At 43.6% G+C, this 72,089-nt stretch overlaps 2 long non-coding RNA genes across 4 annotated transcripts; one reads left to right on the forward strand and one right to left on the reverse strand.

Annotated features, from left to right (window-relative positions):
* Positions 1-8,912: 8,912 nt before the first annotated feature.
* Positions 8,913-14,763, reverse strand: LOC146350330 (uncharacterized). Its single transcript, XR_014789261.1, has 3 exons — positions 12,183-14,763; positions 11,251-11,297; positions 8,913-9,887 (listed from the first exon to the last, which is right to left on the reverse strand). It is a non-coding gene; the product is annotated as an uncharacterized LOC146350330 (long non-coding RNA).
* LOC146350331 (uncharacterized) lies at positions 13,793-31,970 on the forward strand. Of its 3 annotated transcripts, none has more exons than XR_014789260.1 (3): positions 13,809-14,300; positions 15,656-23,458; positions 26,099-31,970. It is a non-coding gene; the product is annotated as an uncharacterized LOC146350331 (long non-coding RNA). The 3 variants fall into 3 exon arrangements; XR_014789258.1 differs by lacking the exon at positions 13,809-14,300 and adding an exon at positions 14,326-14,546 and having other exon boundaries at positions 15,656-15,746; positions 16,765-31,970; XR_014789259.1 differs by having other exon boundaries at positions 13,793-14,300; positions 15,656-31,970.
* The last annotated feature ends 40,119 nt before the right edge of the window (positions 31,971-72,089 follow it).

Here is a 72,089-nt window from a genome sequence, read left to right on the forward strand (position 1 = left end):
ATCATTCTGGGATATTGTGGTAGGGAGGGAAGATGAAACTTACCCCCAAAAATGAGAAAGAAATTTGGGGAAATTTGGCAAAGTGGCGTTTTATTTCGGGGGGGGGGAGAAAAAACATCACAGGACTTTTCTGAGAACAATGTCTTCTGATAAATTTTGGCTGAGCTCTCTAGTTGACATTCTTTAGAGTTCCACAACTTTCCCAGAATCTTCCAAATGTTAAATTTCTCTGAGGACGAATTACAGATACATCTTGTCTCTAAGATGCAGAGAGATAACTATACAATGAAAGGCAGGATACTCATGCACACTCCTGGGCCTCCTCATATGCAAGGCAAGCACAAGAACCCTGAACCCAACCCATGAGACTTTCTCCAAAATTTCTTCTCTTTCCAATTTCTTTTCAAAAGCAACTTCTTTTCTATCAAATTGAAAAAGAATGGTAAAAAATAATGTGGGAGAAATTTTCAGCACAGCACAAATCTTGATGTGTTTGTGTCTGATGCATATGAAAGGCACATATAGTCAAAAACTGCCCCCAACACCCCCTCCTTGCAATAACATATTATATGAATTGCTTAACCACCTCCTCCCATACAAATCTGTTCATAAATTGTGATTGCCCCACCACCTAGGGTGTCCATATGTCTTATTTTACACAGGACAGTCCTCTATTGGAAGGTATCCTCTATTTGAAGGGCTGTTCCAGTCCATGTCCACTTTAAACATAAAGAACCATAAGAAGGGACAGAGCTGGGGCACTGGAGTTGCCCATCAACAGCATTTAGATAACAAACTGAGCAGGCACGCACACATCACCTGGTCACAGTCCCCCCCACTATGGTGAAATATGCTGTACTTCTATTTAAATTACATAAATAATTTCTAATTTTTCAGCTAAACATGTAATCAGCCTATGTAAATTTTATGGAAATGTGTCTTATTCTGGGTGATGCATTTCCTCTTTTTTGGCCATGTGCAAATGGTCGCCCTACCTAATCAAGACAGGGCCTTTTCTGTAGCAGCACCCCAAATATGGAACTCTGACCCTCCCAGGGAGGTCAGACTAGCCCTCCCTTTATTATGCAATGGGCATTGAAGACTAGATTGAGCTTTTAAATCTTTTTTAATGTCACTTCCTGATTTTAGTATGATGAATGTTCTGTTTTTATTTTCTTGTTATAATGTATTTGTTTTATTTTCATTGCTCCTTTTATTAATAAATTCTGTGCATTGAATTGCAGCTATTCTATAATAAGTACAATGAAATCCATTGTGGGATAAAACATATTAAGCATGGTTAATTTTTAAAACTTATTTAACTTAACTTTTTTAACTTATTAAGGGCACAATCCTATGGCCGCTCATCAGCGGTTAGACAGCCATAGGATAGGTCAGTTCCTGGAAACCAACCTCAGAGCCAACACTCCTAAGGGCACAATCCTATGGCCGCTCATCAGCGGTTAGACAGCCATAGGATAGGTCAGTTCCTGGAAACCAACCTCAGAGCCAACACTCCAAGGTCAGTTCCTTGAGAACTGACCTCCACCCCCTCCCGTGCTGCCTCGTAGGCAGTGCAGAACAGCGCCGCGCTCCACGCTCGGAAGAGGAGCGTGAAGCGGCAAAAATGGGGCATTTCTGGGGGCTTGTCAGGGCGGGGAAGTTGGAAATGCCAGTACAACACATCCTACGTGTTGTCCGGCTGCCACTCCCCACTATCCGAGGCCCCACAGCTAGATAGCTGAAATCAGCTGTCTAGCCGTAAATGCAGGGTGGCTGAAGCACGGAGGGGACAATCCTCTCCACGCTTCTCCTGCCCTGTGTTGGATAGGCGGTTGCCTCCAAGTTCAGCGGCAGCCACCTATCCCAATAGGATTGTGCCCTAAACATGGTTAATTTCTTTTAAAAATGTTATCTTCAGTTTAAAGACAATGCTAGCTGGGCTATCACAGAGGAAATAAATACTACTGTTTGTATAACTCTCAAATGTGAAGCTCTCTGGGCAGTTCACAAAACTTAAACTATAAAATACAACAATGTAATAAAATGTAATATAAAAGCTGTTAACATTTAAAAATAACAACAACGTACAGCAAGTAGAAAAAAGCATTCAGTGATGTGTAATTGGAGGAGAGTGCTGTGTTACATAGCATAACTGGCTGTTAATATTTTAAGATTAACGGAACATTGCATTTCCTTCACTTTAATCCTCTTTGAACTCAATAGGACTTACTTCTACATGAACATGTATAGGATCAGGATGCAGAAGTATTATCCTGAAAGTATGACGTTTAATGCCAGTGAATTTCACTTTTCTTCCAAGGTATTATGACTGTAACCCAGTTTCAACAAAATAGGTTGCTTATTTTGCACACACAGAGAATTTTAAGGGTTTATATATTAGAGTAGACCCATTGAAATAAATGGGACAAGGTAGACTAACATTGGATAAAAGCCATGATGCTTACAAAATAGCCTGTAATACCATCATATTTCTGATAAAAAACAACTTTCAACTTCTAATATTCATCTTGATTTTCAAAGGCACCAAAATCTTGGTTCCTTTCTAAAAAAGGCTTTTGCACAATCCTGTTTGTGCAGGATATTTATTCAGAAGGATGTTGGATTAAATTCTATGGGCCTTACTCTTTGGAAATGGGGTATAGGATTGTTGTCTTACTCTGACTAGCATTTAGTTCTCCCATATTATGTCCAAAATCAAGGGATGCAAATTCTCAACAAAAAGTATAGATTAGTGAATGCTAATTTTAAATATTCTGAATGAATGTTAAATGTTGTTATTGTTCATGATGACGATGATCTGTAGAGGATGTACCTTAATAGGTAAGAAAATATAAAGGATAATGTTTTGCTTTTGTTTTTATGTGAGAAAAGGGAATTATAATCCAGAATTTTGTATTCATTGTGTACTTGTTTTCTCCATAAAAATAATACTGTATATTCCACCTTGATAAGTAAATAGGCTTCAGTCAACAGGCAACAAGAGTGGGCAGAAGGTAGATCTCCAGATGCTTTGGACTTCAACGCCCAGCATTCCTGACAATTGGCCATGCTGGCAGGGGTTTCTGGGAACTGAAGTCGGAAACATCTGGAGTTCGACATTCTGCCTACCACTGAATTAGAGTATCCCCTCCACCGTTATTTAAGATCCACTGCTGTATTTGTAGACTTTTTCGCCAAATGTTGACTGTGGTCCTACTGGCCGGATCTTGTGCTCTGCTATACAGAGGGACTTTCTCAGGATGAGGAGTCGATGTCAAGGGAGGCTGGATAACTGATAGATTTGCACTCCATCTTAGATCCAGTCCTCCTCCTGCTGTCTCAGTGGCATATTAGCAACTCCAGAAAACCTGATCTTGGAGGGTTTTTTTACAGGCAAATAGGAGGCACTAGATAACCCTGTTCCCCTTGCCAGGGACATTGTCTTATTTGAAGTATTTTTACCCTCCTCTTCAGCTGAAAAGGCTTCCAGACCAACTTAATAAGATCAATAACAAATAAGACAGTCTCTGCCTGTGGCCTTACAATTGAAAAGATGTGATACAAAAGGGGAAAGGGATGAGGAGGGAAGAGGAAAACAAGAAAACTCAGGCACCACTTCTTAAAGTTTAAAACGTTTTTATAGCGACCATCTTGAAGGGAAACAGTTGTGGGAGATGAAAAGCCAAAATGGAGCTGGTTTCTCAGCACAACCATTGGAGTGGCCCTGTTCCCCATCTCTCCCTGTGCTATAGCCAAATGGAATGGCTACTGCTAGATAGATTACAGTTGAGGGTGAGAAAGAGACAAATGGAGCTGGTCTCTTAGCAGGGCTGACAGAGCTTTAGAAATTATGTTCTGGAGATCATGAAGCCTTGCTGTCATCATTTACAGATAATGATGATGCTGATAATGGCCCTTGCATCATTTTTTTTTTTTTACACTAAAACAGAATCAAATAATTACAATTTCTAAAACAAGGAATATGCAATTTGGAGGTACTGTCTTTCTATTTCACATTTGAACACAAAAGAGAATATTCTTTTGTTTATATATTTCCAAGCATCAAGGCAGTGGATTACAATAAAGGACAGAATATTTTTTCCATTTTAAAAAAATCTTATGTTTAATTGGAATTCATTTATATTTTACCACAGGTAAAAGCATACCCTTAAAATATAAGCATTCATTGGCAACTGAACATTAGTATCAATATGAAGTAATAATATTTGATATGTGATTTAGGCTGCAACCCTATACACTCTTTCTGAGGAGGAAGCCTTATTGAACTCAATGGGATTTGCTTCTGAGTAGACATGCATAAGAGATTGCCCTGTAGCAGTGCTTTTAAAGAATGAACTGATTACTGAGTACAGCATAGTACTGGGCAGTACTGCCATAGAGTACAACAGAGCTGATATCCATAGAACCCATGGTTTGTTGTTAGGTTGTGACCTCTGGGTTGTTCATGTTTAACAACCCATAACAACAACTCATGATTTAACAACAACCCACAATTCAACAACAACCCATACTCAGGGTTGTAATTACATCATGCAAACCAGGTCAGAGTCTTCAAGTCTACCCATGATCTTCTACCTGATCCTTTGTCCACAGGGCCTTTTCTACCTTTGTGCATATAGCCTTTTCTTATTGCTGTGAACCATGCAGAGAGCTTCAGCTATTGAGCAGTATAGAAATATAATAAATAAGTAAATGAATGAGTACCTCTTTAAAGGATTTCCTACCTATGTGATACAATAACTGTCTCCATAAAGAAAACACCAGAAGGCTCTTTTAGCAGCGGAAAGGCACTCTATCACTTGGCACTAGCAAACATAATAAAGTGAATAAGGCTACAATCCTATACACACTTACTTAGGAGCAAGTCTCATTAATTGTCATGGGACTTACTTCTGAGAAGACATGCATAGGATTGCACCTTTAGTGTCTCATTTATAATTCCTCTTATACGCATGTGCAGGATAGCACATGTATTTTAAGAATACAGAAGTAAATGTATTCTAAGATTATAGTAGAGGAATGCCTATGTCAAGGCATAACGCATACATAAGCCCTGGTTTATTCGATTTTTGAAAATGAAAATGATTTTCAAGTTTCAAGACCAGTAACAGTGGTTTTGTTGCTTTCTAAACAGCATAATCTAGATAGCTTTTATATTTAAAAATAACTTCTAAAAAGTAACTTAAAATAGAAATCAGAAGTAAAACGAACTTCAAAAATTAGTTTCTAATTTATCACACACAACTGGTTTTTATTTTAATTTCTATGATAAAACCTGTGTAAAATATTGGTGGATAATAATTGCAGCAAACCAATGTTATGTAAAGCTTAAACTCTTCTAACACACACCAGCTTGCCAAACATAAATTAACTGGGTTCAGAGAGACTGATCAATATCAGTCTGAATTCTATTAAGCAAAAATCCAAGCTCTCAAGAATAGTCAAGCCAGCTTATCTCTGGTACTATTTTCTAAAACAGTGTCTTTTAAAAGTGTGTGCTGAACAGAGATTGAGTACAACTAACATCAAGAAGTTATTTATTTATTATTTATCAGTTAAATTAGTATTAACATTCTTGCTTCTTTTCTCATTGGCATCTCCCCAAATCTGCCCTTTGATTGTTGGCTTTAACATCAACATTATATGCCTCACTGGTAGCTTGCAGCACAAACCTACGCATGTTTACATAGAAGCAAGTCCCATTACATTCAGTGGGGCTTACTTCTTCGGCTGCAATCCTGTGAACCCCTATGAGGGAGTAAGTCTCATTGAACACAGTCAGACCTACTTCTGAGTTAATATGCCCAGGATTGTGCTCAAGAATTTAAAAATGTATTTAAAGGCAGTTGGGGCGGGGGCGGGAGAATCCAAATCTTCTTCATATAATTATTATATTATTATTTTCCAATTTATGAGTCACCCTATAGCTGAAGCTCTCAGGTTGACATATATAATAAAAGCAAATACAATAAAACCAATGATAAAACATTAAAAATAGTTTTAAAAGCACCGACAATAACAGAGCAGCTAAAACAGGGAGGAAATACAATTTTAAAATGCAGCATTTTTAGGCCTTCCTTATTAAGACAGCATATATTTTCCAGGACTATTAAATATTATAAGTATGGATAAATGACTGTGTGGGGATTGGAAATGGAGCTATCCAGCAAAAGAATTTTAGTAAAGATTCCCAGGCCTTAAATTTTTACTAAAGCTAAGTGTTTATCCACACTAAAATGTTCTGCAATTAAGTTTAAGTTTAATTGTGTACTGATAATTTACTTTTGTTCATATTTCCACCAGCTGTAATTACAATATTCACAGGGTAAGCACATTGGGTGAATAAGCAGGTGGCATTTATCTAACATGTGCCATTTGTCACTGTCTAAGCATACAGAAGTTGCCCATATCACATAGAAATCATTCCATCATCCATCACCTCTCCTGTGACAAATGACAGTATTGTCCTCCTGTCCATATATGAGATTCAATCCCGTCTTGCACCTTGCTTCCATTTCCTGTAATGCATCACCAGAATGGACTCAAAATACCTCAGAAAGGCAGAATTGTTCATTTTTTTCAAAAGAGGAAGACAGAATATCAAACACCTCAGTTTAGGAACACTGAGTACTAATATGTGTGATAATTTATGATTGACATCAAATATACATGGTTTGAAATAGAAATGTGCCTCTACAGGCATTGGGTTGTGAATATGGCCCTTGGGGGGAAATCAGCTCTGTTGTAGCTTCAGTCAATGCTTGATCCTTTACCTAAAAGCTGCATTTTAAGGCTGTAGCCCTGTGTCCTCTTACACAAGACTAACAATCACTAACTTCAAATACAAGTGTATTGTACAGGAAACAAGAGTGTGCCCTAAATCTATATGGAACTATTTTCTGAGGGAAAAAGTAGCTTGATAGATTTTATTCCTAGGCCCTGATCATCCTGTTAGGGGACATATAACAATTTTCCATCCTGATCAAACTGATTAGCAATCTGGCTGCCCTTTGATATGTGGCAGGCGTGTTTAACCAACTGAGTTTGTTTCAAAAACATTGCTTCTCCTTCTAGAGAAGAACCTCTATAAGTATACCTTGATCACTCTTGCATGTCCTTTTAGGGGCTGCTTCATACGTGCACATGTTGCACTCTGAGATATAAAATGTACAACTGGTGCAGCAGATTTGAAGGGCACATTCATGTAGAAAGAGCAACTGGAGGTCGTTGCAATTTCCTCATCTCTGCTCATATGTATTTTAAAGGAAAAGTGGGAGAATTCTCCCTGCATGGAACTTTCAAATGTATTTTGTACTAGGCAACTGTACTTGAGTACAAAGCATCAAGCAAGACCATCCAACTATAATTTTATAGCTGCAATCAGAGGATCTTAAATGCATAATTGAGTGCTTTAAAAGAATTAACATATATGACACTAAGGGCTTTTTTTCTTACCCTAGAATTCATTTGAACGCTGTTAATGTAGGATAGAAAGTGGAAGCAAGCCATTATGAACATACATAATTTCTAACCAATGAAGATTTTTACTAAAATTGCAGATGTGGGAAATGCAAAAACAGCTTAAAGCAGCACATTCACACTTCGCTTTGTATTAGGCAGTTTAAATGTTTGGTTTCACTAGTTATAAATGGATCCTGTGAGCTGGTGAATCAACCAAGAAGGCACCGTTCTGCAGTTGCCATGGGCACACCTGTACCATTTTTTTCTCCATCCCACAACAAATTCTACCAAGTATAAAGTGCAGCTCGGAAATGCAATATTGCTGTAGTAAAAAGCAAGGTTCAAACTGCACATGGCAAGAAAACGAAATCTCAACAGGGCAAGAAGCGATTATGTTTTTACATATTCATTACTGTTTATGGACTTTTCACATTTCAGGAACCATCAGTACGAAAACTAACAATGGATAGAACTTTCCCATATATTTTTGTGAAGGCAGAGTTGAGTGTCTTAAGGGCACAATCCTATGCATTTTTAGATTTTAAAAAAATTGTAGAACTCCCAGCATGCATGGCTAGCTGGGGAATTCTGGGAGCTGTAGGACTTTTTCTGTCTTAACATGCATAGGACTGTGTCCTAAACAAATTTCATTCACTATTTCCATCATTTTTTTAGAACATGCCTGACAAGGAAAAATAAATGGGGGGTCAGCAAGGGAAAATATATGGGGAGGAGGCTAATAAGTCACCCAATTAAATACATCTCAGTTGATAAATTGTATGCATTTTAGTTTATTAACTGAATAATTATTCAGTTAAATATGCATAAATTTGAATATGTGAAAAACAAATTATTCTAAACAAAATCTATGTTCTTTTAGATGATAGGGGTTTATAACAGGCATCATCTTATATGAAGCATTTCCCCTTCTCTCACACAAAGAATGTAATAACTTTTTTAAGATGGCGCTTGCCATCCACAGTTTTTATAAGCACTTGTCTTAAAAATATTTGTTTTAATTAAACAGTTTTCTGTCTGATTAATTGGCGGCACCTGTACCCAATCAAAATATTTTAATCAATTACTTCAAATGATCTATTAACAGTGCAATCCTATACATGTCTACTCAGAAGTAAGCCCCCTTCAGTTCAGTGGGGCTTACTTCTAGGTAAGTGTGTATAGGGCTGCAGTCTCAATATTCAAGCCCTACTAAAAAAAGTTGTTTTGCAAACGCATAATACATTGCATAATTTTATTATCCCCACTCGGAAAAATGAAACTGCTATTACTGACCTTACTCCAGTTCTGTATTTAATCATTAAAAAGTCATTAAGCACCTGTGATACTACTGTGGCTGTAATAAGTCCCTTGATATGTTACTCATTTTGCCACATTGAGCAATAAATGCCTTGTCTATCCATAATTTTCAAGGTTAAAAATGTGTTGATTCCATACATAGTACAAAAATACTGCCACAATACTGAGGCAACAACACCATAGATTGGTTTACCTCTTACAGTTCTTCAAGTTATCTGGTCCAGGAATGCATCTATTACTTTAAAGAGAGTTTTGAGCTACAAGTACTGTGTATTGCTTTGCTTAGTATTACTCATATGTGGTGGCATTGCTTCAATTTAAGAAACTTTTGAATCTTTACTTCTCAGCATCCTAAACATCAGTGATTAGCAAAATGTTTTTCTCTGACTACATTTCTTCATTTTTACTTACTCCTGATGTGTGTGAGGTCGTAGGGAAGAGGTGCAATTAGATTCTTATGAACTGTTGACTTAACTTGACCATATCCATTTTTTTTAGAGCCTGTTAAAAAGGTGAAAAGATAACAAAGGATTTTCTTCTGCAGCTTAAACTAAAAGGTAAAGAATGTTGTGCCACAAAACTGGCTGAAGAATGGAATGATGGAAAGGGGCTTCTAGAGAGCACACCACTTCTCTCCTACTATCCAAACTCTTTTTCAGGTGAGTCATGATATAGTTTTGGAGCAGATAAACACTTTTGCTCAGTTCTGGCCTCTGGCTTGCCGAAGATACTTTTTCAGGTGTTGCCTCAGCCGATAGAAATTTTCCCTCAGAGATCTCTCGGGCCAGTTTATTCTTGCAAGCAAATGGAGAAAGATCACATCTGTGTAAAATGTGGAATAACCCATGCACAACAGTAGACAGATAGGTCTACATGGCAATTGTCATTTATTTTCACAATTCTATTTTGCTAACAGGAAACACTACAATGTGTTTGACTAATTGTGAGTATTCTTGCAACACAAGCCTTTGTAACTACACAAATATATGTTTATAGTTGTAAGAATCATTGCCATGGTTTTCCCTAAGAAAGTCAGAAAAGACCAAAATGGTGTGAAGATGTTTCTTAATGGAACAGTTGGCCTCCTGGAAGAAAAGAAAAGTGTTCAGGGTACACAGAACTCTTTGCCACAGTTCTCCACTTAGTAATTAATCCCTGTGTTCTAGCTAGTTTCGTCAGCCTTCTTTTTGAATAAGCCCATTCTGAAATGTATTGTCTGAAATTAGATCAGTTCAGACTTAAACAGATAAAGTCCCAAACTACAAGCAGTCTTAGCCCTAATTCTAACAAATAGCATCTGCAGTGGTAAAACTGTATGTGGATGGTACCACAGCATACTGCAGGTGGGGTTCCACACAGCTGAAAGCTCTTCCATACCACCACCACCCCAAAAAACCCAGTAAAAAAATGTCTTCACATACAAAACTTGATTTTAGAAAGAAGGGTGCTCTAAAACCATAACAGCCTATTTCGACATGCCAGGACCTCTATTTCTTGTATAGAGAACAATTCAGTCAGACCTTCCCCCTGCTGTCTGATGTTGCACAGTCCATATACAGGTTTAAGCCAAGACATAGGGGAATAATAGTGAACACCAAGCCCCTGTTGCTGTTCACACTGCAAGAAAAGGGAATAAAGACCCCTTTGCCTATGACGTAGCTTGTGTGGGTGTCAGTGGACAAAGCCAATGTTGTTGACCCTTCAGCCTTTGTGCTATTGAAAATGTGACCTCTGTGAAAAATTAGTCGCCAACCACAGATCTAACTAGACAAGAAGACATAAAATGGACATATTATGATTTCCCAATCACCATTTACGCAACTCTGTATATGTAAGCTAAAAGCTTTGCAACCCAATTATACATATATTTACTCTGAGTTAAGCCCCACTGAGTTCAGTGGGATTTATTCCACCATTTCAGCTATGGACTCTTAGAGCACAACCCTATGCATGTTTCCTGAAGAGTAAGTCCCAGTGGGGCTTACACCCAGGTACATGTCTGTGTGTACAGTTGCAGCCTTACTTGGGAGTAAGATCTTTTGAAGTCAGTGGTGTTTACTTCTGAGTAGACACGGATAGCCTTGGCCTGCATGCTTGCATAGGATCAGAAACAGCATCGTCCTGTAAAGTTTCAGTGAGACCTACTCTCAAGCGAGTGTGCACAGGATTTTAGCCATATGCGCTTAAAGAATTATTTCGAAAGCATGAAAATATTCTAGTGTTTGATCAACCACATTATCTAATTTCATTCTAAAGATCTATCTGTATGGTTTCAGATCATTTAAATTTGTCTCATTACTTTTTTTAACTATAAGAATACATTTTGTGTATTTACTTGCTAACAAATGCTTATGAATGAATGAATGAATGAGACACAAATCCTCCCCCTTCATGCCATCCCCTCCCTTCAAATCTGATTAAAATCTGATATATGAAAGCAATTGTTACCTTAAATCCATGGGAAGCAGCTTACAATTATCAATCAACTTTCTTTTCTGCTTAGGTAAACAAAACGTAGAAAACAAGTGCTTTAAACTAATAATGTTATTGTGCAGTGTCATCCTATGTACATTTACTTTACCTGGATATAAGTCCCACCAGATTCAGAATATTTTATTCATCCTAAAATACACATGGATTTATATAGATATATATATATACTATACAAATTAAAAGTACAATTTTAAATTGCAAATTGTTATTTTTTGGAATTTGTTTCATTATTCAGTTATGTTAACATACTGCAGATATAGAAACTGGAAATCCCTAGCAAAGTACAAGGCAAGAGTTATACTGATTTTGCACATGAGATATCAGATTTTGGGTGTATAAAATATAATTTCTTTGAATATGATGCAGTATAAATGAAGCAGTCTTTCAGATTCATCATGTTTAAGTAACTGCAGTGTCGTAATTATCACACTGAAGTAACATTAAAAAATATACCATAGCAATCTTCTTCAGAATGTAAACATTTTCCACATTTTTCTCAACGAAAATGATAAACAATGGTCTTTGCTAGATATTATTCTTTCCTTTTGCATCTCTTTAGAGTTTTGCTATACCGAGTTTAAAGCCAGTCCTGGCACCTGAGATCACATCAACAGTTTGTTAGAGGGTGAATAGTTTTAGTGGCCATCTTCCTCCTTCGGAGTTAGTACTAAAAGTGAAATGAAAAAAAAAGTGTCGCTAATCATTATTTTAAAGCCAAAAGCAACACCCAAATTGTGCTAGCTTTAAGAATCTGTTTTAAATTTGGAAGTATGTCCCGATTAGTTTACAGTATTTAAAAAACACAAAAAACCAGTGGTAAAAATGATCAAACTTCTTAAATGGAACACTTCAGAGGGCTTTGAAACAGGATTAAACTGAAAAAGTACCCTTTCGAGATGTTAAACTCCTAATGGCACAAAAGGCAACAACTGGCTTCATTCTTTTCCAACTCCACGGCATGACAATGAAAGTAGGCACAGCGCGTCTGTACAGGATGACGACGACTGTCCTAGATTGACTGCTCGTGGAAATTAACGATTGCCTCGAGTTCCCTACAAGTTACACACTGAGCAACGTCCGCCGTCGTCCCTGCTGCTTAAAAGTGAGAATGGGAAGTTGATGCGATTGAGGAACAATCGCTTTGCTTTGGGAGAGGTGAGGGCGAGGGGTAGGGGTGGGGGGGGAGCCCTCGCCTCTGCGTGCTTCCAGCCTTCCCTTTGTGATGCTCGCGCAGAGTCACTTTATGCGTGATCTAATGAAGGCACCGAACTGCTGCAGTCATGGGAGGTAAGCGAATCCCGACAATGAGACGCTAACCGTGCGTGTGAGCAGCCTAGGGAGGGCGTGAGGGGGGAGGGGGCCCCGCAAACTAGGCTCCTCCTTATCCCTGCGAATCTAACAAAAACAACCAGGACAGCGAGTGAATGAGCCACTATCGGGAGTGAGCAAACACAACAGGAAGGGGGAGGGGGCTGGGTGCCGAAGAGCCGCCGCAAGCATCCCCCTCCCCCCACCTCCTTCCCCGCCTTCCTTCCCTCTTGGAGGAGCAAAGCGAGCCCTCCGCGCCGTGGTGCACTAGACAACCAGCGTGGATGCGCAGCTGCCTCTCCCTCCACCAGAGAACTTAACTCCGGAGTCACCCCCACGGACTTCCACGGTGTCTCCTCAATACGACGAACTCCTCCGCCACATGTGCTGCGGTCCACCACGGCGAGGCTTCCTAGATGGAACTGCCGTTAACTTCGACGTGAGCTTTTGTTTGTGTTTTGAAAGCCAGCTTTGAAGACGGGCTGCCCTCTCGTCGAAGTCTGACCCCCCTCCCTTCGCTCCGAAGGCAGTCGCACGGCGCTCGCTGAGGTTTAGCCAGCAGGCAGGCGCACCCCTGCAGCCCGGCCCCGCGCCCGCTTGCGTGGGACCGGGGTTGTGCCGCTGGACTGTGAACTCAGTGGCACTGACGCCCAGGAAAAGGTGGCCGAGGTCGCATCAGCGATCAACACAGTTTGGCCGCGAGCTTCGCAGTTTTATGGCCGGCAATCCCCGAAGCAGCCCGTTCTCCCGAGCCATCCCAAAGCTTTGCAGCGGGACTACTTCAGGACACGGCGTTCAGACGCCGCACAGAACACTAAGCCCCTTGGCAGCCGCTGCACCCGGGCACCCTCGAATCCACACTTCCCTCGTAAGCGTGGGAAAGCCCTTTTTCCCACGCTTCGAACATCTGCTGAGAACGCGCAGCCACCGGGTAAGGGCTTGAAGTGCTTGCGAGGATGCAGCCATGGGCGGGGAGGAGAGAGCGCCGGAGGGCGCAACTTCGGCGTGTGTTTACTTCTTTATTGGCAGGATAGCGGCTCCTCGCGCTGAAGCAGCATGTTCCGCGGGCGCGGAAAAGGGGATGCAGGAGGGAGGGCGCCGCTTTGCCGCTAGCCCTCCCCGGCCGGCAGAGCCCACATTGCAGCTCTCGGATGAATCGGCGGGCGGGGCGGGCGTAGGAGCGATCATAGTAGCCGTAGTAAGAGGAGGCGACGCGGGCGGGGACTCGGCGGGCGTGGGCGGCGCGGCCGCTGATTGGGCGGCGCGGCGCTCGGAAGCACTTTGTTTTCTATGCTAATGAGGGCGGAGCGGAGGCTTGTGGATATTTACGTTGAGGCGGGAGCCGCCGCCCTTCACTTTTTTTTTTAATCCACATGGTTTTCTTCTCCCGCCTCCTCCCCCACCCCGCTGGCTGATGCCGCCGCCATCATCCCCATCACGGCCGCGGTCTCCTCCCCCTCCCTCCTTCCCGCCACTTCCCTGCACTCTGAGGAGAGCGGGCGGGGGTGGGGGCGGGCGAGGAGAGCGGCGGTTGGTCGGTCGGTCCGTTGGGCGCTGGCGAGTTTGAGAGCCCGTGTGCGCTCCGACTCCAGAGCCCCGCGTGCCACCTACTCCTGCGGCGGCGGCGACTTCGATTGGGGGGCGCGCGCGCGCCAGCTCTTGCGTGCGTTGTTCAGGTTGGCTGTGACTGGAGAGAGGTGGGTTTGGCGGTCTCCTCGTCGTGGTGGGGGGGGGGAGAGGGGCGGGCGGGCGCATGGCAGCCGAGTCCGCCCGCGTGCGCGCGCAACGGCGGCCGCGGCGGCGCCTCCCGCACGACGGAGCTCGCGCGCACGGGGGCGGGCGGGGCCGGAATGAGGGAGATTTGAAAAGGCCGCGCGGCGGCCGCTGTAACCGCCGCCTCGCCCGCGGTTTGAGAGCGTCCGGCCTGGCGGGCGAGAGGAGAGGTGCGTATGGAGGGCGGGGGGTGGGGAAGGCGGTGGTTCGGCCCGGCCCAACTCCGCAGAACAAAAGCGGCGGTGGCGGGCACATGGGAGAGGGGGGCGGTCGAGTTCACCACGCGGGCGCCGAGGGGAGTTAGGAGAAGCGCGGTCGCTTTCCCCGACCGTCGAGAACAAGGCGCAGTTAAAGTTTGAGGCGCTGAGTGGGACGTGGAAGGGCCGCTGGCAGGCCGTCCGGGCCGCTCCGCATGGGCTTTTGTTCTGGGAGGGGCGGGGGCGGTGTTTCCTCGCGGGGGCCCGGGCCAGGCTGCCTGGGAGAGCCGCTTCTCCCGCGTTCCGCCGGGCCCCGCTCCGCTTCCCGCCTCGGCCGTTAGCGTGGCGGGAGGAGTGTGCGGGGACTCGAAACGCTGCTTAACTGCGAAGGCGGCGGCGACTGTTGCGGGGCCGCGGCGGCGGCGCCATGTTGCCGAGGGGGGCGGGGCCGGGACATGGCGGCGACTGCGCGTGCTGAGGCCGATTGTTCCTAGCTAGGCCGCGGCCATGTGGGAGCTGCCGCCACCGGCAGCCGTGCGGGAAACAAAATACGCGGGGAGAAGGGAGGGTCCCCGGGCGAACAGAGAGCACGAAAGTGCTGTGTCGGTAATCCGAGTGAGATCCCGGCAGTGAAGGAAGTAAAGAACGGGCCTGGCCGGCTTGTGGAGGGAGGGGGGGCGGGTGGAGAAAGGGAGAATACGCTGCTCCAGTAGCCGAGATCTGGCCTCCCGCCGTCGCCACAGCGCCCCCTGGCGCCCCTGCCTGACGAGTCCGCTCCCGGGCTCAGCACGTGCTACTTTAAGAGAAGCCGCGGGCCCGGCTCGGGGGCGCCATTGTGTTCTCCATCAGCTTCCCGCCACCTTTACCTTCTCAGTATTATGCATTAGCGGTAGGAGCTCTTCAGTTCTAACCTAATTCGCCGGAGTCATGGGACTTTAAAGAACTACCTGTTGGTAAAGGGCGCAAAGAATTAAACTCTTGTCTGTCTTGCTGTTCGAGGGAAGCACAGAAGACTTGAAAATAGGAGGTCCGATTTGTTTTATTCGGGTTTTGTTAAGGTTGTGTTTGTCATCTCTCTACAGTACCAGGCATGCAGGCAGTGAAAAAAGCAAGAGGACTTGATGCTACAGACGTTGCCATGAAGAATAAAGTTGCCCCATGTGTAATTGGGGAGTAAGTTTCAACCAACTGTGTAATCTTTTTGTGTACTTGAAAATTGGAACTTGCTCATACTTGTCCAAGAAAGTGGACTCACTCACCAAATCTGGAGAATGTGTCAACTGACAGTAAAGATGTAGCTGTAGTTTTATTGTCATGGCAAGGATTGGAGTTCATTGTGGGTTTAGGGAATTGGCATCTTCACACAAACGCATATTTACTTGCAAATAAGTGTGCTTCAAAGGGCTTTAAGGGTTAAAGTTCATTTAGATCGGGGGTGGGCAACCTGGTGTCCTCCAGATGTTTTGAACAACTCAAATAAGCCAGAGTCAGCATAGCCAATAGGAATTAAAAAAGTTGTTGTCCAAATCATCTGGAGGGCACTAGGTTGCCTACCCTGATTTAAATCTTGCATTGCTTTTCAACATCTATTGAGCAAGTAGTAGAGGTGATGCTGTCTTTAGTCATGTGATTGTTTGAAGTCTTTTCAGCACTAGCCAGTAGTAACCATAGGCCTATTTTAGTAAATAATGTACTGCCACACTGGAGTACTTAGAAGACAACATTATCAGAAGTAACTTAATTCTTCGTTGTAAAAGTGGGGTAGCTTAATAGAGTACTCTACGATATGAGGTTCTTGCATATAAATTCTGTTTCTTTTCGATTTTTGGTATATAGAACTGATGATAGGATACACATCTGTAACTGAAATGTGAAAATACTTTATTTAAAACTTAAGGACATTACTTAAAACTTATTTAATTAAAAGTATCTTCCTTAGAGCTTAATTTGTATGCCCTTCTAGTTGAATTACTGGTGCTTTTTTTCTTCTGAAGAGGAATTTAGGTGTTCCCAAGTACTCTTGGTGAATGAAGTACTATTCCTCCTTTTAACCATTGGTGGTCTGGGGATTGATGAAAAACCAACAGGGTTTGGCATAATCTCTGCTTTAGGTTAGGTATGATCAGCTATAGATTTTTAAGATCTTTGCTAGAACTGCAAATTAATGAAAGCTCTTGTTTTCTTTTGTCAGGTGAAAAGGTCTTGAAATGAGAAGATCCTGGTCATGTCAGGGTAATGTCAAAGTGCTTACAGTGCAGGTAGTGATATATGGAACCTACTGCAGTGAAGGCACTTGTAGCATTATGCTGGCAACTGCTTTGTAAGGTTTGGCAAGTTATTCCACAACGGCTGCCACATGGTTACTGCTTTTTGTTCTAAGGTGCATCTAGTGCAGATAGTGAAGTAGATTAGCATCTACTGCCCTAAGTGCTCCTTCTGGCATAAGAAGTTGTATATTCACCCAGTCACTTATACTGAACATGAAACCTAGTAATGTTTTGCAGTCCTCTGTTAGTTTTGCATAGTTGCACTACAAGAAGAATGTAGTTGTGCAAATCTATGCAAAACTGATTGTGGCCTGTTATTGTCTACATACCAACATTTTCATAATTTCAGTCTTAAGTTACGTTAGGCCTCTCTCCAGAACAGCAGTCCAACCAGCTCCTGTAGCACTAAAGTGCTTATAGTGCAGGTAGTGATTCGTAATCTACTGCATTAGGAGCACTTAAAGTACTGCTAGCTGTAGAACTTCAGTTTCACTCTGTTTCTCCTGTATTCTGCTTTTTAATGTATCAGTTGAACACTGTTCTCTGGTTAGTTTTGCAGGTTTGCATCCAGCTGTATGATCCTGTGCTGTGCAAATCCATGCAAAACTGACTGTGGCAGTGAAAAGTCAATGAATAAGTGATAAGTTTGTACCCCTTTCTACACAGGTTGGGATCAGTTGCAATGCTGTGTATGTGCTTGTGGTATTGCACTTGTCCCGGCCTGTTGAGGTTGTTGGGGCTGGAGCCTGGAATAATTTAACAAAAGTTCCCTTCTCAGTTGATGATTCTGGAGCAGCACAAAACTGTTAGTGGGGTCATGTTCTGTAGTCTGTATCTAAAGCTATTTTGAGTGAATGCAATAAAGTACACTTGAGATTTTGTGTACTCTTCAGTGTTTGTGATCTGGTAGTGACTGTTTACAAAACTGTTCCTGCAAAATCAGAGTTTTGCTGTATAAAGTAACTCGTATAATCTTATTTTTTAAATAAACTGCAAGCATTGTACATTGAAAATAATACAGATGTCTTTCACTTCATTTCACGCTGAAATTAAATGGATGCATAATGCACCACAGTAGCTGAAGCAATCACCCTGGAGGATTCTCCACTTCTTCCCATTTCTCAAATCACCCTCCAAACATACTACATGGTAGCAGTGGCCAGTCTTATGTCAAAGTGAGAGAAGAAGGGCAGGGGTGGGGGGATGCATTATTCTTTTGGTTCCTGGAACCTGTGAGACAAATATAAGCTACTGCTTCTGTTCATAAAATTGCTTAAGAATTGCATGTGATGTGATACTTGGATTTAAATAAAACCCAGAAGGTACCATGTTTCTCTGAGTTACGCTAGAATAGCACTTAACTTCTGGTTACAAGCTTAGGAGAAAATTATAAACTTGCTAATACGGGTGGTTCAGTTTTATCTTCCACTGTATCTTAAAGGACGGTCTTCATGTATAGTTACTCCTAAGATGTCAGAAGAACAGAGAGCTGGATATTAACAAATTCAACTCCACAAAATTGATCTGCTAAAACTACAGTAAAGGATCTCCCAAATGCTACCTCAAATTATGATAAGATTTACTATAGACATAAGCTTATTTCATAGTTGTCTACAGTACTACATCTAGGAGATGGTAACTGTCCCAACTGTGTTAAACCCTAGAGTGAATTTCTGTACAGAATGAGGGTATAGGCTTTCCTTTATTGCTAAAAGTACTGTTTCTGTTAAAACAATATTCCTGTTAATACCTTGTTATGCGGTGCATCACAATACTCGTTCTAATGAAAATCTGAAACGAAAGGACTGAATCCATATGCTTCGGTGTGAGATAAGCTAGTAACTGTAATCCTATAAATGTCTACTCAGAATTAAGCCCCGTTAAGTTGAGGTCAGTGGTGCCCAGTAAACCTAAGGCTGGAATGCTGTGCACCTTCCTTTGTGAGTAATTTAGCACAGTGTGACTATGGACTGTATATTTCCAGTTTTCCTGTCATGCTGGATGTTGGCAAATACTGTTGATGTGATAAGGCAGACTATGCAAGAAATTCTTTTGAGTATGAAAGACTAAAAGTATTGGCACTCAATGTTTGCCATAACTGACAAAGCTATTCCAGCAACAAAGCATAAAATTATAAACTGTACTTACTTGAACACAAATGCAGAGTGTAAATTTGCTGACCACAAGCAAGTTTTATTCCTGGCAATATCAGATAGCGTTTTGTGTTTTTCCATTAAGTGCATCAACTTTCTCTGTTCTGGTGGAAAATGTATTGCAATTGCACGCTTATCTGTAAATTATAGAAGATACAAAGGTTAATGTTAAAATTTAGTATTTTCACATAGAAAGGGTTTACATATTAAGAATCGTAGGTTTCCTTGTAATTTAAGGCTGCAATTCCATATTTAGTTGGAAGTCCCAATGAGACATTTGTGTAGATATATATAAGATTACACTAGGCAATATTTTGGCAAGTGCTATGACTGGTGAGGTATTTAGTTAATATAAATGTCCAAGGGAAGTTACTAGTAATAGATTTTTGTGGGTTGATTTTAAAATCAAAGCAAGTTTTTAGTTCCCGAGCAAGTGCAATATCGGGTAAACAGCCAAACATACTGGGTTGCCCCTAAATAGTGCTCATGCTACTTTTTAAGTATAATTAAAAAGTGGCGCTGCATGTCTTGTACTTGTCTAATTATGACAAGCAGGCAAGAGTGAAATTAATTGATTGGTTTGGCGCTCTTAACACTAGATGACACTAAGCAGAGATCACTTTACTGAAGGCTAGATGCCCACAAAGTTTTTAGGGGTGGTACATACTGGCAGAAAATAGTGGGGTAGAAAATAAAGGAATAATGTAATTTTCCACAACAGAAGTTTTTCACAATAGTCACTTAATAAGGTTATGAGTTTTACCCCATTCTCTTGGCTTCACTCTGGCACAGAAAAGCAAGCTTCTAGTGCTGCATGTATAATAGCAATAGATCGGTTTTAAAGAATTGTAAGCTTAGTATTTTGAAAATGCAAAGCTAAGACCATTAGTCTATCAAGCATAGTACTTCAGACTTACAGCTCATGGTTCCAGGCAAAGTATGGTGGCATGCCATGGCAGCTCAGGGCTTCATGGCTGCCATGACAACCATGGGGTTCTCAACATTAGCTCCACCTGAAAGAACACACACACTTGGTTTTCTCAACTGAGCAGGAGGATGGTGATCTGAAAGGGAGATTAACATCCCATTGTCATGATTGGAATCTCTTCCTATTAGGAGACCTTTTAAAATGGCATGCCCACAAAGGCTAATGGATTCCAGGGGGCTCTGGGAGATTTTCCTGCTGATAAGATTTCTGCCCCATTGAGGTCTCTGGTTACTGGAATGCAGAGATGACTTAGGCAGTTGACGCAATTGTGCCCAAGCCCCATTCCTTTTGAGCAGAGCCTCTGCAGCTCGATACACACCTGAGCTGAAGGCAGTGAAGAGGGAAGACTACTATAATGTATCTGGAGGAAAACTTGTGCTGAGTCTGACCTAACGTTAGAGCTCGTTATTGAGCCTACTCTGTGATGGCAGCAAAAGAGTTAATTTTCTGCACCATTGCATCTTCTCATCCAGCAGAACTTTTCCAAGTGGCCTGCTGCATTCGTGAGCCACGGAGAGAGATGGTGGAACCCTCAGTAGCACTCTGCAACAAGTTAGTGCAACATTTTGAAGATAAAAGTCGCTCAAATCTGATAGGACTTGGCCACTGCAGTTAATGCAGTTCTATTAGAAGTGTCTAGAGTACTGTCTGGTTCAGTTTTATTGGCTGACTTCCAGTTGCTGAGGCCTGAGCATGTGGACAAGTTGTTTGGCCGTGGGTGGTTGGCCACCTGTGTGCTTGACCTTTGCCCTTCATGGCTTATATCTAATGGGGAGAGGATATTTTTGTAACTTCTTCCTTCAAGTATTCCGTCACTCCTGAAGAAACCTAACCTGAACCCAGATGATAAGAACTATAGGCCAGTAGCCAATATTAACCTTCCTGGGCAAGGTGCTTGAGTGGATGATTGCTCGTCATCTCCAGGCACTCTTGAATGAAATTGACTAGACCCATTTCAATTGAGCTTCCAGCTTGGCTTTGTAACGGAAATGGCCTTGGTTATCCTGTGGATGATCTTTCATGAGGGAGACAAAGAGCATGACCCTCATGGATCATGAATCCTCATGATTCTCGGGAATCTCTTGGAAGCTTTGATTCCTTGGCCCTCGCATCCTTCTGAAGAGGTTGTCTGGGCTGGGAGTTGGAGGCACTGCAATTCAGTAGTTCCACCGGTTGAATGGCCGATTCCAGAAGGCGATGTTGGGGGATTATTCTGTGCCTTAGCGTAACACAGGGCTCTATTCTATCCCCCATGCTGTTCAACATATACCATGAAACCATTGGGGGAGGTGGGGGTGTCATCAATATGAGGATGACACCCAGCTCTGTTTCTCTTTCCTCAAACCAAGTGTTCTGAATCTGTGTCTGGGCACGGTAATGGACTGGATGAGGGCCAATAAACTGAGACTCAATCCAGACAAGATAAAAGTACTCTGAGTGTCTGTCTGGCTAAGTGATGTTCCACCTGTTCTAGAGAGGGTTGCTGTTATCCATACTCTAGTAACCTCTTGTCTGGATTACGACAATGAGTTATATGTGGGGCTGCCTTTGAAAATGGTCTGGAAACTTCGGTTTGTCCAAAATGGAGCAGTGAGATTGTTAACAGGGACTGACCTATGTGAACATATTATGCCAGATCTTTTCCATTTGTGCTAGCTGCTATTAACATTCAAAGCCCTGAACAGCTTGGGTCCAGGTTACCTGAAGGGTCATCTCATATATAGCTGCCCGGACTCTTAAGATCGTCTTCAGTGGTCCTTCTCCAGGAGCTCCCAGTAAATGAAGTGAGGTGGGTGGCTACTAAGAAGAAGGCATTTTCTGCTGAGGCACCCTGGTTGTGGAATGAGCTCACCAGGGAGGCTTGCCTGGTGCCTATTGTGTTTTTTGGGTTGCCAGGTGAAGACTTGATTTTCCCAGGCATTTTAGCCTTTCAGTTTCTGTTTTAAATCTGTTGCCATATTTTAAAACTTCGTACTGCTGCTAGGTTTTATTTTGGTTTCTATTTTATCCTGTAATTTTACACTTATATTTTATTGTGTTGTATTTTATGGTTTTGTGAATTGCCCAGAGAGCTTCAGCCCTTGGGTGGTATAGAAATATAATAAATAAAATAAGTGCTCTCTAGCTTTGCTACCTGAGATCCTTAAACTAAAAATGCCAGAGCAATATTTTGCTGCATTTTATCAACTTGAAGGGAATTTATATATTATCTGCTGAAGTAATTCCTCATGCAAGTATTGTAACATGGGGAGGAGGGAACTTGTGCAAAATCACAACTCTTTGTACAGTTCCATCCTCGTACATCAACACTTCTTGCAGAAGAGATCCATTGGGTAAGCACTTATTTCCACAAATAAGATGAATGAATTCTAAGTTGATTAAATCCATATGTTAATTGTAAATGGAAGAGTGCCATTGGTAATCCCTGCCAAATCAGAAATTGCTTAATAGGTCATTTGCTGTAAGAAGTTTGCTAGGCACTTCGAGGAGAAAGTTTCTTGTATTCGCTCAGAACTTGATGCCACAGTTTTCGCAGAGCGTGGGGAAGTGTTCAGTGTTCCATCTAGTTGTGTTTTCTGGGGTCAGTTTAAGTTGTTGCAGCCTGATGATGTGGACAAGATGCTTGAATCAGTCCATCTCCCCACATGTAAGCTTGACCCTTGCTCATCTTGGCTAATACAATCTAGCAGGGGTGGATAGGCTGGGTGGGTCCTGAGGGTGATAAATACTTCTGTCACGAGGTGGTGCCTGCCGCCTTGAAAGAGGCTATACTGCACGCGCTCCTGAAGAGGACCTCCCTGGACCCAGAAGTATGTGAGAACTATTGCCCCATTGCTAATATTCCCTTTTTGGGCAAGGTGCTTGAGTGTGTGGTGGCTGGGCAGCTTCAGACGTTCTTGGAGGAAACTTTTTAGTAGGACCCATTTCAGTCTGGTTTCAGGCCAGGGTATGGCACTGAAACGGCCTTGGTTGCTCTGACTGACTACCTACTTCGGGTAAAAGATGGGGAGTGCCAGCTGTGCTCTTCCTGCATCTCTCAGCGGCTTTTGACACCATTGATCATGGTGTCTTAACTGGATCGGCTCTGCGGGATGGGAGTTGTGGGCACCATGCTACAATGATTCCACTCCTACCTGCAGGGCTGATTGCAGAGAGTGGTACTGGGGGATTCCTGTTCTACCCCATGGCTGTTAAGCTGTGAGGTGCCACAGGGTTCTAGTCTATCCCCCATGCTGTTCAACATCTATATTAAGCTATTGGGTGAGGTCATCAGGAGTTTTGGGGTGGGGTGTCACCAGCATGCTGATGATACTACTCAGCTCTATTTTTCCTTGTTGTCAGAGTCGGCTGAGGCAGTGAAGGTGTTGGACCAGTGCCTGGAGGCTGTAATGGGCTGGATGAGGGCCAATAAACTGAAGCTAAGTCCTGACAAGACGGAAGCTCTGTTGATTGGTGGTTCCCGAGTCTGGGAATTGGGTAAGCAACTTGTTCTGGATGGGGTTGTACTCCCCTTGAAGGAGCAGGTGTGTAGCTTGGGAGTACTCCTAGACCCATCCCTGTCATTGGAGCTCCAGGTGGACTCCGTGGCCTGGAGTACTTGGGGCCAGCTTCTGCTGATCCACCAACTACGGCCTTTCCTGGACAAGGGATGACCTAGCCACAGTAGTACATGCACTGGTAACTTCCTGATTAGACTACTGCAATACACTTTATGTAGGGCTGCCCTTGAAGAGAACCCAGAAGTTTCAGCTTGTGCAAAATGCAGCAGCTAGACTGCTGACTGGAACATCTTATAAAAATCATATAACACCAGTTTTAAAGGGATTGCTCTGGCTGCCAATACACTTCCTAGAGGGTTTCTCTGCCGTGGCACCCCGGTTGTGGAATGCCCTCCCCTTGGAGGCCTGATTGACTCAGACATTGGTCTCATTTCAGCGCCAAGTAAAAACTTTTTTTTTTTTTTTTACCAAAGCCTTTGAGGGCTAAATGCATTCCCTAGAGTAGCACACTGTTTTAACTGTTTTATTGTTTTAGATTTTAACTGGTATTAGCTTGTCCATGGTTTAATACGTTTTCAGCTGTTTAAATTATTGCTTTATACTGTTTAAATTGATTTTATCTGTACGCCGCCCTGAGATCCTAATAATATAAGGTGGGTTACAAATGTTTTAAATAAATAAATATGAGCTTTTGTTTCTAGATCTTTTGTCAAGTCTTTTCTCCAAATAGTCTTCCAAATCAAATATATTAATCTTAATGGAGGCTGATATTTGTACTTCACAAAAGGAATTCAAAAGGATCCCTTTGAATTGTAAATACTGTATCTCCAGAATCAGTTCCTTTTTCAGTACAAAGCATGGGACACAAAGCAGTGACATAGGAGCGAGTTTCCTTGTCACACCAAATTTTTGATACTCCCCTTTAGTTTTAGCTTGGAGAGGGCAATCCTATGGTCCTTGGGCCAGTGTCCCAGCACCGTAGGATTTTTCAAATTCCCTTTTCCAAGATCAGAGACAGCCCAACCTTGGAACGGGGAGTTGGGGATCTGACCCACCTCCCCAACCCCCTTGCAGCCGGTGCAGAAAGAACTGTGCTGGCTGCCCTCTGAGGTCGGAAAAGCGACTTTGGTGATGAGGAAAGGGGGCGGGTATGGGAGGAGACCATAGATATGAGTTATCCTGAGACTCTTCCAGCTCCTTCCCTCCCACTCCGAAGAGCCCTTGTTAGACAGGCCCAAAAGGCCTTTGTTAGACAGCCCATCTAACGAAATCTTCAGGGTGGGACGATGGGGAGGCAAAGACTGCCTATGCCACTCCTCAGACCCTGCATTGGATTATTGGATGCATCAAAGTTCAAGGGCTTCTGATCACCAAGGGCACTTCTGATCATCAAGGGCACAATCAATAAGGACCCTAAGTGACTTTCTGAGCAGGGGCGGGGCTACTGTTTTCATTAAAATAAACAAATGCACATTGAAAAGTCTTTTGGGGTGCATGTAAATAGTTGTGTAATTCTTTAAATCCTGAACAGTTTCTCTATGTAGTCAAGCGAATAGGTAACTTCCAAATGCATCTAGGATCAGAATGCAAAAGTTTTTCAATTATGGTTAATTTTACTCCTAAGGTATTCATTTGTCTTCTGCCTTGACATGAGAAGCTGAAATTCAAGTGAAATGTTCCCCATTATTTCAACTCCTTGCCAGGAAAAGCTTAACCTGTTGAATGTCTGTTTTCCATGTAGCTTGTTAAAGCACCAAAAAAAGAAAAAAGTAGCCTTTTGAGGTTGGTGTCATTTAATACATGGAGAACCTTGCAATAGATTTGTTAGGATAGTCTGGCTTGCTACTGGCAGATAAATGTTTCACTCAGAATGGCATCTGAGATATGTTATATGGTCATCAAAAAGCAAAGCTAGTATCTCATACACCTTGAGGAAAAATAACAGTAATGAGTGTGACATGCTGAACTGGATCTAGGCTTAGTCATGCTTGTAGTAGACCCATTGAAATGCTCTAAGCATGACTAAGTCTGGATCCAGCTCATTGAAATGACTGAGAAGGGGATGTTAACAGTTTAATCTTTTCTTAGCCAGGAGGAATGGTGGATTTTATTGTAACATTCTAGCTGGGTATTATCGGGCTTTAACTCAGCTGGGTATATTGTTAAAGGATGGGTATCATGACTAGGGTAATTGTATTAGCATATGTACTGCTTATTTCGCTCAAATATATGGCAATGCGTTGTCATTTACAATTGACATTTTAAAGTAAGGTATACAGCACCATTAAGAGAGCAATCCTATGGCCGCTAGACAGCATAGGATTGTTCAATTCTGGGAAGAGCAGTGTAGGAAGAGCAGGGGGAAAAGGGGGCGTTCCCGTGGGTTGGGAGGGGCAGGGAGCACGGAAGTGCCGGTATGACACTTCCTATGCGTTGTCCGGCCTTCCCCCCCACCTCCCGCTCCAAAGCCCACGGCTATACAGCCGAAATCAGCCATCTAGCCACAAATGCAGGCTATCCTGCCCTGCATTGGATAGTCAGTCACCTCCAACTTCGGAGGCCGCCGATGATCTGCATAGGATTGCGCACTTAGTGACAATTTTGTATTATGCTTCAGATGGAGATGACAGACATGTATGGGAGAGAAGGTGGTGAAAGAGACTGCCAAGACTGCATGTGAGAAAGGTGGAAGCTAGAGAGATTCTACATAGTCTGCTCGCTATGTAGCAGTGGGGCAAAAACCTGGCTGCAGGTCTCTAGTCTCAATACATTACTATACAACTTTGCAGTATTTTTTATTTATTTCATTTCATGTCTATACTGCTTAATAGCTGAAGCTCTCTGAGAGTTTGATGTTCTTCCTTTTGGTCTCTGCACTCGCACATAGGGGTTCTGCACCTGCACAAGGTGTATTTTGGGAAGCTTCTATACCTAGATGAGAATTTTGGTGGATGTCCCGCTTCCTCTCTCCAACTGCACAGTCAAGGGGTTTGAAACCGTCTATTGAGTTAAAGAAAAAAACTTACTTTTTAAACTTTCTGCACCCAACTCCATCATGATAAAAGTGACACAGTCCAAGTCCAAGGAGCAAGCACATTTGGCACCTATGGACAAGGAGGTTCAGTGGCCTGGGCAGTAAATTTAATCGGCAGCCACTTTATCTCCTAGGATAGCTAATTACCAAGCCTGCCCACGAATCCGTATTTAAAAAGTCTATATCATAATTATCTATGCTAGTTCTTACTCAGTTCTGTAAGTGCTGTTACCTACGTAGCAGGGCAGATTGATTTAAACCAAGGTGATTTAAATCAAATGATTTAAATCATTATTTAAATCAGCAAGAAAAAAGTTTGATTTAAATCATTGTTCAGTTTCCTGCCCTCCTGTGCCCCTGCTGTGCTCCTGCTCTAGTGGGATCCACTGCTTGCACAACAGGAAATAGTGCGTCCAACAATAATTTGGGAAATTAGCGGAAACACTGCTTCCCAGAATGGGACAAGTCAGTGGAGCTCCTCTCCGAAAGCTCTGCCAATATTCCCTATTGTGGAAATAAGTATTTCGCTGATTTCTGGTCACCAAAAGATCCTCTAGCTTCCCATTGCACTAGTGGTGCAACCTGCTAGCAGGTAGGCAATGTTGGATACTGCCTATTGATTTAGATCAGGTTTCCCTCTGAAACATTTTCATATTATTTCCTGAATAATTGTGCAAATCTGGCCACTAAACTACATTAATTTTTTGATGAGCTTCCGCCAGGCTTTAAAAACCTGGCTGTTCAGGTGGGCATTTGGGGTGGTTTAGGGTTTTTTAGAGCAGTGTTGTTTTGTTTTTGTTGTTTTGTTCAGTTGATTATGTAACTTTGCTATTAGTATTGTACGCCACCTAGAGTGGCCAGGTAGCCAGCCAGATGGGCGGCTAATAAATCAAAAATATAAAAATAAATAAATAAATAAACTTAACAGCTAACTAGAGTATTATTTACACAGTTTGTTTCATTCTTACAAGTAGGCTTTGCATTTTTTGTCTCACTGCACTTTCCTTTTTTACCTGTAAATGGAATGTCTTTAAAATATTCCCATATAAGGCCTTTTTTTATTACCAGCATCCATGACTGTTTCAGGTTAACAACACTTCTCTTTAGAGATAAATTCCATTGAGTTCAATGGGACTTATTCACAGGCAAGTGGTTATAGGTTTGTAGCCTAAGTACGGGAATAGAGGAAGATGCACACTGGACAATTTTGTCTTTTTCTTTCCAGTGCTGCTGCTTTCTGATTCACTCTGCCACGGCCTAGCCTTACCCTCATAAAAACAAAGTAGCAAATGAAAATCACACACCCATGACTGATAAGTAGAAGCAAGATTTGATAGTTACTGGGCAGTCCAGAATGGTTTATTTTCATCAGGTGAAAATGAAATAAATCCCTATGTTTGGAAGGTAGAGTGTAAATATTCATATATGAGAATTGATCATATTGGTAATTTGTTTCCATGAGAAAAGATGCCTTTAACGCAGTGTATCTGGTAGAGGTGTTGATTCAGTTTAGAAATTGACTGTATTGCTAATTTACTTAAATCCAGATTATTTAATGTTAACCAAGTTATTTAAGAGAAGCACAGTATTTAAATCTGATTTAAATTTTAAAAATCTGGTTTAAATCATAAAAATTGGATGATTACTTTTTAAACAAAATAAAGCCTGTCTGTCTGTCTCTCTCTCAACCTGAACTCTAAGCAGTGGTAAAATTAGTATTATAGTTTCTGAAGGCAGGGTTTCCTAACCTTATGCTTTAATTCTACATTTGATGGTAGTTTGGGGGAGGGGTTGTTTTTTTGGGGGGGTGCCTTTTAATTTTGCCCCAGTCCATCTGATGAAGGGCCTTGAAAAACTCAAAAGCTTACTTGATTTTTTTGTGATGTTTTGGTTGGTCCTCATAAAGGTATTTTCCTCCTGTACATTTTTAAATATGTCTCAACACAGGTAGCTATGCTTTTTCTGTTTGCAAATGACTCTAGAAGCTTTCATGCACATTTGTGCATGAAAATAGTTAATAGGATTACTAGTAGTGAACAGAAAACCTTTGTTTAAAAATATTTTTAAAATAAAATGCTTAGTCCTCACTCCTAATTGGATATCAAAATTAAATTACCCTATAGTAGACAACAAAAGCTTTGTATACACATGGGCTTAACCACAAGTTCCAGCTCTGGGTTATCTCTCCCCCAACAAACCAAAATTCTGGGTTTGGACATCACAATAAACAACCCAGGGAGTTTCCCTGGATTGTTTAGCTCCTCCCACTTGCAGTGTGAGTGATGGGGCAGCAGGAGCCAGCATGCTCGCACACCATTGTAGTTACTTGTAAGAAGACACTTTATAAAGTACAAAATTTAGCATAAAACTTTTTCATAGTTTTGCCAATTTGTCCAGAACAGTCAGTAAATGGGAAAGGACAACATTTGAGAAATACAGATTGGTGAAATTACTGAATCCTCCCTTTTGAGTGGCTTTGTCACAGCATGTTCACTAAAACAACAACAACGGCTTGCATATACCATCACCACAAAAGAAGTGCAGAGGAATGATGAACCTTGAATTTCTGCTGTGTCCTCTGCTTCCTTAGGGATACTTGCCATATTGTAGTGGTTGGAATCACAGAAAAATTAGTTGGGCTTCAGTGTGTGCAGGTACTGTAGGTGTGAAGGGATGAGGTCTAACTCATGAATTAATCATTTAGAATAAACTGTTATGTATTTTCAGTTATTTCTTCTGCTTTCAGCTCCATTTCAACTGTTATAGGCCATCAGTCTTCCATAGGAAGTCATTGGGTAAGTGAAGAAGATGACAAGAAGGGAGACATTGGGTGGCATCCAATATTAATCCCATTCATTTTAGTGGGTTTACTTGGAATAGAACTAACATTGGATACAACCCTTCCAAGTGCTGCCATATTAGTTGCTTTTGAGGAGAACATTGTTATACTCAAATGAACAAGGCAGAGAAATTGTTATGGCTGAGAATCTACTTAGAGCCTAATACCTTGTAGGGTTGATAACGATTCCCCCACTCCTTCCTCAGGAAAAGGTGTCAGGACCTATTTAAGGAGAAATTGTCTGAATTGCAATAAAATTCTAGTTCAATGAGCCACTTTCCAGTTCTAACAACAATGAGCATCTACTCTACTGTATGACCTCTTATGTGTGCTAGACCAGAAGTCAAGCCTAAGTAGCCCATGGTTATGTTAGAAAATTGAGTCAATTGACTACTGTAGTGCTTGAACATTATGTGTTAAGTAATCAGTAAACTTGCAGGAGGAGTAAGTGTAGTGGAGAGGCGCACGTGCCCTAATTTCCATTTTTGTTTAGACTTGTACATCAGCCAAACAAATCTAGTACAGGAGAAGAACATTTCTGAAGCTGAAATAGGATGCAACCTGAAAAATCCCATGGCTCTAACCAGTGGTTCACTGTGTTGAGTACTCAGGCTATCATGCCCAGGTCTTTTTCAACTTCCTCTTGCCAGCACATTTCAGCACCCTTGGCCATCTGGCTATTGAAGAGATGGTGCTGCCTGATGTTGACTCAAGGAGAGGTAATAAAAGCTGAATGCTTCCCACTTCTACTCTTCCTCCAGACCATCCAGATGAATGAAACGGTAGGTGGCAGTAAGCCCATTGCCTTCTGACAGCTGAGACTAAGTAGAACAGCCGACCCCAACCCAGTGTCCCCCAAATGTGTTAGAACACAATGCTACCCTTCTAGCTAGCAATGGCTGGCAATGGTAGGAGTTGTAGTCTAACACATTTGGAGGGCACCAGGTTGGGGAAGGCTGCAGAAAAGGAAAGGCCTTTACTTCTTCCTGTGCTACAACCATGTACTAGTTTTATCTACAAAGGGAGGGACAATCTTTACATATATAGCAATACATGGAGATGTTTGAGCTATTTAGTACCTTTTGAGAAATGTTTGATTTATAATGTCCTAGTTGAAAATGCATTAGAAATGAGATCTAGATTAGCGCTGTGCCGAATCCTGCCCACTGTTTTCAGGAACTTTTTCTCTCCCTGCAAAATAGGCATTGATTTTTCTGCCTCTTTCACATGGAGAGGGAGAATTTCAGAGAATTTTCTCCTTGGGGAAGGCAACAGGGTTTCCACATAACCTTTTTAAGTGCAGGCGATCTTGAGGGGTCTTCCTATTTTTGTTTTAAAAACACCCCCTGCGCTTGCAGGAGCCCAGGACTTCTCCAGCTGGAAGTTCTTCCTGAATGCTTATTGGAGAGGGAGAGGTCACATAGTCTTCTGGGAGTTCAGAAGAAACTGCTGGGCTGGAGAAGAGTCCTGGGCTCCTGCAAGTGCAGGGGGTGTTTAAAAAAAAATAATTAGAAGATCCCAAATTGCCTACACTTAAAAAGGTATGAGGAAACCCTGTCCCCCTCACCAAGTAGAAAATTCTCTGAAATTCTCATTTCTCCAGCCTCTTTCACCAGAGTTTTCATCCCTCCACCCCCAAATAACGAAATTTTAGGCACAGCACTAATATAGATATAGATATACACACACAAGATTTTGGACAATCCAGTTGTAATTAATTTTATCAACTATAAGCTTTATTACATGTTTGGAAGGAAACTGTATATTTGAATACCCACACAAGAATTCTATCTAATAAAGCCTGGTGTTCAAAGTTTATAGCACTGCACATCTATGTTCATATGTGCTGTATTTTCAATAACCACTATTTAGTGGGAAAGCAGACTTGCTATTGCACAGTTTGAACAGTTGGTGGCTCCAGTGTTTTGCAACTGTTGGCATTCTCAGCCAAATATCGTTATTATTCAGTTGACTATACAGAATTAACATAACACTTTTCATTATCTAAATTTGAGTTGTATCCGAATTTGACCGTCTTGGTAGTGCTGAGATGATATTTGCATACGATTGAAATGTAATGAATTTGCTACATGTACAGATTTAATTGAATTAATTTGAAGGCTGCAGAAGCTAAACGTCTAAAGCAGCCTTCCCCAACCTGGGGAACTCCAGATGTTTTGGACAACAGCTCTCAGCAGCCCTAGTCAACCAATGGGCAGGGATGATGAGAGTTATAATTCAAAAACATCAGAAGGACACCAGATTAGGGAAAGCTGGTCTAAAGGTTAATTGTGGCATGTGAAATATGACTAGGTGAAAACAACTGACATTTTAAATTGGAACATGTTATCCAGATTTGTTTTGCCTCTCACTTTAAGATAGGAGAACCACTGCATAGTTAGTAGGGATGTCAGAGAATTTCGCCACGAATCTCGGGGAGGCCGAATGCCAGTGCATTCGGCCCCCCGAAATCGGTGGCGAAACGGTCTGCCCCCCCCAGGACGGGACTTAACTTGTGTGAATGTCCCTGGCGGCGGCCGTTCAGCGGCAGCGGCGGCCGGTCTTCCGACCAGCTGCCGCTGCCGCCATTTCCAAGAAAAAAAAAGAAAAAAAACGTGATAGGCTACATAAACATTTACGTAGCCTATCACGACTAGATTTTAAAAAATACCGTGATAGGCTACGTAAATGTTTACATAGCCTATCACGGCTGAGTAAAAAACAAAACAAAACCGTGCGTATGCAAATGGCGGCGCCCATGGGCGCCGCCATTTGCGTTCCTTATTTTGGCACGTCTAGTCTACGTAAACATTTACGTAGACTACAGCGAAAATAAGGGGACCCCCTTAATAACCCCCTTATTTTCACCGTGGTCTACGTAAATGTTTACGTAGACTAGACGTGCCAAAATAAGGAACGCAAATGGCGGCGCCCATGGGCGCCGCCATTTGCATACGCACGGTTTTGTTTTGTTTTTTACTCAGCCGTGATAGGCTACGTAAACATTTTACGTAGCCTATCACAGCTGATTGCAGGGACGCAAACGGCAGCTACGGCCGCTGCCATTTGTGTTCCTGGCCAGCCAGGATTCGCGGCGGGAGGGACGGGGTGCCTCCCCCCCGGCCAGAATTTCAGGGGGAGGGACGGAGCGCCTCCCCCCCACCGCGAATCAAATTTCGGGCAAGGTAAGTGACTTTCGTACATCCCTAATAGTTAGACAAAAGTCCAGTGCACACTTGGAAGTAAGACCCAATGGTCCCATAAACGGGAATAAGTAAAACGTAAAAACAGGTGCGCTATGACTGGGATGAAATCAAACTAAAGGCACACATGGGATTTGCAGTTTAGGAATAAATTTCTAGAGGATATTTTGTTACATCCAGTACACAAAACTAAATACAACTCAGTACACTAGTGTATCTTTACGCTAGTTCAATGTCATTAGCACTAGTGTTTCCCCACTGGATACTACGAATAATCTGGTCACATAAAACCAATACCCAGCATGTAGCCAGATCTTACCTATTCAGTGGGGAATTGTGGGGAAACCTCTTTTGTTTGCTTGTGTATTGTAGTGCTATTAGTTTAGTAGTTTATTCTTAGTAATTATGTATGAATGTAAGAATATTTAACTAACTGGTTCCTTTTCATGTGTTGCTCATATCAGTTTCTCATGTACTCTGTAGGTTTAATAGAGCCATAGTTTAAAAACCAAAGTATATTTGGTTTGAACAGTCCCATGCATATTTGGTAGTAAGTCCTTTGAATCCCATAAGATGGCTGCATTATTGATTCTTGATGGCTGGGTGGAGTCTGGGTTGTGTCTGATTACCCCATCCGTGTTCCTGCCTCCTCCTCTTGCTAAGTCCCCCTCCCTCTCCACTGACAGAAATATACTTCCGGGTGGGGTGGGAGGATTGGAAGTGAATGTCATCAGACTGGCTGGGGCTGCTGAACCATCTAATATTATTGATAAGGACCATCTAATATTTATTCTCCAAAAACACTCCCCCCCCCCCACCAGTGTCTAGAGGTGCTTAAAAGTGTGGGATCAAGGCTAATAATTTGGTACTTTGTACATAAATCTTTGTGTGAAAGCATTCTGTTTTTGAGCACCTGTGACTAGGCAGGTTCTTTTGGATTCATGACAGTCTTGCATGAATTGAAGGCAGGGGCTGTGGAAACTCAAATATTGCGATCCCATACAGCCATGTTTTGTTTCAAACAAACATCGAACTTCTTTCTAAATGTGTTGGGGTTTGGGTCACTGCAAAGTTGCTTTACGATATCTGTAGGGAAAAGGAGAAGGGATGGTGCAGAGGGGGAGTTTGAAGGTGATGTTTCCAAATGCTATAGTCTGCAGGCAGGAATGGCTGTCATGTAGGTAAGGTCTCGTTTGGTTCTTGTGGTCAATGATCTCTTTGGAAAGGGCACTACTTGGCGGGGGAGCGGACAGAAGCTTGAACAGTATCCACAGAAAACGAAGAGGTGCTGCTAGTCTTATGCTTCACTTGTTAGGATCCATGCCATCTTGGCAGCGAATGTCATCTTTTTGGGCTGCTGGGGGACTCAAATTGAATTCTTGAGAGAGAGAGAGAGCGCAGCCAGAAGGAATAGCTGGGAGAGTTTGAAAAACTGGAGTGCTGCTTCTGTCGGAATGGCAATGGGCCCAGCTGTGCGGGCTGGGAATTCCCTTTGGGGAGTTCTAGATGTATCTGCCAGTGGAAACATCTGCAAAGCTGTGTGAGAGAGTTCAGAATGTCAAGAGACTGCAACGGACGTCTTGGTGACCAGGGGTGTGTTTCCATGCTATCGGCTTCACCTAGCTTGCAACTTTGTTACAATGTTTCCCTAGTCACATGACTCGCATCTGCTGCTTTTCCAGTTTCCACAGTGCTTAAGTCCTGGCTTATCATTGCTGTAGCATGGGGCTCTATGCTGTTTCCACTGAGCTCTAATCGAATTTTTTTCTTGATGGCTGGGTGGAGTCTGGGTTGGGTCTGATTGCCCATCCATGTTCCTGCCTCTTCCTCTTGCTGAGTCCCCCCTCCCTCTCCCTCTTCACTGACAGAAATATACTTCCATACTTCCAGGTGGGGTGGAAGGATTGGAAGTAAATGTCATCAGAATGGCTGGGGCTGCTGAACCAATCAGAGCCCCCCCCCCCCCCCAGGCTCTACTCTTAATGGTAATCTCAGGAACAAGCCTCATTGACCACTATGGGAGTTACTTCTGAGTAGACTTCCCAGATGTATGCCCGATTCTGCCCATTTTTTCCCTTCCCCTCTAAATAGCAGGCATTAGGAAACACCCCCAAGGCTACCACATTAGCAGGCACACGCTAAGTTGCTATCTCATTATCACACTATTGCGCAAGTCTTCAATCAATATGCGTACCCTTCACATCAGTATGTTGCTATGACTCTATCAATAGCTAAGTAGCACTAACACATATTTGTGCTATTGCGCAATAGCGCGTTATTCCAGGGATGCCTGCTGACTCCTGTTGAGGTCAAGGAGGCTTTTTCTGGAAAATAGCACGATACCACAAATGCATGTTTGTGCTATTTCACAATTGAGTGATAGAGTGGAAGAGTCATAGGAAGATAGAGGGTGTGTATATTGATTGAAGACCTGAGCAATACAGTGATAATGAGATAACGACTTAGTGTGTAATATGAAAACTAGACTGTTGCTTGCGGCATCGTTTCCTGGTCCAAACGACACAAAGGAATATTAGCTGTGGATTGTCCCCACGTGTAGTTCTGGGGAAGTGACCTGAGCTAAACCTTATTTTCAGGCTGTAGTGGGAGTACTTGCTTGCCTGTGATAGCAGGCTTATACACACTAGTATTCTGGTGAATATAATCATTATTTGCAATGATGTTTTAAAAGTTGGTCCCTCAGCATCCTGTTCCAAAATGGAAAACGTTTCTGGAAAACGGAGGAAAAGGGTTGGGTCACTGAGGTTGCGAGCGACACACCCACAAAGGCTGGGCTACACACCCCATGGGCAGGACTATGCTATGGAACCCAGTGTGGTTGTGGAAACATGTCAGTAATGGAGCCAAAGTAAGCTGGAAAAGTTGGACTTCACCCAGTCTCAGAAGAAGCGGTTTTTCCACGATAAAATGTCGCTGAATGGCCACGACGTCATGGAAACACAGAGACCTCCGTGCAGCCAGGTTGGAGTAAATTGCTGGTGGAAACAGCCCAGGTAAGGGAGTTGTGCACAGTTTCATTTGAGCTACAGCCTGTCCCCGGAACGTCTCTTCAGGGTCACTGAGGCATCCAGCACCAGAAAGTGAAGTAATTTCTGTGTCGTTCTGAGACCCTACGGAGAAGTTTTCCCCATGCTGGTGCCCTCCAGATATTTTGGACTTCAACTTCCATCACTCTCAGCCAGCCTGGCCAATGGTCAGGAATGCTGGGAATTGCAATCTAAAACGTCTGGAGGGCACCAGCTTGGGGAAGACTGGCTTCCTCTTAGCAATGAAAAAAAAATGCTGGCTGCTGTGATACATAATACTGGATGAGATAGACCCTTGGTTTGATTCAGCTGGACTACTCCTTTTTAAAGTCGGCCTCCTGCTTCCTCTTGGATGCCCCTCCTCCTTTCCCATAATGGAAATCTGAAGGGAAAAGTTGGAGGTGGCCAAAGAAAGGATACCCTAAAGGACCGCAAGCTTCACATTGCCTTGTAATTAGAGCTTACTCCGAGAGAGCCAAGCGAGGGAAGCAAATGCACCACCGCAGGCACACCCTATGCGCTCCAATGCGAGGTGGCGCGTGCGGCTGTTGTGCCTTGCACCGCTTCTCGCACAGTGCGGGCAGCATCAGGTTCCCGTCCCTTCAGTGAGAATGTGCCCGGTTGGAGGAGCGTGGCAGCTGTTTCCCCGACGGGGCTGGCTGGCTTCTTCCTGTCCTCTTTCCTAGTTCCCTTTCCACCCGGCGGCGAGACGAAGTATTCGTGGAGGCAACTGTGGCTCTGAGCTCCATCCCAAGTGCCAGCAGCTGCAGCCCACAACTGCCTAGTTTACAGAAATCGGAGGAGCGATGGTAGAAAAGCTGCTGCAAGGCGAGGGGCATCTGGAGAGGCTGCCCTAGTGCCCTTAAGGTGTGAGATGGAGAGGTCTCATTTTTTCTTCTTTCCGGCAGAGCTTCTGTGCCTTACAGCTGAGAGATAAACAAACAAACCAGACTCCAGGAAATTTGTTTTCTGGCAATGACTCGACAGAATTTCTACTTCTCTGGCAATTGTTTGTGATTCAAGGCAGGAGCCCGTGAAAAGTGTTGTATTTTGTGGTTTGAATTGTTGTGACCTGCCAACAAGCCTTGGCTATTGGGTGGTATGGAAATGTAATAAATATTATTACTACATTTATAGCCTGCCCTTTTTCTCCTCTTGCAAGGAACCCAAGGTGGCTTACGTGGTCATCCTCTCCATTTTATCCTCACAACAACCCAGTGGGGTAGGTTAGGCTGAGAGTCAGTGACTAGCCTAAAGTCACCCAGGGAACTTCATGGCTGAGTAGAGCCTGGATCTCCAGAGTCCCAGTCCAACACTCTAACCACTACACCACACTGGCTCAGTTTTTTAAATTTTATTTAAATAAAAATAAACTGATGGCAATGCCAGTGAAGTAATAGGAGTGCTCTCGCCCCCCCCCCCATTTCCCTCTTCCTTTATCTTTAGTGGCCTCTTTTAAACATGATACACTACATTTTTCTAGTTACAGAACTCTGCCCCACCCTTAGCTTTCCCCTTGTAGTTTTCAGATTGGAGTCATTCAGTACTTCCACTGCCATTCCAGTTTTATTTTCTAAAGTTCCTCAAAAGCTTTGGGCACTTTGTTTTTCCTCCAGTCAGCTGTTGCTGTATCAAACCTCTGATGCTACTGTCCTATAATCTGTGTGCATGCTTTATATTGCTCAGGAAGATGTATTGCCTTGTTTCCATAATTGGTTGTGGATATTTGGTTCTGTTGTTCATTGCATAGTTAGTAATAGATACTGACATCAGTTCTAGTAGTGGGTGGGAAAAGGCTTCTCAAAAAAATCTGTGTAATCCAAAGCTTCATGGTAAAATTGCCAGTTTTGTAAGGCAACAGAGTGTAGCAAAGCAGAAAAGTTAAATATAGTGTTGGCCTCATGACACACTCACTACAGTCCACGACGACGGTCCACTAATCAAATTTTTAATCCAGAAAACTATAGCAGCTGTGTAGCAAAAAGCACTAATCATATGGGTGAACAATACTCCTACGTTACCGGCAGTGCTTATTTGGGATTATGGCACAGAGAGAGGAAGTACAGTCATATCCTTATTTTGGGTAGTTTCATCCCTGATCCTCCTGGATGTAATCCAAAGCAAACTTGCTATTTTTTAAGGTTGTTTTTTTTTTTAGGAATTATTTTTAAAAAAAGATTTTTAATTGTATTGGTTGATTACCACTGAGTGTATTATTTATATGGGGTTGTTGTGCAGTAACTATAGTATTGTATTTTGAATGAAAATTCATGTTTCTGGAGTGTGGATTAGCACCTGAACAAGGAGGACTCTTAGTCCTGGCAATGTAGGTAGGATGACAACTAGCCTTGAACTAGTGGCCGAGTGCAGTAATGAGCTAATACGCTGAGATTATATTGGTCAATAAGAGAGCTGAACTGGGAGTAGGGGTATTTATTTGTTCAGCAAATTTTTAGCCCCCCCTTTTAAATTTATTATTACAGTTATATCCCACCCTTTTTCCTCTTGTAAGAAACCCAAGGCAGCTTACATGATCCTTCTCCTCTTCATTTTATCCTAACAACAACCCTGTGAGATAGGTCAGGCTGAGAGAAAGTGACTGGCCCAAAGTCACCCAGTGAGCTTATGGGCAAGTGGGGACTAGAACCCAGATCTCCAGAGTCCCAGTCCAACATTCGAACCACTATACCACACTGGCTCTCACTTGAGCCAAACTGGCTCTCTTCAACTAAAAAGGATCACAGAGCTGTTTGCCTGCAGAGCAGCTTGCAAAACAAGACAGTCGCTGTCAATAGTCACAATGCAAAAGGAAAAGGGATAGGGAGGGAAGAGGGAAAAAGTAAACGCGGGCACCAAATGACCAACTCGAATGGAAACAGTTCAGGGTGAGGAGCAGCCAGCTGGTCTATTTCTGCTTCCTATCTATTCCTCTGCTGCAGCCTGATGGAACTGGTATGTCCTGCTCTGGATAGGGTTACACTCCTCTTGAAAAAGCAGGTGTGCAGCTTGGATGTGCTTCTGAGTCTAGCGTTGCTCCTGGATGCTCAGGTGGTGGCCATGGCTTAGGAGGGTTTTCGCACAGTTTGGGTTGGTGTGCCAGCCACACCCTTTCCAAGATAAAGCAGATCTGGCCACTCTCTCACATTTCCCGGTCACATCCAGACTAGATTATTATAATGTGCTGTATGTGGGGCTGCCTCTGCAAAGTGTTCAGAAACGTCAGCAGGTCCGGTAGCCAGTCTGATTCCTGCAGCGTGCTTTCTTGATCATATCGCTCCAGTATTGTTTCATCTGCACTGGCTTCCAGTTTGTTTCCAGATGCAATTCAAAGTGTGTGTGTGTGCGCGTGCGTGCGTGCGTGCGTGCGCGCACGGGGGGGGGGGGTTACCTTCAAAGTCCTAAATGGTTTGAGACCAGGGTATTCGGAGGATTGCCTTCTTCCATACAATCCTGTACACTCATGGCATTTAGCATCAAAGGCCTTGCTATGTGTCCCACCACTTCACAAGCACAACTGGTTGGGATGAAAGAAGTTCCTTCCTAGTGAAGTTTGGTTGGCTCCCTTTCTTCTTCACTTCAGCTCAGCTGCTAAGATGTTTGTTTTTTTCATTCCACCAAGTTTTTACTGTGGGTACTGTAAATTAAGCTGAATTGTTTTATCTTGCTCTTGGTTTTATTGTATGAATAATAAGGCCTATTTTTACATTGTGCTATATATTTTATTAACTTAAAAAAGTTTCCCTGAGTATGTATGTATGTGTGTGTGTGTGTGTGTGTGTGTGTGTGTGTGTATATATATATATATATATATATATATATTTCTTTTAAAGAAAAGTGGGGTATATATTTTAAAATAGATCAAATTACTACCAGGGATGTACGAAAGTGACTTACCTTTTTGACGGGCTGATTCGCGGTGGGCGGGAGGCGCTCCGCACCTCCCCCCGAAATCCTAACCTGGCTGGCTCCACTCCGCGGAAATTCCACAGAGCCGTCGGCCAGGGCCGCCTGCAGCCGGACATCTGGTCGCCGGGCAGCCTGCAGGCAAAAAACAAAACAAAAACCAGCATACGCAAATGGCAGCAGCTATGGCGGCCGCCATTTGCGTTCCCTTTTTTTTGCTGTTTTAGCCTACGTAAATATTTACGTAAGCTATTACGGTGAAAAAAAAGGGGAACACAAATAGCGTAGTGGGCGCCATTTGCATTCCTTTTTTCCCCACTGTTTTAGGCTATGTAAATATTTACATAAGCTGCTATGCCCCCCCCAAAAGGAACGCAAATAGCGCCCACTACGCTATTTGCGTTCCCCTTTTTTTTCACCATAATAGCTTACATAAATATTTACGTAGGCTAAAACAGCAAAAAAAAGGGAACGCAAATGGCAGCCGCCGTAGCCGCCGCCATTTGCATATGCTGGTGTGTTTTTTTAGCTTGCCGTGATAGCCTACGTAAATACTTACATAGCCTATCACGGCCTCCGCAGGAACGCAAATGGTATCCCTGCGTTAGCCGTGATAGGCTACATAATTATTTACGTAGCCTATCACAGCTATGATGAGGAAGCGAATGGCGGCTGCGCTGCGGCCGCCATTCACAAGTCAGCACGGATGGCAGCAGGTAAGTGCTCCATTTCGCGCACCTTTCATGGGGGGGGGCTTCGTTCTGCCACGGATTTTGGGGGGGCAAATGCACTGGCATTCAGCCTCACCGAGATCCGTGGCGGAATTCTCTGACATCCCTAATTACTACTGATTCTGCCTTTTCTCAAGTGTACAAGGCCTTTCAAGTGCAGCTGGTGCTGTTCAAGTCCTTGAACTGGTGCAGGCTTGGCCACACCTGTGCAAAGCCATCCATTCAGCTAATGCAGGCGTTTACACCTTTTTTCACTCTGAGGGCCAAATTCCACTCCAGATAAGGTCTTGGGGCCCGCATTCCAGTGGTGGGCAGGGCCAAAGGAGCGGGGCCAAAATTACCAACATCTTAGCTTAAAGCTCTCTTAGAATGGGAAAAACCTGCACAAAAGCTGAGAAACCACCAAACAATTGGTGGTTGGGGGAAAAGGGCATGGGTCAGGGAAGGGGGTGGGGCCTTCTGGGGGACCCTGAAGGGCCAGATTGGGACCTCTAGAGAGCCAGATTTGGTCCCTGGGTCTGAGGTTCTGCACCCCTTATCTTACTGATTTATCCCTGGCTGCAAGTAAGTTAAGAGCTAGGCACCCAAACCACCCATAATGCACTCCAATGTGGGGTGCATATAAATTTTGTTCTCCTTTACATGTGTCAGCTTAGTATCCTATTGGGGAGCTTTTGAGCCATGTCAATGTGATCTTGCATTTTTATACTCTTTTTACTCTTGTATTTCTGTTTACCCTTTTTACTGTATTTTATCTTACTATTTACGGTATTCCATTTTAGCTTACTGTCCTATCTGTATTTTATTCTGTTTTAAATATATCAAATTGTATGGCTTATCACTTTTAGCAATAAATATAATTAAATTCAATTGTTTATTTATTTTTATTTATTTCTTCCAGTTCTATTCCACCCATTAGCTGAAGCTCTCTGGGTGGTTCACAAAACAAACTTGAAACCATAATATACAATAAACATAGTAAAACATAATTTAAAAATGATAAGTTTAAAACAGAATAAAACCAAGGCAAGCTTTGTGAGAGGGTTGGGTTGAAAATGTGAAGTAGTTTTTCTACATCTCTTGCTGCTGCTCATATGATGTTTCCATTTCTCCTCCCTCATCCCAAAGATAGGCTTACAATACAGTCCTGCGCAGGTCTTTTCTGAAGGATGCCCTGTTGAGTTTATTGAGACTTACTCCTGTGTAATTGTGTTTAGGATTGCAGCCACAGCCTTAAAGATAAAAGATCAAAAGATCAGATGCAATCCCTTTCTTAAAAAGGCAACATTATATATAGAGAGAGAGAGAGAAAGAGAGAGTGTCAGTCAGTCTGCAGCTGCATTTAGGGCATAGACAACTCATCTTACTGTGAATTGGGGAATATGTTAGGATTTACATTTAGAAAGCTTTTGTAAGCTGCTTTTCTTCTAGATTGTAATTTCTTGCTGATTTTTGTATGCATTCAGCTACCTAATGAATGACAAGTGCTATGTACAAGAGAAAAAAAGTATTTGTTTTAATATCAATATTAATGCTGTATTACAGATATTTTGCATGTTTTATTTAAAGGCAATTATTTCATAGTTTCTTTTGTGTACTTCAAAACATAAGGTCTGGAAAACATGCAGAGGAAAGTGACCCTGCTGGTAGAGCATGGAAGTCTGATGGGTCCTTTCCTTAGGATTTTGAGATGACTGTTTTATATGGCCCAGTATGTAAGCATTTTATAGCATTATTTTTCATTACTACATACCAGTATTTTGCAGTCAATACATAAAACCTGCTTCCCATTGTAAGCTACATTCGTGGCAATTGTAAACACTGAGTGAGATCAGAGTATCAAAATTTGGTTGCTTCCAAATGAGGCCTTTATTGTGCAACTGCCCTGCGTGGAATTTTCCAAGGGGTCCAGATGGCAACATCCTCCATTTCTAACCCTCCCATATTTTCCCACTTCTGCTTCTGTCTTTTTTCTTGCTGCAGATAATATGTTAAGGAGGGAAAGATGGGAGAGCTGCATGATGTTTTTTGATTGGTAGTACTAGGAGCCATCTGTCTAGAAGCTCTCTCTGAGCGTCCCTACATCAGCTTAGAATCCCACATTTAAAACAGGGCTTTCCGCGTCTGTTTTAAATGCAGGATCACAACAGACAGGTGCTTCCTTTCCCCTCTCCTTTTCCCCCTTATCCGATGTGTTTCATTGTACAGCCGCTAGATGGCGCTGTGGTCTAGCAACTTTTATTGCAGGGTGTCCTTTTTTCACAAAGGAACTCAAGTGGAACTCAACTGCTGTAATGTGATAGCTCATTATCTCTGATCTTTTTACAAATGGAATAAAGGTCATTTAGTGGGGGAGATGCCCTGGAGGTTGATGACACCATCTAAAGTACCTGCAAATTTCTGTGAGTAACCAATCTCAATAGCAGGATAAAAGCACCATGTGAAGAAGCCCTCCTGTCTGCCTCATGAAAGAAATTGTATTATCTGCTGAGAGAGAGAGAGAAAATAAGTGAAGAAAATCAGGGAAAAGATATGAAAAGGTAATTATTTCCTGGGCATGTGAACAACAATTACTTCTATGCCACAATAAGGAAAGTTATTGCATGCTGCCCCCCTCTTTTGCTGCATTTACTTAACATCCAGTATGAAGAACAGTTCTCGTGAACCCAAAAGTTTGCTCCCTACTTAGGGCACAATCCTATGGCTGCTAGTCAGTGGCTAGACAGCCATAGCATACATCAGTTTCTGGGAACCAACCTCAAGGTTCTCTAAGAACCGACCCTACCCCCCCCCCCCCACACACACACACACTGCCTCATAGGCAGCGCAGAACGGCCCTGTGCTCCATCCTCCGAAGAGAAGTGTGGAGTGGCAAAAATGGGACGTTCCTAGGGGTGTTCTGGGGTGGGGAAGGCGGAAATGCCGGTATGACACATCCAACATGTAATCTGGCAGCCGCTTCCCCTGCTCTGTCTTCCCGCGGCTAGACAGCTGAAATTGGCTGTCTAGCCGCAAAAGCAGGGCAGCTGAAGCATGGAGGGGATGATCCCCTCTGCACTTCTCCTGCCCTGCATTGGATAGGCTGTTGCCTCCGAGTTTGGAGGCAACCGCCTATCCTGGTAGGATTGCTCCCTCCGTGACTTTTTAGTTGGTATTAATAAACAGTATTATGCTACTTTTACTCTTTGGATTTTTACCCTAATTGATCAGCATTATTTTTGTCTGCATGCCAGGACCTGACATCAAGGGAAGGTATTGGTGAGCATCCTCACTCCAGCAAGAGCCCACTGACAAGAGCTCCCTGGAGTTGCCCTTCCTCTTCACCATTGCTTCTTCATCTGCCTCTTGCTCTGGCCCAGACAGCAGTGGTGGTGAGAAGGACAAGCAGCAGATGCCACCACCTACTTGCTCTCTGCCTGTCAAGCAAGAAGGTGGGAACAATGATGAGGGAGTGGATGAGGAGAAATAGCTGCTGGTAATGATGGTGGTGAGAAGGCAGGCTCGCTGAGGGAGGGGGCCCATGGAGGGTGTCTTACTCAAGGGCCCTCAAAAACCTTGAGCTGGCCTGGCAGCGCTGCGTGCCAATAGTTTTCATGGTTTGGGTTGCTGACCTGTCCAGGCTACATTTTCCAAAGACCTTTTGGGCTTGGTGAATATACTTAAGAAAGCAATCAGCCCCCAGTTCTCCCCACAAAGAACCAGGAAAAGAAAGTATCCCCTTTCTTATACATGCACATTATTCTCAGCTCTTTGGAAGCTCTCGGAAGCTGAGCCTAGCTCACATTGATGATTCTGTATTTTTAGTCTGAAATCCACCATTTTTTCCCCATAGAGTTCTATAACCTGGGAATGGCTTTTAAGGGCACAGTCCTATGCGTGTTTAGACAGAGAAAAGGCCTACAACTCCCAGCATTCCCCAGCCAGCAAAGCTTTGCTGGCTGGGGAATGCTGGGAGTTGTAGGCCTTTTCTCTGTCTAACCATGCATAGGATTGTGCCCTTAAACATTTTCTCCTGGCAGGGAAGTGCCTTTGCTAACTTTTAATAAGCATCACATGTAAAGCTCAGATAACTGTGCCACCATGCTTTTTGTTTATGATTTTGCCTATGAATGGATTCCACAGCAACAACTCCAGCTTGTAGAGCACTCGAGGTTAGGTTAACAAAAGAAAAGGTAGTGCAATATGTGTCTCTTTATTACAGAAATGTTTTTTTGGGGGGGAGGGAATATTTATGTAATAAAGTGACACATGCATCTGTTTCTTTCATACCCATAATCATGTAGCCACCACTTCTGCTATGGCTTGCTCATCTCAGGGAATTACTGGACTGAGTGAGTCTCTGCAGCAGAAAATTTGAGGACTCCTCTGAGAAATGTGCCTACTGAAAGCTCTCAGAATCAATTTAGGTCTTAATGGGTTGGTACTTGCTTCTGTGCCTTATAGAAGGCCTCTCTGAACCAACAGTTATTTTGGTTCTTTTATAACTTTGTGGGATTTCTGCACAAGTAGTCCTGGCAGGCTGAGACTAGTAGTTGTAGTGTGTGAGGCAATACTACATATGAGAGGGGCGGGATTGAAAAACTAATCCCAACAGGTGTTGATCGTGTTGAAAAAACTGTTGTGTAGGAGAAAATACTTCTGGATTTCTGCATTTTAATAATCACATCAGCACTGATTCTGCATATTGTGTTCTGTTTCCAATAGAAATGGAACTATAATATTCGAACAACTATGGTAATATCCAGTTATAGAAGTCAAAGATCTGCAAATGTTATCAAAATGCTAATATAAAAGTGCATTATGATAGTGTCTGCCATTGAATTTGGGCTCAGGTATCTGATTTATTTATTTATTTATTTATTTATTTTAAATATTTCTTGGCCACCTGTCAGGGCAGAAGAATTTGTCTGTCTGTTTTACCTCATGTCCTCATAGAGCATTATTTGGGCTCAGTAAAAATGGTTGAACTCCTTCATGGATCACTGCCTTGTTGTGGCGAAGGGACTTGCGTAACTCAGTGAAGCCATAAGCTATGCCGTGCAGGGCCACCCAAGACAGACAGGTCATGGCGGAAAGTTCTGACAACATGTGGTCCACTGGAGAAGGAAATGGCAACCCACTCCAGTATTCTTGCCAAGAAAACCACATGGAACATATCACAAGGCTAAAAGATATGACGCAGGAAGATGAGCCCCTCAGGTCGGAAGGTGTCCAATACACTACTGGGGAAGAGCAGAGGGTATTTCCAAGTAGTGCCAGAAAGAGTGAAGCGGCTGGGCCAAAGCCGAAAGGACACTCAGCTGTGGATGTGTCGTGGTGAAAAGAAAGTCCAATGCTGTAAAGAACAATATTGTTTAGGAACCTGGAATGTCAGATCAATGGATCAAGGTAAGCTGGAGGTGGTCAAACGTGAGATGGCAAGACTGAACATCGACATCTTGGGAATCAGCGAATTAAAATGGACAGGCATGGGCGAATTTAATTCAGGTGACCCTTGTATCTACTACTGTGGGCAAGAATCCCTGAGAAGAAATGGAGTAGCACTCATAGTCAACAAAAGGGTGGGAAAAGCAGTACTGGGGTACAATCTCAAAAACGACAGAATGATCTCAGTACGAATCCAAGGCAAACCATTCAACATCACAGTAATTCAAGTCTATGCCCCAACCACTGATGCCAAAGAAGCTGAGGTTGATCAGTTCTATGAAGACCTACAACACCTTCTAGAACTAACACCAAAAAAAGATGTCCTCTTCATCATAGGGGATTGGAATGCGAAAGTAGGAAGTCAAGAAATCACCGGGATAACAGGCAAGCATGGCCTTGGTGTACAAAATGAAGCAGGACAAAGGCTAATAGAGTTTTGCCAAGAGAACATGCTGATCATAGCAAACATTCTTTTCCAACAGCACCAGAGGCGACTCTACACATGGACATCACCAGATGGTCAATATCGAAATCAGATTGATTATATCCTTTGCAGCCAAAGATGGAGAAGCTCTATACAGTCAGTAAAAACAAGACCTGGAACTGACTGTGGCTCAGAACATGAGCTGCTTCTTGCAAAATTTCGGCTTAAATTGAAGAACGTAGGGAAAACCACTAAACCATTCAGGTATGACCTAAATCATATCCCTTATGAATGTACAGTGGAGGTGAGGAATAGATGTAAGGGATTAGACCTGATAGAGTGCCTGAGGAACTATGGATGGAGGTCCGTAACATTGTTCAGGAGTCTCAATCCATCCCAAAGAAAAAGAAATGCAAGAAAGCCAAGTGGCTGTCTGATGAGGCTTTACAAGGAGCTGAGGAAAGAAGGAAAGTGAAAAGCAAGGGAGAAAGGGGAGGATATACCTAACTGAATGCAGATTTCCAGAGAATAGCAAGTAGAGACAAGAAGCCCTTCTTAAATGAACAATGCAAAGAAATTGAAGAAAACAGCAGAATGGGAAAGACTAGAGATGGCTTCAAGAAAATTGGAGATATCAAGGGAACGTTTTGTGCAAAGACGGGCATGATAAAGGACAAAGAAGGCAGGGACCTAACAGAAGCAGATGAAATTAAGAAGAGGTGGAAAGAATACACAGAAGAACTATACAGGAAAGATCTGAATGTCCCTGATAGCCATGATAGTGCGGTCACTGAACTTGAGCCAGACATCCTCGAGAGTGAAGTCAAGTGGGCCTTAGGAAGCATTACTAACAACAAAGCTAGCAGAGATGACAGTATTCTAGCTGAGCTATTTAAAATCCTAAAAGATGATGCTGTTAAAGTGCTGCACTCAATATGCCAACAAATTTGGGACACTCAACAGTGGCCACAAGACTGGAAAAGGTCAATTTACATTCCAATTCCAAAGAAGGGCAATGCCAAAGAGTGTTCAAACTACCGTACAATTGTGCTCATTTTGATTTCACATGCCAGCAAGGTTATGCTCAAAATCCTACAAGCTAGGCTTCAGCAGCATGTGAACCGAGAACTACCAGAAGTACAAGCTGGGTTTTGAAGAGGCAGAGGAACTAGAGATCAAATCGCCAATGTTCGCTGGATCATGGAGAAAGCAAGAGAATTCCAGAAAAACGTCTATTTCTGCTTCATTGACTACGCTAAAGCCTTTGATTGTGTGGATCACAACAAACTCTGGCAAATTCTGAAAGAGATGGGGGTACCAGACCACCTTACCTGCCTCCTGAGAAAGTTGTACGAGGGTCAAGAAGCAACAGTAAGAACCAGACATGGAACAACCGATTGGTTCAAAATTGGGAAAGGAGTACGACAAGGCTGTATATTGTTGCCCTGCTTATTTAATTTATATGCAGAGTACATCATGAGAAACGCAGGGTTGGATGAATCACAGGTCGGAATTAAGATTGCCGGGAGAATTATCAACAACCTCAGATACGCAGACGATACCACCCTAATGGCAGAAAGTGAAGAGGATCTAGAGAGCCTCTTGTTGAGGGTGAAACTGGAGAGTGCAAAAGCTGGTTTGAAACTCAACATTAAAAAAACTAAAATCATGGCATTTGGCCCCATCACTTCCTGGCATATAGAAGGGGAAGAAATGGAAGCAGTGACAGATTTTATTTTCTTGGGCTCCAAGATCACCGCAGACAGTGACTGTAGCCATGAAATTAAAAGACGCTTGCTCCTTGGGAGGAAAGCTATGGCAAACCTAGACAGCATAGTAAGAAGCAGAGACGTCACCTTGCCAACAAAGGTTCATATAATCACAGCTATGGTTTTCCCAGTAGCAATGTATGGCTGTGAGGGCTGGACTATAAGGAAGGCTGAGCGCCGAAAAATTGATGCTTTCGAACTGTGGTGCTGGAGAAGACTCTTACGAGTCCCCTGGACTGCAAGGAGGTCAAATCATTCAATCCTAAAGGAAATCAACCCTGACTGCTCATTGGAAGGACAGATACTGAAGCTGAAGCTCCAATATTTTGGCCACCTAATGCGAAGAGAAAACTCCCTGGAAAAGACCCTGATGCTGGGAAAGATTGAAGGCAAAAAGGAGAAGGGGACAGCAGAGGATGAGAATGCTACATAGCATCACCGATGCAATGAATATGGACTTGAGCACACTTGGGGAGAGAGCGCAGGACAGGAAGGCCTGGCGTGCTATGGTCCATGGGGTCACGAAGATTCGGACACGACTGAACGACTGAATAACAACAACAACAACAAATGGTTGAAATGTAGGAACAATCTCTATAGGGACCATACTACTGTTATTTATTTATTTTTATTTATTAAATTTATTAATCGCCCATCTGGCCGGTCACCCAGTCACTCTGGGCGACGTACAACAATAAAAACAGTTTATACAATAAAATTCAACATTAAAAAACATCACATTTTTAAAATTACCCTAGCCTACCCCAAATGCCTGCCTGAACAACCATGTTTTTAATGCATGGCGGAAGCTCATTAAAGAGGGGGCATGGTGGAGTTCCCTAGGGAGGGAGTTCCACAGAGTGGGGGCCACCACAGAGAAGGCCCTCTCCCTCGTCCTCACCAGCCTAGCTGTCCTGGCTGATGGGACAGAGAGAAGGTCATCTGAGGCTGATCTTGTTGAGTACTTTCCCTTGTTTTTCTTTGAATAGCAATGTATTATGTATAAATATATCATGCAGATTCACATGTAAGCTTTTCAGCATAGCCCAGATCAAATCCTCATGTTCAGCAGGCTTATGGGGCATTGTTGTTGCTGTCGTCGTGTGAAATAAAACCATGTATTTGTTGTACATTTAGCTGATAACATAACAAATGCATTAAATCCCCATTGCACTTTCCAATGAGATTTTGTATCTAAATAAAATGAATAAAACATGGATAAGTTCACCAATGTTGTTGCCTTGCGCTTGAATTTACAAGTTAGGTGTTATCCAGGTTATTCAGCCAAATTACACATTTTAAAATACATTTTTAAAAGGAACAGTTTTCTGGTGTTTCTCCAACCCAAGAGTTTTAATGCTCCCCAGTTTCCAGTCTTCAGGAATGGGTCTTTCCAATCCAGGGAAAGGTATACCACTCCTTGAGGTTCTTCTAACAATGTATCCTCCACCCCTCTCTATCCCTGCTTTCTGACTAAGCATGTGTGTGGGGTGGGCATTAATTTTAAAGTAATTTGGATCTACTTTGGTCAGAGCCCCTGCCACCTTTGTGCTGCATGCTTTGGTGGCAAGGATTATGGCTGAGGCCCCAATTCAGTTTGGTCTGGTGCATCTCTGGTGTCCCCTCTTCAAACCCCTTGTGAGAAAGACAAGCTCTTCAAAAACTTTGACTTGGTTCATATGTCATAATAAGCTATGGTGAGATGTGAGTAGGGATGTACGAAAGTCACTTACCTTTTTGAAGGGTGACATTCGCAGTCGGGGGAGGCGCTCTGTCCCTTCCCCCGAAATTCTCTCTGGCTGGCTCCACTCCGCGGCGATTCCGCGGAGCTGCCGGCCGGGGCCGCCCGCAGCCAGACATCCAGCCGCTGGGCAGCCTGCAGGGACGCAAATGGTGGCCGCCGTAGCCGCCACCATTTCCATCCCTGTATTTTGCCATGATAGGCTATGTAAATATTTACGTAGCCTATCATGGAATTTTTTTTAAAAAGAACAGCGAACGCAAATGTCGGTGGCTACGGCGGCCGCCATTTGTGTTCCCTTTTTTGGGGGGGCCGTGATAGGCTACATAAATATTTACATAGCCTATCACGGCAAAAGAGATGGGCACAAATGACGGCCACTGCACCATTTGCATGCCCCTCTTTTGCCGTAATAGCCTATGTAAATTTTTACATAGGCTATCACGGCCACAAAAAAAAGGGAACGCAAATGGCGGCTGCCGTAGCCGCTGCCATTTGTGTTCCCTTTTTTTTGCCATGATAGGCTACGTAAATACTTACGCAGCCTATCACGGCTTCCACAGGGACGCAAATGGCATTCCTGCGTCAGCCGTGATAGGCTACGTAAGTATTTATGTAGCCTATCATGGCTATAGTGAAGAAGCAAATGGCGGCCGCAGACGCAGCCACCGTTCGCAAAGCAGCGTGAACGGCAGCAGGTAGGTGTCCCGTTTCACGTGCCTTTCGTGGGGGGGGGCAGGGGGGCTTCGTTCCGCCACAGGTTTTGGGGGGCCGAATGCACTGGCATTCGGCCTCACCAAGATTTGTGGCGGAATTCTCTGACATCCCTAGATGTGAGTCTTGTTTGTGTTGGCGAAACTTATTGCAACATCCAAACCCAGCATGGATGGTTCATCATGGTTTATTAACCACACACAAGCCAGCCTGAGAACCCATGGCTTGCTGTTGTGTTGTTGAGACTGGCCTGTTCTCAGCGTAGCTTGTTGTGATGTGCAAACCCAGCAGTGTGGGTTGTCAGCAGCTTTTTTCCATGTGGCTCTGTAGCCCATGCCAAGAGCAGTGAAAATCCCGGCTGCTCTTCACAATCTTCCTAGCGTTACTTCTAGCCTCCTCCTCAATGATGTCCACCTTTCCACCAATAACTAAATGGCACTTGGGAATGTCCGAAACTCATTCACAAGAGTTTTTTTTCTGGTGTTTAGGAAGTAAGCAAATGAGTTCATAATTTTTCTTTTCTTTTTTTCTTTTCTTTTGGTGGGGGGTGCTTCTCAAGTGCACAAGCGGGTTTGTAATTTTTTTATTGCTATTATTTTTCCCAGTCCTTCATAAGTGCGGAGATTTGCCTGTCTATGTACAGTCTGCAGTAGTACAGTTGTCTTGTCAATTTCCTTGTAAATTAGCTACTCCACTTCTGCCCTTCCCCTGACAGCAAACTCCCAAAGCTGTCAAGGGAAGCACCAAAGTGGAGTAGGTAATTTACAAGGAAATTGACAAGGCAACTACTGTACTACTGCAGACTGTACATAGCAGATAGGCGGATCTGTACACTTGTGAAGGACTGGGGGGGGGAAAGTATTAAAAAAAATTATGAGCCCATTCATGCACTTGAGAAGCAAGTCCCAAAGGCTTGAGAACAAAGTAATTACTCTGAAAAGAGGTTGTGATCGAAGGGGTGGGGGGAGGATAAAATCGATGCTCGTGTGTCAGTGTCATCCAGTAACCTTGAACTGACAATTGTCAGTTCCCCACCACCCCCACCGCTGATGCTTCCCTTGATCCTGAACTGCGAAAGCAGCAGCTGAATGGGATGGTACTATTGGGGCGGGCAGGTGCAATTAATGCTGGAGTATGGGTGTAATTACTCCCACAGTAATTACATCCACCTGCCCCAATAGCTCCATCCTGTTCAGCCGCCATTTTCCCTTGGGTCAAGGGAAGTGCCCAAGTGTGTGTGTGTGTGTGTGTGTGTGTAGGGGGGGAATGACAAGTGTTAGTTCAAGATGTAATACAGTGAGAGGATGAAATTGAAAAGTGGGATTTCAGCACATAGAGAGGGGATATTGATCTGTAGTACTGCTGAAAAAAGTAAGTAGTGGGCAGTCAAATGTGTGCAATTGTGCACTTGCAAATGACAGGAGCAGGGGAAAAACTCTTCCTACGCACCAAACTTTTTTTTCTAAAGAAGTTGTGAACAGAAAAAAAAAATTGTGCAGAAAAGAGGTAGCGAGTGGGATGGGAAGCCAGAAAATTTAATGTAGATCACTGCCCAAAGCCTTGTAAACTACAGTGGGGCCCAGTCTACATGGAAACACATGCAGAAGCCTGTTCAGCTTTTATCCGAAGTATCATGAAATTGGCTTTGGTCCGCCAAAAGTGGAGTATACACCACCTAAAAACCTGCTTTCACGAGTCACACAGCACTTTAAACCCCCTTACTTTGGGGCTGGGTGGCCGGAGTCCTGCCAGTCGAAGTGAATGTCACGAACTGCAGAGATGCTGCTTAGTGAATGAGAGAGGCTTGCTCCCGGCCCCTCTCCATGCTCCCTTGCTCAGGGGAGTTTAATGGAAAAGATGAGTAATGTCCAGTAATTTACCCTACACCTCTCCCCTTGCATCAACCGGTACTGTGAAACAGCAATATTGAAATCTGGAGACAAATGGACAGTCCTGCATGGAGGGAAAGGGCTGGAGTTGCCTGCCTCTGCTCACAGTCTGCTGCTGTTGTCTCCGCTTCCCCGGCCCCGAACTCTTGTTTCACCTGGAAAGCCGCCTCCGCTTCCTCCTCCTCACACACACACCCTCAGGAAGATCACACACACACGGGAAACAGGCTACTATTTATGAACGGGGAAAGAAAAGTAATGCACTATTTTGAAGGGGAGAAACAGTGATTGTGTGATTGTGAATCAAGGAAGCAGAAGCTACTATTTATGGATGGGGAAAGCAAACTAATGTGCTATTCTGAATGGGTGATACGAAGTAGGAAAGGAAGCCTGTGTCAAAAAGCGGTTTGAGTGGCCCCACCACTTAACCAAGTCACTGCTAGGTCACAGAAACACCACGCTCAGGATTTAATCTGGGGGGACCAGGCACACTAGCTGAACTGTGTGGGAGCCACATTTAAGGAAAACAACGCACTAAAACTACTTTCCGAAAATGCACCTTTTCCAGGGGGAAGCTGCAGGGTTGCTGCAGATTGGCAACAGCATCATCTGTCATGAATGACCCCAGTGTGCTCTCCCGCCACATTAAAGTGGCTGTGTAGTTTGGGCCTGGGGGGGTTCACGTGATCACATGATCCTTATAGCCATAGCCACTCTATGACCAATGTCTGAAGGTCCCTTAGGTTTAGCAAATGTGATCACTGCCTTGTTGTGGCGAAGGGGCTTGCATAACTCAGTGAAGCCATAAGCTATGCCGTGCAGGGCCACCCAAGACGGACAGGTCATGGCAGAGAGTTCTGACAAAATGTGGTCCACTGGAGAAGGAAATGGCAACCCACTCCAGTATTCTTGCCAAGAAAACCCCATGGAACGTATCACAAGGCTAAAAGACATGACGCCGGAAGATGAGCCCCTCAGGTCGGAAGGTGTCCAATATGCTACTGGGGAAGAGCAGAGAGTATTTCCAAGTAGCGCCAGAAAGAGTGAAGCGGCTGGGCCAAAGCCGAAAGGACACTCAGCTGTGGATGTGTCTGGTGGTGAAAAGAAAATCCAATGCTGTAAAGAACAATATTGTTTAGGAACCTGGAATGTCAGATCAATGAATCAAGGTAAGCTGGAGGTGGTCAAACATGAGATGGCAAGATTGAACATTGACATCTTGGGAATCAGCGAACTAAAATGGACAGGCATGGGCGAATTTAATTCAGGTGACCATCATATCTACTATTGTGGGCAAGAATCCCTTAGAAGAAATGGAGTAGCACTCATAGTCAACAAAAGGGTGGGAAAAGCAGTACTGGGGTACAATCTTAAAAATGATAGAATGATCTCAGTACGAATCCAAGGCAACCCATTCAACATCACAGTAATTCAAGTCTATGCCCCAACCACTGAGGCCGAAGAAGCTGAGGTTGATCGGTTCTATGAAGACCTACAACACCTTCTAGAACTAACACCAAAAAAAGATGTCCTCTTCATCATAGGGGATTGGAATGCTAAAGTAGGAAGTCAAGAAATCACCGGGATAACAGGCAGGCATGGCCTTGGTGTACAAAATGAAGCAGGACAAAAGCTAATAGAGTTTTGCCAAGAGAACATGCTGATCATAGCAAACACTCTTTTCCAACAGCACAAGAGGCGACTCTACACATGGACATCACCAGATGGTCAATATCGAAATCAGATTGATTATGTCCTTTGCAGCCAAAGATGGAGAAGCTCCATACAGTCAGTAAAAACAAGACCTGGAACTGACTGTGGCTCAGATCATGAGCTGCTTCTTGCAAAATTTCGGCTTAAATTGAAGAACGTCGGGAAAACCACTAAACCGTTCAGGTATGACCTAAATCATATCCCTGATGAATATACAGTGGAGGTGAGGAATAGATTTCAGGGATTAGACCTGATAGACAGAGTGCCTGAGGAACTATGGACGGAGGTCCGTAACATTGTTCAGGAGGCAGCAACGAAATCCATCCCAAAGAAAAAGAAATGCAAGAAAGCCAAGTGGCTGTCTGATGAGGCTTTACAAGTAGCTCACGAAAGAAGGGAAGCGAAAAGCAAGGGAGAAAGGGGAAGATATACCCAACTGAATGCAGAGTTCCAGAGAATAGCAAGGAGAGACAAGAAGGCCTTCTTAAATGAACAATGCAAAGAAATCGAGGAAAACAACAGAATGGGAAAGACTAGAGATCTTTTCAAGAAAATCGGAGATCTCAAGGGAACGTTTTGTGCAAAGACGGGCATGATAAAGGACAAAGAAGGCAGGGACCTAACAGAAGCAGATGAGATTAAGAAGAGGTGGCAAGAATACACAGAAGAACTATACAGGAAAGATCTGAATGTCCCTGATAGCCATGATAGTGCGGTCACTGAACTTGAGCCGGACATCCTCGAGAGTGAAGTCAAGTGGGCCTTAGGAAGCATTAGTAACAACAAAGCTAGCGGAGATGACAGTATTCCAGCCGAGCTATTTAAAATCCTAAAAGATGATGCTGTTAAAGTGCTGCATTCAATATGCCAACAAATCTGGAACACTCAACAGTGGCCACAAGACTGGAAAAGGTCAGTTTACATTCCAATTCCAAAGAAGGGCAACGCCAAAGAGTGTTCAAACTACTGCACCATTGCGCTCATTTCACATGCCAGCAAGGTGATGCTCAAAATCCTACAAGCTAGGCTTCAGCAGTATGCGAACCGAGAACTACCGGAAGTACAAGCTGGGTTTAGAAGAGGCAGAGGAACTAGAGATCAAATCGCCAACATTCGCTGCATCATGGAGAAAGCAAGAGAATTCCAGAAAAACGTCTATTTCTGCTTCATTGACTACGCTAAAGCCTTTGATTGTGTGGATCACAACAAACTGTGGCAAATTCTTAAAGTGATGGGAGTACCAGACCACCTTACCTGTCTCCTGAGAAACCTGTACGAGGGTCAAGAAGCAACAGTAAGAACCAGACATGGAACAACCGATTGGTTCAAAATTGGGAAAGGAGTACGACAAGGCTGCATATTGTCACCCTGCTTATTTAACTTATATGCAGAGTACATCATGAGAAATGCCGGGCTGGATGAATCAGAGGTCGGAATTAAGATTGCTGGGAGAATTATCAACAACCTCCGATATGCAGACGATACCACCCTAATGGCAGAAAGCGAAGAGGATCTCAAGAGCCTCTTGTTGAGGGTGAAAGAGGAGAGTGCAAAAGCTGGTTTGAAACTCAACATTAAAAAAACTAAGATCATGGCATCTGGCCCCATCACTTCCTGGCATATAGAAGGGGAAGAAATGGAAGCAGTGACAGATTTTACTTTCTTGGGCTCCAAGATCACCGCAGACGGTGACTGTAGCCATGAAATTAAAAGACGCTTGCTCCTTGGGAGGAAAGCTATGGCCAACCTAGACAGCATAGTAAGAAGCAGAGACATCACCTTGCCGACAAAGGTCCGTCTAATCAAAGCTATGGTTTTCCCAGTAGTAATGTATGGCTGTGAGAGCTGGACTATAAGGAAGGCTGAGCGCCGAAGAATCGATGCTTTCGAACTGTGGTGCTGGAGAAGACTCTTACGAGTGCCCTGGACTGCAAGGAGGTCCAATCAGTCCATCCTAAAGGAAATCAACCCTGAGTGCTCATTGGAAGGACAGATAATGAAGCTGAAGCTCAAATATTTTGGCCACTTAATGCGAAGAGAAAACTCCCTGGAAAAGACCCTGATGCTGGGAAAGACTGAAGGCAAAAGGAGAAGGGGACGGCAGAGGATGAGATGGCTAGATAGCATCACGGATGCAATGAATATGAACTTGAGCACGCTCCGGGAGAGAGCGCAGGACAGGAAGGCCTGGCGTGCTATGGTCCATGGGGTCACGAAGAGTCGGACACGACTGAACGACTGAACAACAACAACAACAATCCGTGAGAATGTGGGCAAGGGTATACACATGTCTGCACAAAAGGGAGTACAGTCATTAACATCCTCTTTTGGTCTTTCTGCTTAGAAAATGTTTGCATCTTTGTCACACCAACCTTCTACTTCTACAAACCGATTCTTGGATCACCAAAGATCCACATGTCCTGTCCCGTGCCATGCCATGTAGTACTAGTAAACACTTTAATCTGGCTTCTACTTCTCTAGGAGAATCATAAGCTATCTTAATGTTTCTTCTGTACCTGTTACTTTTTCACACTGGTGTGTTGTAGCTCCACAGCCTTTAGCAAGTAATATTTCCTCTATGATGTGTACATTATACATTTTTATTAGCTCTTCTGCAACCTGCTCAGCTGGAAGGGTTACATTCCCTTTCTGGTTTCCCTATATTGAGGATAAACTGGTCAGACCTGTCTGATGTGCTTTTCTCCAATATTGTTACTAATTGCAATATTTTAAAACTGTATGTATGTTCTATTATTTTATGTCCTTTCCACCAAATCTATTTTTTTTCTGTTATTTTGCACCAAGTAAGCATTTGCCTAATTCCAAGCTAATTTCTCTGTTTTATTGTGATAGTATTCCTATTAATTCAGGCGTTTGCACACACTTTTCTAACATTCTATCACTTCCTTGCCCTTTACTCTGTATGTATAATTGAAGTTCTATAAAAGCAATGCTACTGTGTTGTGGCTGGTTTGGGGAATGTAGAACCATTCCATTAAGAGCAAATATACATATAGCGTATGATCCAGCCAAAGTTTAAACACTTCTACATACCACTGGGCTGGATCCAGACTTAAACATGCATTAGAATATGGGTCTACTCTAAGCACGACTACGTCTGGATCCAGTCAGATTCAATGGGAGAGTTAAGTATTTGTCTACACTCCATTTCTATATTCCATATCTGCTTGGCTTTATGTATACAATAAGCTATATGATCTGTAGCTTGCTGTAAATATATACTATAGTGACTGAAAATATGGGTTTAGTGAGCTAGAAATTAGAATATTCTGATATTTTGACATTTCAGTTTCCTGTAAAAGTGTGCCACCTTAATTTAAATAAATTAAAGCATATGAAATAGTAAGTGTAAATGACTGCAGAGTGCCTTCAATACTATTAATTCTGTTGTGTCCATCTGCACATTTTAATTTGTTTCTTTATTGTAGAAGAAAAGTTTTAGAACAATTTTTTAAGAGGTGATAAAAACACTGCAGCATTTCTCTGATGCTCAGCAAAATGGATTTAAACTAGGACAGTCAATTTTTCACCCGAACAGCACAAAAACTGCTGATTTATGTCCAGCGTCTGGATCACGCTGCTCAAAATCCAGGAATGCCTGGGAAAGAAAGCTATTAGATTAGGCTAGTGTTTATGCTGCCACATGGGAACCTAGGTCTGTCATCAGAGAAGCCATAACAGCATGAGTCCTGAGTTATTAAAGTGACAGAAAGAGAGAGTATAAGGCCAAAACATTGCCCATTCACTCCTTTTCACATTCATGTCTGTGGGTGGATGCTGTTTTTATTGAGAGCCAGGACCTGCAGGAGAGGCCACCACCACCACCGGGGAAGAGGCGGGCCTGCTGCTGCTGGGCCTGCTGCTGCTGCCGCCGCTGCCACCACCACCAGGCCTTCCCTGGAGACTTCTGCCTGGCAGACCGCCAGTCCCTGCAGGACCAGGCCCCCAGGTACCCAGCCAGCTATGCTGCTCCACCTGCCCTCCCTGGAGGGGCTACATAAGCTGGCTGGCTGAGGTGGCCTGGGAGAGCCAGGGCCTGCAGGAGAGGCCACCACCACCACCGGGGAAGAGGCGGGCCTGCTGCCGCTGGGCCTGCTGCCGCCGCTGCTGCTGCTGCTGCTGCTGCCGCTGCTGCCACCACCACCTGGCCTTCCCTGTGGACTCCAGCCTGGCATTATTTTTAAGGGGATTTTTAATTGGTGTGTGTGTGTGTGTTTTCTTTTTCCTGGGGGATTTTGTTGTGGTTTTAGGGGTGGGTAGCCTGCCTGATAGGCGGGAGCGAGGGGGCATGTGTCTACCTGATGGAGGCAGTGGGGGGAGTGTTGGGGGCCAGAAGATACCGAGGCTGGGCGGCAGGCGCTGGCGGAGCGCTAGGGGCAGGCCATGCCAGGTAAGGGGAACAAGGGAGAGATGTGTAGTAGCTGTCCCCTGCTCCGGGCCTGTCCAGAGCCAAAGGATGGCTGGGGGAGGCGTGACCCCATCTTCTGGCCTTCGTTTGCTGTTCTGCAATGCCAGGTCTGTTACCCAGAAAACCTCCTTCATCCATGACATGATCCTGGATGAGGGTGCAGACCTGGCATGTATTACGGAGACCTGGCTGGCCGAGGCTGCTGCTCCAACCTTTGTAGCCATGTGTCCAGCTAGATTTTCGTATGCAGAGCAGCCGAAGGCTGGGGATCGGGGAGGGGGAGTGGCTGTTATCTACCGAGAGTCCTTGGTCTTCACCAGACCCCCTCTCCGGGAGACCAAGGTTGCTGAGTGCATGTACTGGAGGTTGGGCCCGAAGGGCAGTCTGGGGATTCTGCTCGTGTACCGTCCACCCCGCTGCACGACTGACTCCCTGGCAGAGGTGCTTGAGGTGGTCTCTGATGTGCGTGTACAGTCCCCTAACTTACTGGTGTTGGGGGACTTCAACGTACATTCGGAGGCCATCCTCACAGGAGCACCTCGGGACTTCATGGAGACCATGGCCTCCTGGGAGCTGCACCATATTCTAACTGGGCCCACCCATGTAGCTGGTCATGCACTAGACCTTGTGTTTGTTTCTGGAGAAGTGGGGAGTGATCTGGAAGTCGGGGGTATATCCACCACCCCCTTGTCATGGTCAGATCACTATCTGGTGATGTTGGACTTCTCGGTTCCACAACCCCTCCGCAGGGGTGGAGGACCCATTAAAATGGTCCGCCCCAGGCGTCTTATGGATCCAAATGGATTCCTGAACACGCTTGGGGATTCTCTGGGGCACACCAACGGCCACTCGGTCGAGACCCTGGTGGGTGGCTGGAATGCCGCAATCACTGGGGCATTAGATCAGGTGGCTCCGAAACGCCCTCCCCCCGTGAACAGGGCTCGGACTGCACCATGGTTCAATCCGCGGTTACGAGCTCTGAAACAGGAGGTGAGACAGCTAGAGCGCCGGTGGCGGAAGTCTCGCTCCAAAGACGATCAGACACGGGCTAGAGCTGTATCTTCAGCCTATCACGTGGCGGTGAAGGCAGCAAAAAAGGAATATTATGCTGCCTCCATCGCATCTGCAGAGTGCTGTCCCAGGAGGCTGTTCCAAGTGGTCCGGAGCCTGGTCGGTCCTGTGGCTCCGGAACCACTGGAGCAGTCTAAGGCCTCCTGTGAGGCCTTGGCAAGGCACTTTGCAGATAAAATTGATCAGATTAGGTGTGTTACTCTGCACGCTGTGGATACAGTTAGTGAGCAAGAGGCGGCCTGTGGCAAACCGGTTTTGTGGGATCGGTTCCAGCTTCCAGCTTCTTCCTCCTGATGAAGTGGACAAGGGGCTTTCATCAGTATGGCCGACCACCTGCTTACTTGATCCTTGTCCATCTTGGCTCATTATGAGCTGCAGAGAGAGACTGGGTGAGGGGATCAAGGCGGTGGTGAATGCCTCCCTTGAGGAGGGAGTGATGCCATCAGCCCTCAAGGAGGCAGTGATAAGACCGCTCTTAAAGAAGCCCTCCTTGGATCCTCAAGTTTTGAACAACTTTCGCCCAGTCTCAAATCTGCCATTTTTGGGCAAGGTGATTGAGCGGGTGGTGGCGGTGCAGTTGAAGGCACACTTGGAAGAAACTGATTATCTAGACCCATTTCAGTCGGGCTTCAGCCCTGGGCATGGGACAGAAACGGCCTTGGTCGCCTTGGTAGATGATATGAGGAGGGCTCTGGATAGGGGTGAATGCTCCTTCCTTGTTCTCCTCGACCTCTCAGCGGCTTTCGATACCGTTGACCACGGTATCCTCCTGGACCGCCTGGAGGGGTTGGGCATTGGGGACACCGTATTGCGGTGGTTCCTGTCCTTCCTCTCCGGCAGGTACCAGAGGGTAGCACTGGGAGAGGAGGTTTTGGACCCATGGCCACTTACTTGTGGGGTGCTACAGGGTTCCATCCTCTCCCCGATGCTATTTAACATCTATGTGAAGCCACTGGGGGCTATCATCAGGAGGTTTGGGGTGCAGTGTCATCAATATGCAGATGACATGCAGCTCTACCTCTCGTTTAAATCTTCACCAAGGTTGGCCGTAGAATCCCTGTCCAAATGTCTGGAGATGGTGAGTGGCTGGATGGGGAGGAATAGGCTGAAGCTGAACCCTGACAAGACCGAAGTACTTTTGGTGGGAGACAAGAGGAGGCTGGGGGATGTTGACCTGGTGTTGAGTGGGGTACGGCTACCCTTGAAAGACCAGGTCGGCAGCCTGGGGGTCATTTTGGACTCCCAGCTGTCCATGGAGGCTCAGGTGTCAGCTGTGAGCCAGACAGCGCTGTATCAACTCCATCTGATACGGCGGCTGCACCCGTTCCTTCCCGACCATCTGCTCCCATCGGTAGTACATGCCCTGGTCTCCTCTCATTTAGACTACTGTAATGCGCTCTACGTGGGGTTACTCTTGAAGACGGTTCGGAAACTGCAGCTGGTACAGAACGCGGCGGCTCGCCTGATTAAAGGCAGCCGCCGGCGAGATCACATCACTCCAGTGCTGAAGGAGTTGCACTGGTTACCAGTTGTTTTCCGGACCAAATTCAAAGTGTTGGTTTTGACCTTTAAAACCCTATATGGTTCCGGCCCAGCCTTTCTTAAGGAGCGCCTCCAGCAGCACCAGACAGGCCGCTTAACAAGATCAGCCTCGGATGGCCTTATCTCTGTCCCATCAGCCAGGACAGCTAGACTGGTGGGGATGAGGGAGAGGGCCTTTTCTGTGGTGGCCCCCACTCTGTGGAACTCCCTCCCTAGGGAACTCCGTCATGACCCCTCTTTAATGAGCTTCCGTTGTGCATTAAAAACGTCGTTCAGGCAGGCATTTGGGGTGGGTTAGGGTATTTTAGAAAATGTTTTTATTGTAGAATTTTATTGTTTTAAACTGTTTTTATTGTATGTTGTACATCGCCCAGAGTGGCTGGGTGACCAGCCAGATGGGCGATTAGTAAATTTAATAATAAATAATAATTTAATAATAAAGTTGGGTGCTGTTTTTATTCCTTTGCTATGTTTTTTAATGGTGCTTTTAATGTATTTGTTTTATTATTATTTTAGAGTGAAATCCTGTGGACTGCACTCCCAATAGATGGAGGGTTCTGAGACTGGAGCCCGCCATCTCTCCTATGCATAGTCCCAGGGCATAGTCTGAAGGCACATGAGGCAGCCACCTTGCTGAAGCTAAGCAGGTCTGGGTCTGGTCAGTGCTTGTAGGGGAGACCACCTGGGAACCACATGTAGCCACCTTGAGTTCCATGATGGAAGAAAGGTGGGATATAAATGTAATACATTAAAGTAAATTAAAAAATAAGCTCTGTCCGCAAGATCCAGGTAGGGGAGGAGGAGGATGGAAGTGATTTCACCTCCTGTTCATCCTATTAAAAGTCAGCAGATTGGTCTCTGAGGCTATCTAGATCACTTACCAGCAGAGGGCAAGGATGAGCAATAGAGAGGCCATAGGATCTTGTAGATCCTGTCCTCTCCCACTGGAACACCTCCTATTTGATCTCTATGAGGTGATCCAAGGTCATTGTTGTGGTCATGGAAAGCAGCTGCCACAGTGCTTTCCACAGCAACTGTGGGGAGATGGGGAAGGGGAGAAAGATCTGATGTTGGATTTCCCCTCCCGAGATCGTAGGAGTGTCTACAGCCTCAGGACAGGGAATCTGAAATATCCCATGGTCCCTGGGATGCTCTCCCAGGAACCATACAATTACTCTGTTAATTATGTTTGACATTTATTGTTTGTTAGCCACCTTGAGTGCAATTTCCTGGTAGAGAAGTGGGGTATAAATTAAATAATAAATAAATCCAATACACAACACAAAGAGCAATGTCGAACAGGGGCAAATCGTTCTATTTTCTCAATGTGTATCAAATAACCCTGATTTCTGATTGTAAATATGAAGAATGTTCATAGTATTTAAGGTGTGGTTATGTCATTTAAAAACAAAAGAACTCCCCAAACCAACTTTTGGAATAGCATAGAGAAAATTGCACTCTACTTGATCAAAGGTCTTTCTGCACCGAGAAAGAAATAGTGCAATTTAAATTTAATCCTTTTAAGTAACTTTTATAATTTTTTTCTTTTTCTTTCTTGCTTTCTTCTTACTTTTCCTTCTTCTGTTCTTTTTTTTCTTTTTCCTTATTGCTGTCTCCTCCTAAGAATACTGTATTGTTGGAAACTGTAGATAATGACTAGGTTGTTGGTACTGTTTATTTCATTTATAAAGATAAAAAATAGAATAAAAGGTATTTTAAAAAAAAAAAAGAGAAAGAAATAATCCTAGCCTTTTTTGTTACTTGAAATTTGAGCACCATTCTTTTAAAAAGAACAAAAAGCAAAAGAACAGCTAAAATTGATACCGTTTGCCAACAATTTTATACTGAGATTATCCCAATCTTGCTCCCAGAATCAAATCTTTGAAACTGTTTTGGAAGATGACAAGTGTATCTCCATCAAATTTCAGTCTTCATGCAACCATTGAGTTAATGTGGTATTTTCGGTTAAAATATAATTGGATTCAAACCCTGCTGAAGAAGGAAAAATGTGTTCAGGTTGCCCCCTACTTTTTCTGCCAATGCTCTAATCTTAATATTTTTTCCTATTTTATGATCCTAAAATATTTTTTTATTATCCTCCCAGTAGCCCACCCATAAGGATATTTAATTTGCCATTTAGGAATATCTTTTGTCGGTAGCGTGTAACTTCATGGTTAGGAAAAACGGATATCCTCAATTTTTTTTCCTGTGTAAAATCCTGATTACATTATTCTCCCCTGGTAAACAATTAACAACTTCTGTTAGCCTGTTACAAATTTCGAAGATATAGACAAGATTGTCCCAGTATTGGGAAAAAGGCGGGATATAAATAAATGGAAGAAGAAGAAGAAGATGGCAGCCCTAATCTATTTTGCTGACCTACATGAATATCAGAAAATGTTAATGTATTTCAATACATTCACTACTGCACAATACATTATGCCCTAAGAATTTCTGCTCAGTATGAATGTTTGACTGGGTAATGAAAATAATAAAGGGAATGAATGCACACACACACCACTTTTCTGAAAGCCATCTTGTTCTTCAAAACACTGTGGTACTGTCAACTGTGAAATAGTATAGTTTGAAAGAATTATCCTCAGGAGTTCAAATGCTTAGTCTAGCCTTCCCCAACTTGGTGTCCTTCAGATGTGCTGGACTAGATCTTCCAACAACTTTTGTGTGTTTTTAATTTTTTTATGCAATGTTTTAATTAATATTTTATTTTTAATCTGTATTTTATTGTTAGCTGCCTTGAGCACCATTTTGGGGTAGGAAGGCAGAAAATAAAAAAAAATATGCCCCCAGCAAGCATAGGAGTGCTGGCTGGGGATGATAGGAATGGTAGTCCAACACATTTACTGGTTTCCTCAGATCAGTTGTATAACATCTATATTGAATAACACTTCAAGTCCACAGTTGTTTTTTAAAAAACGTTTTAGCCTAAAAAGTATTTGCTATATTAAAAAAATACCAGGATTTGTACTATCCAGTATTTCCAACTGACCCTTCAAACTGGTTTATTTATATATTTGTTGTTATAGAAGGCTTAGATATTTTCAACCCTGTCTATATTGGTAGGTGCTCACCAGATGCAGCAGGTGGTTGCCAGAGTCCGTCTCAGTGCGGCCTTGGGCTTCTGCAGCTAAGAAGCCTCTCGCTGGGCTACACCCTGGGCTGCTTGTGGGAGAGACTCTGCTTGCAAACAGACCGAGAAGCAGCAGGCAGACAGACAAATGGGCCGGGCAGCCTGTCTGTATTGTCAATCAGTTGCTCAAATTATCTTGTTCATTTCAAAATTCCTCCACATATTTAACCTGTTATAATGTCTGTTTCTTATTTACCTTCAGTTCTTCACAGTTATGGTCTAATTCTTTGTGTCTGCCTTCAATTTATTTTCTTCATTTCCTTTAATTTATGGCAGCTTGCCTCCTGGGGTCAAGAGCAACTTTGGGCTATATTTGTTGGACCTACACCACATAGGGAAATAATTAACCCTGCCGTCTCCACCTGCAGTGGGTCCGATCCTGATTGACACCCCTCACAGCTTCTACTTTTAAAAATGTACTAATCAATTGAATAACTCGCCCTTTCCATTCACAAAAGCCTCGCCTTTCATGTTTCACTCCCGTCATTGTGTCCCCCTCAATCTCACTGGTACCCACATGAGGCGGGTGGGGACAGCACATATGTGGAGGGGAGTGTACTCTATGCACATAGGCATCTCCCATGATTGAGAAACCCACATTCTAAATCACTCTGTTCTCCCTTACATGATTATTAATCACATAAGGGGGGATGACTGAATAGGGCTTTTGTCCCCTTTCTCTCTTCTATCCCAATCACTCATTTTCCTCTTGTTGTTGTTGATGTTGTTGTTTATGATTTCTTCGATGCCTTTCTCAAAAAAAAAAAAAACAAAAAAGTTCAGGAGACTTACAACAAAATTAAAATATGTTGTTGTTGTTCAGTCGTTCAGTCGTGTCCGGCTCTTCGTGACCCCATGGACCACGGCACGCCAGGCCTTCCTGTCCTGCGCTCTCTCCCGGAGCGTGCTCAAGGCCATATTCATTGCATCCGTAAAATTCCAAAAAGCTAAAAACAATTCTTCACTAAAATACCACGGCCCTATAAAACAACTAAAACATCAGTGATAACCATACACAATTCAACTGAAGCATTAAAGATCCCATCATATGCCATCAAATGACTGGGAACCAAGGAAGTCTTAACCTGGTACTGAAAAGATGATATTAGTGCCAGGCAGACCTCATTGAGGAGAGCATTTCCCACTCAATGTAGCATTAGCCTAGCAAAATTCATTATATTATATTGGCCACAACGTTTGTAGGAGATGTCTAAAGTAATTTGGAAGTGTGTGGGTGAGTGGGTGGTTCTCATTTAAAAATGCCCAATGAAAAATCCTTTTTATTTTCTTTACTGGAAGGTCTTGGCCTGGTTAAACATGATGTAAGAGATCTGATCATGGATCTTTGCTTAAAAACAGCTTTGGAAGAGCCCGATTTGGATTGAGGACATAGTGCTGAGGAAGGAGGGGTTAATGCTTCCCTGCATGGTATTTCCTTAATTTAAAATTGCTTTCCCCCCAAGCTGCTACAAATCACAAGGCATAAAAAGGCACCTTCCCCTGGCACTGAGCCCCTTATATAAATTGGGTTCCTCACAGCTGTTTTTAAGTGAAGAAAGACATAAGATCCTATCACAGATCTTCCAAATCATGTCTAACTAAATTTTCAGAATGAGTTTAGGAATATTCCCAGTGCCCTTTCAGTTTGGGTTGGCAATGGTTACATGTAGTAATGCTAAAACAGGGAAAAACAGGACATGGGGGTTAGTGGGAAATGTTAATGTAAGACAATGACCTGGTTTGCACGATGAAAACAAGCCACAGTGACTTAAACAAACTACGGTGGCTTAAACAATCCACCGTCCGTGGCATGTTTTAATCCCTGGCACATGCCAGGAACTATTTTCCTAATTACCTGCTCAGGCACAGCTTGTTGTGTCATCCAAATCCAGGCAGCATGGCTTGTTGGAGGGGGAAACAACTCTCAAATAACCCGTGGCCTGTTGTAGGGTTATCTCTCACAATTCAGACATATGAAATGTGAAAATACTTCCCAATCTCTTTCAAGAGCGGTCCCTATTTTCTGATAAATGTCTCTCATAAAACACCAGTTTTTGGTGGGAGATATTGGGGCTGGCTTCTTAAAAATATTAATGTACATGAGGTGCATTAGTGTTCTTAATGGTTCCTTTCCCGTGTCTCTACAAGTTCGGTCTCTGAGTGGGAAACAGATGTATCTTGAGTCTAATGTACATGCATCTAAATGCATGTACAAAATGCCAATATGCTGTCACCTTTCTATGTCCTCATAATCAGGTGTTTTTGTTGGGAGCTCAGGCAGTGATCCCTGGTGTGAGAACCGAGGTTTCTCAAGTACAAATGTTATCCCTATTTCCACCTGTAAAATAGTTCAGGTTATGAAATAAAATGTAAGAGAAGGAGTAGCACAAGAGTTAAGACAACTAGAGGGCTGGGGGAGAGACTTAACAACCTGCAACAAGAAGAATATTAACTACTGAGTGAGCCCACACCTGAAAAGATAACATTCGGCTTTCTGTCTTGGCCTTAAGCCACTTCTGGAGGAGGTAGGTACAGACTTGCAACTACAGCAAGGTTGACCTCAACTGGTCCTCTCCAAGTAGATTAATCCCTTTGGAATTTTGAGCATAGAGCTTTGGGTATTGGGTGGTATACAAATGTAATAAATAATAATAAAAGGTGATGGTTAGGTTGTAACTCCATTTCTATTTTCTGCCATTACATCCTCACCCGTTTACACCTGCTCTCTCTCACACACACCTCTACTGTGTTTCTTATATAGATGAGATTGTGTGTGTCTTTATTTATTGTTTTTATAGAGAAATAAAACAGTTATCAAGATGTATCTTGTGTTTATCCACTGCTGCTTGGAGGAATTATTTACTCTTTGCACATTATCTATGCACTTACTTCAGGCCCATTATTTCGAGTGATTATTTCAAACAGTTCATTCTTTGAATCTCCAAACGAAGCACTCTCTCTCATAGTTGAGGCCAGACATTCGTAAAAAAAAAAAAGTTCTAGACTGAATGGACAGTATCAATTGTGTTGTATTTGCCAAGGAACAGGTGTATTAAAGGCAGGCTAGAACAAACCTAGAAGAACTAGGTGCCTAGCTGACTTAGATATGTCTGAAAATGGAGTTAGGCTGCCACCCGGTGGACAAGATTAAGAATATATTGATTCAGCCACTTTTAGATGTTTGAATGGAGTTCGAATGTTTATACATTCCATCCAATTTGCCAGCTTTTTGCCAAATTCATAATTTTAATTTTTTTAATTAATTTGCCATGCACCACCCATACTGGATTAATGTCATGTATAGCAAAGAGTCATGGATCACTGCCTTGTTGTGGCGAAGGGGCTTGCGTAACTCAGTGAAGCCATAAGCTATGCCATAGAGGGCCACCCAAGATGGACAGGTCATGGCGGAGAGTTCTGACAAAATGTGGTCCACTGGAGAAAGAAATGGCAACCCACTCCAGTATTCTTGCCAAGAAAACCCCATGGAACGTATCACAAGGCTAAAAGATATGACGCAGGAAGATGAGCCCCTCAGGTCGGAAGGTGTCCAATACACTACTGGGGAAGAGCAGAGGGTATTTCCAAGTAGCGCCAGAAAGAGTGAAGCGGCTGGGCCAAAGCCGAAAGGACACTCAGCTGTGGATGTGTCTGGTGGTGAAAAGAAAGTCCGATGCTGTAAAGAACAATATTGTTTAGGAACCTGGAATGTAAGGTCAATGAATCAAGGTAAGCTGGAGGTGGTCAAACGTGAGATGGCAAGATTGAACATCGACATCTTGGGAATCAGTGAACTAAAATGGACAGGCATGGGTGAATTTAATTCAGGTGACCATCGTATCTACTACTGTGGGCAAGAATCCCTGAGAAGAAATGGAGTAGCACTCATAGTCAACAAAAGGGTGGGAAAAGCAGTACTGGGGTACAATCTCAAAAACGACAGAATGATCTCAGTACGAATCCAAGGCAAACCATTCAACATCACAGTAATTCAAGTCTATGCCCCAACCACTGAGGCTGAAGAAGCTGAGGTTGATCGGTTCTATGAAGACCTACAACACCTTCTAGAACTAACACCAAAAAAAGATGTCCTCTTCATCATAGGGGATTGGAATGCTAAAGTAGGAAGTCAAGAAATCACCAGGATAACAGGCAAGCATGGCCTTAGGGTACAAAATGAAGCAGGACAAAGGCTAATAGAGTTTTGCCAAGAGAACACGCTGATCATAGCAAACACTCTTTTCCAACAGCACAAGAGGTGACTCTACACATGGACATCACCAGATTATCAATATCGAAATCAGATTGATTATGTACCTTGCAGCCAAAGATGGAGAAGCTCTATACAGTCAGTAAAAACAAGACTTGGAACTGACTGTGGCTCAGATCATGAGCTGCTTCTTGCAAAATTTTGGCTTAAACTGAAGAACGTAGGGAAAACCACTAAACCATTCAGGTATGACCTAAATCATATCCCTTATGAATACACAGTGGAGGTGAGGAATAGATTTAAGGGATTAGACCTGATAGACAGAGTGCTTGAGGAACTATGGATGGAGGGCTGGAACATTGTTCAAGAGGCAGCAACTCAATCCATCCCAAAGAAAAAGAAATGCAAGAAAGCCAAGTGGCTGTCTGATGAGGCTTTACAAGGAGCTGAGGAAAGAAGGGAAGCGAAAAGCAAGGGAGAAAGGGGAAGATATATCCAACTGAATGCAGAGTTCTAGAGAATAGCAAGGAGAGACAAGAAGGCCTTCTTCAATGAACAATGCAAAGAAATCAAGGAAAACTATAGAATGGGAAAGACTAGAGATCTTTTGAAGAAAATTGGAGATATCAAGGGAACGTTTTGTGCAAAGATGGGCATGATAAAGGACAAAGAAGGCAGGGACCTAACAGAAGCAGATGAGATTAAGAAGAGGTGGAAAGAATACACAGCAGAACTATACAGGAAAGATCTTAATGTCCCTGACAGCCATGATAGTGCGGTAACTGAACTTGAGCCGGACATCCTCGAGAGTGAAGTCAAGTGGGCCTTAGGAAGCATTAACTAACAACAAAGCTAGCGGAGATGACAGTATTCCAGTCGAGCTATTTAAAATCCTAAAAGATGATGCTGTTAAAGTGCTGCACTCAATATGCCAACACATTTAGAACACTCAACAGTGGCCACAAGACTGGAAAAGGTCAGTTTACATTCCAATTCCAAAGAAGGGCAACGCCAAAGAGTGTTCAAACTACCGCACAATTGCGCTCATTTCACATGCCAGCAAGGTTATGCTCAAAATCCTACAAGCTAGGCTTCAGCAGCATGTGAACTGAGAACTACCGGAAGTACAAGCGGGGTTTTGAAGAGGCAGAGGAACTAGAGATCAAATCGCCAACATTCGCTGGATCATGCAGAAAGCAAGAGAATTCCAGAAAAATGTCTATTTCTGCTTCATTGACTATGCTAAAGCCTTTGATTGTGTGGATCACAACAAACTGTGGCAAATTCTTAAAGAGATGGGAGTATCAGACCGCCTTACCTGTCTCCTGAGAAACTTGTACGAGGGTCAAGAAGCAATGGTAAGAACCGGACATGGAACAACCGATTGGTTCAAAATTGGGAAAGGAGTACAACAAGGCTGTATATTGCTGCCCTGCTTATTTAATGTATATGCAGAGTACATCATGAGAAACGCTGGGTTGGATAAATCACAGGTTGGAATTAAGATTGCCGGGAGAATTACCAACAACCTCAGATATGCAGACGATACTACCCTAATGGCAGAAAGTGAAGAGGATCTAAAGAGCCTCTTGTTGAGGGTGAAAGTGGAGAGTGCAAAAGCTGGTTTGAAACTCAACATTAAAAAAAACTCAGATCATGGCATCTGGCCCCATCACTTCCTGGCATATAGAAGGGGAAGAAATGGAAGCAGTGACAGATTTTACTTTCTTGGGCTCCAAGATCACCGCAGACGGTGACTGTAGCCATGAAATTAAAAGACGCTTGCTCCTTGGGAGGAAAGCTATGGCAAACCTAGACAGCATAGTAAGAAGCAGAGACATCATCTTGCCGACAAAGGTCTGCATAATCAAAGCTATGGTTTTCCCAGTAGTAACGTATGGCTGTGAGAGCTGGACTATAAGGAAGGCTGAGCGCCGAAGAATCGATGCTTTCAAACTGTGGTGCTGGAGAAGACTCTTACGAGTCCCCTGGACTGCAAGGAGGTCAAATCAGTCAATCCTAAAGGAAATCAACCCTGACTGCTCATTGGAAGAACAGAAAATGAAGCTGAAGCTCAAATATTTTGGCCACCTAATGCGAAGAGAAAAGTCACTGGAAAAGACCCTGATGCTGGGAAAGATTGAAGGCAAAAGGAGAAGGGGATGGCAGAGGATGAGATGGCTAGATAGCCATCACTGATGCAATGAATATGAACTTAAGCACCCTTCGGGAGAGAGCGGAGGACAGGAAGGCCTGGCGTGCTATGGTCCATGGGGTCATGAAGAGTCGGACACGACTTAACAACTTAACGACTGAACAACAACAACAATAGCAAAGAGTACCTTTACTGGGTTTGGTTACTTTGTCAATCCTTCTTGCCTTGGTAACTTCTGCCCTGGATTCTTGCAGCCTGCTATGTATGGGGCTGTCCCTAATGACTTCTGGAAAGTTTCAGCTGATCTAGAATGTGAAAGCTTGGTTGTTGACTTGTGTTGGATGCAGGGAACATCTCACCTTAAAACAGAAATAACTTCTCTGTTTTCCAGTCATTTTCTGGGTGCCATTTAAATATTTAAAACCCTTAACTTAAAAAGTTAAATCTCCAGTAGGAGATCTAGTTTAGTAATTTGTGATGGTGTTCCTATTTTAAAAGTATGTATTGTTTTCATGTATTTTATACACACATTTTATTATGCATATTAGTTGCTGGAAGTGTCCTGTTTTTACCAAGAAGAGAAGAGATAATGAAATAATAACATTTCTAGATAGTCTACTTGGTCGTGCCCTAGAACAGATGGCCATGGAATCATCCAGAGAGGAGGTGACCATCTGTGTAATCCTAAGTAGCACCTAGGACAGTGTGTGAGATGTGTTGTTGAACCGATTTGAAGCAGTGACCATTAAATGTATATCACACACACACACACACACACACACGTGGGGAGGGAGAGAGAGAGAGCATTTGGTTTCAAAAGATGAAACCTCAGAAGTGAGGGGATTGGTAAAAAGAAATTGAAAGGGAAAATCAGGAGAGTCAGATCTACCCAGAATGTTTGGGGGTTAGTCGAAAGCAGGGGTGGAAAATGTGCAGCCTATGTGCCGCATGAGGCCTGCCAAATCATTTCCGGCGGCCTACCAAAGCCCCTTCTTGCATCTGCCACCATGGCTCCACTACTGCCTGAGGTTTCTGCACTAGCAAGAGAATGCCTTCCCTTATCTCTGAGAGATATTGAAGATAAGCAAGGGATTCCTTTGCTAGTGTGTGTGCGCGTGTGCATGCGCATGCACATTTCTCCGATCAGAGATAAGAAATAAGCAAGGGATTCCTTTGCTAGTGTGTGTGCACACACGTGTGTGCGCATGTGCATTTCTCCGATCAGAGATAAGAAATAAGCAAGGGATTCCTTTGCTATTTCCAGCAAGGGAATCCCTTCTCTTATCTCTGATCTCTCATTGGAGACTGGAGATAAGCAAGGGATTCTCTTGCTAGTGCTAGCAAGAGAAACACCACCACAGGGGCATCTGGGGTAGGGAGCTGCAATTAGGATTGGGGGAAAGAGACAGAAAGGGAGTGGGGGGCAGGGGTCATGAATACCCTATGCCAAGGAACCTGAAAATCTTGCAACTGCCCTGACTCAGGAGTATCCCAACTTTCATCTGTGAAATGTTGAAGGCTATGTAATGTTTTAGCAGAATTGAGATCCTTCAAGTTTTCTGGTTCCCAGTAGTGAGTCCTGATTCTATCCTGCAGGATGAAATAAAAGCCCGGGTGTA

The sequence above is a fragment of the Heloderma suspectum genome, chromosome 3 (assembly GCF_057233095.1).
Source record: "Heloderma suspectum isolate Gila_16-S chromosome 3, 16-S_ref, whole genome shotgun sequence".
Lineage (NCBI taxonomy): Eukaryota > Metazoa > Chordata > Lepidosauria > Squamata > Helodermatidae > Heloderma > Heloderma suspectum.